Source organism: Astyanax mexicanus, chromosome 14, assembly GCF_023375975.1.
Source record: "Astyanax mexicanus isolate ESR-SI-001 chromosome 14, AstMex3_surface, whole genome shotgun sequence".
NCBI lineage: Eukaryota > Metazoa > Chordata > Actinopteri > Characiformes > Acestrorhamphidae > Astyanax > Astyanax mexicanus.
Genome location: NC_064421.1, coordinates 24,519,659 through 24,590,656, shown reverse-complemented (window position 1 = coordinate 24,590,656; position 70,998 = coordinate 24,519,659). Strand labels below are relative to the sequence as shown.

At 37.4% G+C, this 70,998-nt stretch overlaps 6 protein-coding genes across 7 annotated transcripts in view; 3 read left to right on the top strand and 3 right to left on the bottom strand.

Moving 5' to 3' along the window:
* Positions 1-4,457, bottom strand: part of kif3cb (kinesin family member 3Cb) — a 6,423-nt gene extending 1,966 nt beyond the window's left edge. The window contains exons 1-6 of the mRNA XM_007252187.4: positions 2,555-4,457; positions 2,362-2,463; positions 2,134-2,256; positions 514-632; positions 279-395; positions 77-185 (exon numbers count right to left, since the gene is read on the bottom strand). Of these exons, the coding sequence (XP_007252249.1) occupies positions 77-185; positions 279-395; positions 514-632; positions 2,134-2,256; positions 2,362-2,463; positions 2,555-4,006 (2,022 nt within the window). The 5' untranslated portion in view covers positions 4,007-4,457. The remainder of the gene's footprint in view (positions 1-76; positions 186-278; positions 396-513; positions 633-2,133; positions 2,257-2,361; positions 2,464-2,554) is intronic.
* A 2,297-nt stretch (positions 4,458-6,754) lies between these two features.
* slc30a1b (solute carrier family 30 member 1b) lies at positions 6,755-11,012 on the top strand. Its single transcript, XM_007252188.4, has 2 exons — positions 6,755-7,688; positions 9,574-11,012. Exons 1-2 carry the CDS (start codon positions 7,103-7,105, stop codon positions 10,443-10,445), a joined length of 1,458 nt encoding a protein of 485 aa, XP_007252250.3. The 5' UTR covers positions 6,755-7,102; the 3' UTR covers positions 10,446-11,012.
* A 6,522-nt stretch (positions 11,013-17,534) lies between these two features.
* Positions 17,535-32,244, top strand: hadhab (hydroxyacyl-CoA dehydrogenase trifunctional multienzyme complex subunit alpha b). Its single transcript, XM_007252180.4, has 20 exons — positions 17,535-17,653; positions 20,386-20,427; positions 20,547-20,617; positions 22,632-22,765; positions 23,229-23,367; positions 24,121-24,240; positions 24,365-24,467; positions 24,570-24,692; positions 24,801-24,919; positions 25,929-25,985; positions 26,075-26,184; positions 26,322-26,456; positions 26,548-26,719; positions 28,516-28,602; positions 28,725-28,865; positions 28,991-29,059; positions 29,173-29,368; positions 29,721-29,835; positions 30,704-30,849; positions 31,598-32,244. The coding sequence occupies exons 1-20, from the start codon at positions 17,584-17,586 to the stop codon at positions 31,741-31,743; spliced, it is 2,295 nt and encodes a 764-aa protein (XP_007252242.1). The 5' UTR covers positions 17,535-17,583; the 3' UTR covers positions 31,744-32,244.
* A 2,672-nt stretch (positions 32,245-34,916) lies between these two features.
* Positions 34,917-40,799, bottom strand: LOC103035127 (ras-related protein Rab-10). The gene is made up of 6 exons (XM_007252179.4): positions 40,248-40,799; positions 39,573-39,633; positions 39,287-39,425; positions 38,989-39,078; positions 37,919-38,020; positions 34,917-37,482 (listed from the first exon to the last, which is right to left on the bottom strand). The coding sequence occupies exons 1-6, from the start codon at positions 40,372-40,374 to the stop codon at positions 37,399-37,401; spliced, it is 603 nt and encodes a 200-aa protein (XP_007252241.1). The 5' UTR covers positions 40,375-40,799; the 3' UTR covers positions 34,917-37,398.
* Positions 40,800-42,901: 2,102 nt separating this feature from the next.
* On the top strand, positions 42,902-62,775 carry tmem62 (transmembrane protein 62). The gene is made up of 14 exons (XM_049463887.1): positions 42,902-43,345; positions 46,295-46,406; positions 47,357-47,494; positions 48,782-48,827; positions 49,296-49,437; positions 49,545-49,669; positions 52,328-52,450; positions 52,573-52,728; positions 52,981-53,140; positions 53,955-54,068; positions 54,150-54,255; positions 54,358-54,453; positions 57,421-57,539; positions 57,904-62,775. The coding sequence occupies exons 1-14, from the start codon at positions 43,148-43,150 to the stop codon at positions 58,219-58,221; spliced, it is 1,953 nt and encodes a 650-aa protein (XP_049319844.1). The 5' UTR covers positions 42,902-43,147; the 3' UTR covers positions 58,222-62,775.
* A 1,907-nt stretch (positions 62,776-64,682) lies between these two features.
* On the bottom strand, positions 64,683-70,564 carry ptgr2 (prostaglandin reductase 2). 2 transcript variants are annotated; one of them, XM_022672913.2, is made up of 9 exons: positions 70,395-70,564; positions 70,119-70,237; positions 69,034-69,225; positions 68,755-68,925; positions 67,693-67,902; positions 67,460-67,581; positions 66,487-66,574; positions 65,029-65,068; positions 64,683-64,870 (listed from the first exon to the last, which is right to left on the bottom strand). In XM_022672913.2, exons 1-9 carry the CDS (start codon positions 70,432-70,434, stop codon positions 64,806-64,808), a joined length of 1,047 nt encoding a protein of 348 aa, XP_022528634.2. In that variant the 5' UTR covers positions 70,435-70,564; the 3' UTR covers positions 64,683-64,805. The 2 variants fall into 2 exon arrangements, with proteins under 2 accessions (XP_022528634.2, XP_022528635.2); XM_022672914.2 differs by lacking the exon at positions 65,029-65,068.
* Positions 70,565-70,998: the final 434 nt, after the last annotated feature.

Sequence of the window (70,998 nt, the reverse complement as noted above, 5' to 3'; positions counted from 1 at the left end):
TCCACAGCTCTCCACAACAAACAGTGCCTGTCTACCAGCCTGTCAGGATGATAAAATACAGTGACTGTGTACCCACCCTGTATCTGGAAGGAGCTCCTGTTGCCACAGCAACCTGTGCATGTTGGCTGATGGGCCTCTTGTGTCCCACTACAGAAGTCGGCCTCCGCCTGACGCGAGGAGAGTTGCTGGAGAACAATATGAATGATTTTAATCACGCCTGGCGTGTTTGATGGAAGTGTTAGTTGTGGAAGAGTGTGTTATGCAACTGTCATACTTACTTTTCGGACGGGAGGAGGGGCAAGACTTTCCACTGGTCCTCCTCGCTGTCGTAGTGCAAGCGATTTATGATCTTGTTTTTCTCCTCAGGTGGAATGAAATTGTCAATGATGAGATTCCTACAACAAATGAATTTAAACAAAGTACAGAAAATTACAAATGGAATGGATATTCTATTTTTTTTATTATAGTCTGGGTGTTAGTAAGTGTAAAGTAATGGGTAGTGGAAAAATATACTTGAATTTCATCTCTCTTGTCAGCTCATTCAGTGTCTGCTCCAGTTCCTGTCTTGTTGTCACATGTTCGTCACTGATGTCCACTATCTCAGCTCTCACCAACTGCAGTTTGCTGTACAGCTGTGTAATAAGCAACAAATAATATTTAATAAGTGTATACAAACACAAAATGCAGAAAAATTTAAACATTAAACATTTCACAGTGTATGCTGTATGTTTTGTAAAAAATTACACTGCCTTACATTAAAGTACCTATTCACATCCTATATATTTCTTGCACAAAAGTTAAAAAAGGCAAGGCTAAACCTCTGTTGACTGAATGGATAAATATTTATCAATATGTATGTATATAAATCCAGTGTAAAATTAGTATAAAAAGGTTCTGGCTAACTTAAGCTGGTCAAGCTGGCATTATTATTAAATACACTATAGAGATCATTTAGGTCATCCAGTACCATGGTAATCCAGCATGATTACCATGCACCCAAAATATACTACAACCTACACTATGCTGGTCAGGAGCTGGTTTGTCTGTTAGCTTGCCAGTATGGGGTATGTTTTAGACTGGATGACTAACTTTTCAACCACCTTTATAATTGAAGACGGTATTAATCCATATATATTTTGGAGTAAAAGTAAACAATAAACATTTCTTCTAGTAAATTTAGCAAATAAAAAGTAATTTATCTTAGGGTGTTTTCACACCTACTCTGATTAGTTTAGGTAAATCAGATCCTGGTTTGTTTTCACTCTTGGTCTGATTAATCAATGCAGGTGTGAATAAAGTAATCACACTCAGATGGGGACTAACTGCACCAAGAATTTTGAAAGGAAATTGTTTCAGTCTGATCTCAAATTAACTCTATAATGTTTCTTCTGTGGAAAGAACCTCATATGACCTTGATTTATTATGACTGCCAGATGTATTCCATGAATTTTAATTTGAGCTTAATTTTACTCCCATAGCCACATTTTGAAAAACAGGTATATTGTGCAGAAGATTACTACGGCTATGAACTAATGCCATCACTTATATTGCTCCATTTTACAGTGCATAGAAATATGCACTAGTGCAAACACAGGACCTTTCTGTATTTACATCTTTGCTCCCATCCCTGACAACATTTGGGGAGAGTACTCTCTGGTTTATTGTTATGAAACTTCTTCAGACCAGAGTTCACCAAAAGACTGAGCACACCCTTAGTTTTCACATATGGACTATTTTGGACTGTTGAGTGAAACCTGGGTTGGTTTCCTGGACACAGATTAAGCCTGGTCCTAGACAAGTTTTTTTATTACAATGAAAAATCTCCATTCTAAATGCTGTATAGTCCAAGACTAAGCAGGATATGGAATTTGCTGAATCAGTTTTATCTAGAATATTTAGTTAGCCAATTAAGTAAAAAGGTAGATGTCGAAATATGATACAAGCAAATTGTGAATTTGCCAGAAAATCATAGTGTATCATAGCCAATTCCCTTTTAATCACTGATTGGGAAACTGCCCCTTAAAATTTTAATGCTGCACCAAGCCCTTACAACAGTTTTCTCCCATCAAGAACATTGTCATACAATGCCAACAACATATAATATGTACAGTATAATCTTCCTTAAAGCTTTACCTTCTTGAGCTTTTTGGTCTTAAGGTCAACCTCCTGCTGTAGAGTGGAGAAGGTCTCTTTCAGTTCTATTGTTTCTTCATCCTGCTCAAACATCAGCTGTTGCATGTCCCTCTCCTGTCTATCCTGTGAGTGATCACACACAAGCACAACGGCCTCTGGCTGTTAAGAGGGATTTGTATCAGCAGACAACTGTGGTTAGTGTACACTTCTAGTTTCTAGGTTTATTACCTGCTCTGCAATTTCCTGTCTCTTTAGCTCCAGCATTCTCTGCTGCTCATTGGTGTGGTCGATGATGTTCTTTCCTCCAGTCAGTAGCTTACTTTCCAAGGCCTAAAGGCAAACATGGGGAAAAGGATCCAATTTATTCTGTACTTGAACCAGGATAAACAAAAAAAAAACTCAACTGTGTGTAGGCACTGACCTTATATTTTTCAATCATGATTTCCATAGTCTGCTGCTCTCCCAGTAATTCCTCCATAGTCTTTGCTTTCTCACCCACCATGCCTAATTTCCTCCTCACCTCCGGGCTGTCATTGGCAGCATTCTTGGCCATCTGCCCCACCTGCTGCTTCCACCAGTGCTCCTCAGCACTCTCTTCCTCCACCATCTCAACAACGTCCACCTCACGATTCCTGGGTACCTCCACTTCTCCAGTGCTCACACTCCTCTTCATCCTCATGCTGTTCCTTCGCCTTCTCCTTTCTTTGGCCAGCATCCCCCGTTCCTCTAGTTGAGCCTTCAAACGGGCAATCTCCTCTTGAAACTCTCGGAGCAAGGCATCTTTGGGGTCCTCGTTGATCTTTGGCCTGTTCTTAATGTTCTTTGCCCTGTTTGCAAACCTCAGGGTAGTGAGGGTCTCCTCATAGTGACACGAAGTAGGACCTATTGTAGCCACCATGACTGTCTTAGAGTTCCCTCCCAAAGAGTCCTGCAGTAAGCGAGTGAGTTTGGAGTCCCTGTACGGAATGTGGGAACTCTTCCCATCCACCAAAGCCGAGATGACATTTCCGAGGGCGCAGAGGGACAGGTTAATTTTGGCGGCCTCCTTGAACCTCATGCCCTGGACACCTGTCTTGCTCTGGCGTTCACTGCCTGCCAGGTCCACCATGTTCAGCTTGCCTACACGAATGTGCTCCTCTCCATCGATGCCCATTTCACTGCATTCAATGGTCACAACGAAGATGGCATGGGAGCGTGAACTTCGCTCATTCATTTTGGTGAAGCCGACCGACCTGGACTGGTTCCCTAGATTCATCACATGCTCAATTTCTTTGATGTTCTTGGTGACCACTGATGAAAGGCCTTTGACATAGACGCCAAGCTCTGGGTTCTCCTTGAGCTCCAGCTTTTTGTTGTTGTCTTTGCAGACGAGGTCTCGGATTTCGTCCTGGTAGATCTCCAGGTAGGACACCCTCACCAGGTACTGCTGGTTCTGGGATCTGGATATGTGGGTGAAGATGTGCTGGAAAGAATTTGGGATGACGCCTCGCCTCTCTGGGTCCATGGGCAGACCTTGCATGGTGTATGTCTTTCCGGTGCCAGTTTGACCATAGGCAAAAACCGTTCCGTTAAAGCCTTGAAGGACAGAATCAATCAAAGGTTTGCAGGAATAGTCATACAGGTCTGTTTGTTTTGAGGCCATGTCGTAGACAGCATCAAACGTGAATGCCTTTACTAGAGTGCCAGGTCCTTTGGGGTTGTGGACACGCACCTGTCCCAGCTTGATGTCCACTTCCACGATCTTCTCGTGACTCATCGCTTCTTCTTTCTTGTTTACAGGGCGGCACCGGACCACCACCTTGATCGTTTCGGATTTCTTGCCCACGGACATGGTCCTCGGCCTCAGAAACACTGCGCTGTTCCTCTTAGACATCTCGCACCTTTAGATGACAACAATCGCGCGCTAAAAACAGACGACCTGACGGATCCGCGGCATCACGGAGAGGCTGGGGAACCAGAACGATGCTCCATCAGCAAAGCGAGCAACTTCCCACGTAGTGCAGAAACGCCCTCTGCCCCGAGCAAAAACATCCATCCGCGGTGTGATCATCAGCTTACACTCTCACTCACAGACACACACACATCCTCCCCGACTGAGTCATTAACCCTCCTGAGATGCGCTGTGTGTGGGGGCAGCCTCCGCCCTGCGCTCTACCTTGCTGCTGCTGCTGCTGGTCCACACCCTGCATGGCTGCAGACAATGGGCTCTCCGCGCACGCAGACAGAGCATCATCATCATCCTGCCTCCTGCATCCAGCTCTGCTTACGCAGTCTGACACTCGGTCCATAAAACAGGAGTAATAATAAACAGCATACCGCTGAGCAAAGCTCACCCATCATATCTTATCAATATATAGCACAATTACGCAGCCAATACAGAAAAAAAACATACGTTGATTTAAAGCGTATTTTTCAGCTTGAACTTTTCTTTGGTGTACATATTGTGGCTATATATACGCCAAAACAACGAGTATATATGTAAAGTCTGTAAATGTACTTATACAAACATTATTTATACGTTAATAACCCAATTATTATGTTAATAATTTATTCATCTGTTTATCCATGCTACATTATTTAAGACAATATATTTTCTACTGGCTTAAATTACAGATATACTTTATGTATTCACTATAATTATATTATCTGTACAATTAAACATGCAATTAATTGTGTAAACTTTTATGTCTGTACTGACATGTTTTTCTTTGAAACTTAATGTAAACGTTTTATACGTTTTATATTTATGTGTACATTTACATTAGAACTCTGTAAAAGATAGGTAGATAAAAAATAATACTAATAACAATAGAATATATAAAAGTAAAATATATTATGAAACTACAACAAGTATCTAAGAGTGATGGAGATAGTGTAAACCAGTTTTACCGTGCAAATAGATAAAGGTCCACTTATGTCAACAATAAAAAATAGTGCAAGATATGTTTACAGATATGTATGTAATTAGCTGTGCAAATATACATGCAAATGGTAAAGAACTACCAAAATTAGAGACAAAAATGCAAAATGCAGTCAAATAAATTACAGTTAAAAAATGTATGTAAAGAAAACAAAACAATGTGCGTTAGATGTACCAGATGTGGTATCCCTTCTGCCATAAATCTATGGTGATCAGATATGGTGGTCAGTCTTTCATCAGTGACATGCCAGACAGACCCCCCACTCTGTTGTCAGACAACAGAGCACTAGAATTAGTTCTGATTGGATTTATGTAGTGCAGAGAATGTTAACTCCTTATCAGAGTTTGTTTAACAACTCCTGCAGATATATATCTTAACTGTAACAGCCTAAATAAAAGAAGAGAGCCAGAAGGTAGCACAGACATAAGAGCACTCTACAGCACTGGTATTCATCTCCGTTACCATCCACAAACCTGAGTGATACCTTCACTCATCTGGACTTTCAATCATCTGACTGAGAACTGAAGTAACTCTGTGCTGAATTAACTTTTCCTTGTTATGGAAAAATAGGGTGCATGAAGCTAAGCAGGGCCATGTTATCCTGTATTAAGCAACAGAAACACAAGGTAATCTTCTATGAATAAATACCTTCTGGCAATCATGTTACTCACTCTTTAATGTGTTAACTGGATGCCCAATAGAAGGCCCTGGTCATCAAGATTACACAGGGTCAGGGGACAATCCCATTAGGCCTATGCGGGAATGCAGGACGCCAGGAATGAATAGGGATGATGAAAGGATTAATGGGGTGCTATATTATTTAAGTAAATTTTAAAATATTTTTAAAATATAGTGAACTTGTACTGAGATTTTATGCAGATTTTTTTTAAATGTTAATCCTACTATATATATATATATATACGTATATATATATATATATATATATATATATATATATACGTATATATATATATACATATATATATATATATATACATATATATATATATATATATATATATATACGTATATATATATATATATATATATATATATATATATATATATGTGTGTGTGTGTGTGTGTGTGTGTGTGTGTAAGATTTAGGAATCTTTTGCATCTTGTACAGCTCTGGAAAAAAATAAGAGACCCCTTAAAATGATGATGTTTTTCCTTGATTTTTACCAAATTAAAAACCTCTGGAATATAATCAAGAGGAAGATGGATGATCACAAGCCATCAAACCAAGCTGAACTGCTTGAATTTTTGTACCAGAGGTGGCATAAAGTTATCCAAAAGCACTGTGTAAGACTGTTGAAGGAAAACATGCCAAGATGCATGAAAACTGTGATCAGAAACCAGGGTTATTCCACTAAATATTGATCTGCATTATTTGAGGTATGAAAGCTCTGCATCTCTTTTAAATTTCAGCCATTTCTCATTTTCTGCAAATAAATGCTCTAAATGACAATATTTTCATTTGGAATTTGCGAGAAATGTTGTCTGTAGTTTATAGAATACAACAACAATGTTCATTTTACTCAGACATTTACCTGTAAATCAGACCCAAGACCCAATGTTTAGTATGTTTTACAGTATTTTACAGTGCAGGCTTCCTTCAGTTTCTCCTGTAGGGAGAATCATGTTGGGCAGTGTTTATTTTTATTATGAGGGGTCTGAGGGTGACGTAACGGGCTTGGTCCAATGGGAGCAGACGGGGGCGTGTCTTTCTGCGAGCGTGTGCAAAAGTTAGCCGGCAAAGTGCAAAGTCTTATTAAAGTGTTGTGGAGGAGAATTTCAGCGGGTTATTTCTCCTGCTGGGTTTAGAGAACAGCGGCGATGCTGTTTCTGCTGCAGTGTTGTGTTTAACACGACATTTTTTCGCTGGTTGCCCATAGCGACAGCGCCCCGTGTCGTTATTTACAGCCACTGGGGGTTAAAGACTGCAGGAGGAGGGCCAAGGTCTGGAGTGCTGGAGTCGGGAGACAACATGTAAACTACAGCACTCGTTTTTTAGCCGCTTTTTGTTGTTGCTGTAGTTGTTGAAGATGGCTCTGGGTCAGAAACACGGGCGCCTGCTCTGCATGCTCTGCCTGACTTTCAGCTTCTTCATCGTGGAGCTGGTGGTGAGCAGGGTCACCGCGTCTCTGGCGATGCTCTCCGACTCCTTCCACATGCTGAGCGATGTTATCGCGCTCACCGTGGCCCTGGTGGCCGTGCGCTTCGCCGAGAAGACCCAGGCCACCAGCAAGAACACGTTCGGCTGGATCCGAGCCGAGGTCATGGGCGCGCTGGTCAACGCCGTGTTCCTGACGGCGCTCAGCTTCACCATCCTGCTGGAGGCCGTGGAGCGCTACGCGGACCCCCACGAGATCGAGAACCCGCGGGTGGTGGTGTGGGTCGGCGTGGCCGGACTTGTCATAAACCTGCTGGGGCTTTTCTTGTTCCACGGGCATGCAGGAGCTGGTCACGGGCACTCCCACGGGGGACACTCTCACACCGGGGGACACTCTCACAGGGACTACGAGAAATCTGATAAATTAGCCAGAAAGGAAGCTGAAGAGGAGGCTTACAACCTGATGCTGAAGAGCAGCTGTGGTCAGGCAGGTGACCATGCTGTCCAGATTGAATCAGGTAGCTATCAGCGAGGAAATTGATTTATTGATTAAAGAGGGAGAAATTCCAGGAATTGTCCAAAAATGTTAAAAACATTTTAGGGGAGAAACCGTGAAAAAGCTTACTAAAAAGCAACCTATAAGAACACAAAACTTCACTCATTTATTACTCTACATAAGAGTAATTAATGTAAACCTAGGATAAGAAGAGAGAGTGTAGAGTGATTTACCACAGCATGACTAAACTATGGACAACATTTCTCCCAAATTCCATTTTTTTTTTCATTTAGAGCATTTATGTGCAGAAAATGAGAAATGGCTGAAAGACCCCAAATAATGCAAAGAAACCAGGTTAATTTTCATAAAGTTTTAAGAGTGAAATAACCCTGGTTTTAAATCACAGTTTTCATGCATCTTGGCATATTCTCCTCCATCAGCCTTACACACTGCTTTTGGATAACTTCATGCCACTCCTGGTGTAAAAATTCAAGCAGTTCAGCTTGGGTTGATGGCTTGTGATCATCCATCTTCCTCTTGATTATATTCCAGAGGTTTTTAATTGGGTAAAATCAAGGAAAAACATCATCATTAGGTGGTCTCCTATTTTTTTCTAGAGCTGTATATTAAAGTTGACTTGAAAAGCATAACAGATATACAAGATAGCAATAAATAAATAGATACATCAGAAAAGAGAAAAAGTACGCCAGTGGGCCAACACATAGTATCTCAATAGGTCAACAAAAGTAATAGAGTTTACTTTAAGCTTTTTCGCCCCTTTGAAATCCATTGCAAGACAAAGGGTAGAGTCTAAAACGCTTAACATGAGAAAAAGTTACTAAAAAGCACCCTAAAGAAACACAAAACTTAACTCATTTATTACACTTCATAAGAATAATTAATGTGATTCTATTAAGAAAAGAAGGTGTAGTGATTTACCATAGTATGACTTTGGATGTAAAAACTCCCAATCCTACTGAATGACTATAACAATCAAGAACATGAAAAAATTACCAATGAGTCAATATATATTAAAGTTTACTTAAAAAAAGCATAGCATGACATATATAACAAGAAAGCAATACATAAAGAGATTTCATTAGAAAAGTGTCAAAGTATATCAGGGGCTCAACACAGTATAATTATCTTACTAGGTCAACAAAAGTAATAAAGTTTACCCTAAGCATTTTCCTTTTCTTTGAAATCCGTTAAAAGAAAAATACTTAGATTAAAGTTAGATGTATTATTATTTTTCGGATCACAGGTTCTGTTTTAATACATTAAGCCATGCGATTGAGACTGTCACAAAATAAAGCTTGCAGCCTTTGCTAACTTTTTTGTGCAGGGATTAGTTTCCAATATACATCTGATATTGAATATAGGTTATTTACAACCTGTATCACTGACTGATGTTCATATGATTCATAGACTTCCCCTTTAAGAGCGTTACAGTTTGAGTAAATTAGGCTTCCTGGAGTTACTAAGTAATATAGGGTGGATTCAAGTATTAAGTATTAAGGCCACATAATCTCATAATAACATGCAGGGACCCGTTATTTATTTATTTAGCTCTAGGGACTATAAGATCCTTAATACACTGCAGTTTTTTTTCCCAGGGATGCATTTAAATGAAACATTTTGTGTAAATCTGAACAAAATTAAACAATTAAATGAAGCTGGTTCAATGGTTTCTCCTACTATATACATTAAATATTCTAACTGTATTTTTGCCTTCTTTGTAAAAAAGGATTTTTTTTTCAGCCTTTTGTTTCAAATAACTTAGTGTATGCCAGGATTTTTCTCAGTATATCAAAAGTATTTACAATAGTAAATTCTGTTAATAATAAAATAGCTTGATTTTTCTGTTTTTCCTTTCCTTATAAACTGTACCATCTTCTAATTTCCAGACATTATCCGTAACAAGAGCGTTCAGATGAATGGCGACATCTCTCTGGAGCAGCTGGAGGACAGTTCAGAGACAGCCGCCCAACTGAACATGCGCGGCGTCTTCCTGCACGTGCTGGGCGATGCCCTCGGCTCGGTCATCGTTGTGGTCAACGCTCTGATTTTCACCTATGTGTGGAGGCCGTGCCATGGGGAGGAGCACTGCATTAACCCCTGCTACAACAGCCACTGCGCGGACCACCAGCACACGCACTCAGAAGAGCACGGCTTGTCTAATGCTACCGCCAGTGATGTCTTCACAGCTGGACCCTGCTGGGTGCTTTACCTGGACCCCACGCTGTGTCTGATAATGGTGGTCATCCTGCTCTACACTACCTTTCCTCTTTTGAAGGAGTCAGCCCTCATCCTTTTGCAGACCGTGCCCAAGCAGATCGATATGCATAGGCTGGATGGCAAGCTGAGGAAGCTGGAGGGCGTTCTGGCTGTCCACGAGCTGCACATCTGGCAGCTGGCCGGCAGCCGGATCATTGCCACGGCTCACGTCAAGTGCCACGATCCAGGCTCCTATATGGACATAGCCAAACGCATCAAGAGCTTCTTTCACGATGAAGGCATCCACGCCACCACAGTCCAGCCAGAGTTTTTATCTGATGTGACGGAGTCCAGCGTCTCTGAGTGTGACCTCCCCTGTTACAGTCAGTGCGCCCCAAAGCTCTGCTGTGACACAAATCGTAAATCTGCATCCGATTCAGAAGTGCTGGTGGGAACAGAAGATTCCTCCAGTCAGGACACTCCTCAGCATCACACTGTCAGCTGGAATATCCAACAGGAGCCAGAAGCTGCTCCACAGACGCACATGGAATCTACTGTTTAAGTCAAGAACAAACACTGAATACTGAACGCTCAAATTAGCTCTATTTTAATGATGTTACATGTATTACATATATTGTTAAAGCTACTATGATGAATTCACCAGCTGCACCAGAGCAACTGTTGAGACGAGACACAAGTCTCAGAAATCTGCTTATGGCAGATTGTTGTTTTACCTCAGAACCATGTTAGTTTTATACCGACGGTACTGTATGCACACCTGTTTAACAAATTAACTAAATACAATATCTGATGTTTCTAAAGGACATAAAACATGTCTGTGCAAATAAAATGTGAAGGAGGTCGAGTTTAAAGGAGATGCACTGTTTTAATGGATGTTGACATTTTAATACTTTAGTGCAATAATGAACTGTATTATTCTATAGCTGTTACTTCAAGACATTTGGAGCACTTTATGGTCATAAGGTCCACCTCTTGTTCATTATGAAGAGTACTACTTTAGCAGTATAAATATGTATGAATACAAATGTAAGAGTAATGCATTTACACTGTGTATAACTGGGGCAGTATGAAAAATGCAAAATAAAAAATGCAGTGTTTCTTACATTTACATCGACTTTTATTTATTGCAGACAGTACTGTATGTTTTGTATGGTCATTTTTTAATATACTGTACATCCATTCTTGCATTTCAGGCCTGCAACACATTCCAAAAAAGTGGGACGGTAGCAATTTAGGCATACTAATGGAGTAAAAAAGTGTTATCTTGATTTGCTACCAAAGCAGTACTCACAAAACAGAGCAAAGATGGGAACAGAATCTCTAGTTTGTAACAAATGCGTTAGAAAAGTGTTAAAATCCCTAAAGAAAGATTTGCATGGAAGAGGTTTGCATATTTTTCACGTTACAGTGCATAATATCACAAAACTATACAAGGATCTGGAAGACATTTCAGTATGTTAAGGAAAGGGCACAAGCCTAAGATGAACACCCATGATCTCTAAACCCTCAGGCCGTCCAGCATTAAAACAACAATAGCCAATAGAACCACATGGGCATTGGGTTACTTAAGAAAACTCTTCACTTTGTCAAGCCCTACAGTACAAAGTTACATTCACAAATGTCACTTAACACTTTATAAAACAGAAGCTTTATTTTAACCATGTTCTGATTTTTTTTCTGATTTGTGTTTGTACATATTTGTGGTTATGTATTTAGACACAGTCGGTTGGAATTGTCCAATAAAAATAAATTGATAAATGAAAATTATATATTTAATCATTTTCACTTAAAACTGCTAAAAACTGTAATCTGCTTCTGGTAGAGTTAAGTTTCCTGGAATGGTCAAAGCCACAAACCCAAAGCAACATTATTTTTTTCCCACTCTTAAAAAAAGGATTCTTCAAGGGTTCTTTAGTAGGAAATTAATCAATATATAATAAGATATATTCCAAAAACAATATTCCAATCTGCTTGATTTAATAGTATTATCAATAGTGGAAATGTGCTTTAGCAGGTTCTTTAAAGATATCGTTTTACTATTGTTATTGAGGAACAAAAATCAGTTTTCAATGCTGTATTAAATGAAGATAAGAAAGTACTGTGTTAATACCTATCAAACAAATGCACTACACCTTCCAACTTCTTTACTGATTAATTACATCTTTATAAAGAAGAACTTGAACTGATCAGGAATATTGATTTGATGAACTGAGGATTGGAGAGTGTAACCCTGTAGGTATCCTGTATTGCTGTGAAGATGCAATAGTAAAACATGTACAGCACTTTATTATTACAATGTTCACTTTTTATAATTATCCCTGTTACATATTGTAAGTGCTTTATAATATGTGCTGTATAGTAAATACAGTTTAAATGTGTATTAATAAAACTATCACATTACAATCACTGCATTATTGTAAGTTGAGTACCATATGGATTTTAAAGGAGGTCAGTTTGAATAAGGTTAAAATCTGCATTCGCAGCTTGGGCCTTAAAGATATTTATGTCACTGCTAACTGGTTGTTAAAACCTGGACAGATTTTACTTATTCTACAGCCAAGCTGCCAGCACACATAATCTGATTAACTATTAACAGCCTGAAATGAGCCCTATCAATAAAAAAAAAACATATTTTGAGACATACAAACAATTTTGTTTGGGAACAATTTTAGGTTTATTTATTTTAAGAGAATAATAGATATTTGATGAATAATAGATATAGATGTAAAAATGGAGAAATGGTTAGTATTCATTGGAAGTGCATACTGTTTGTGTGGCATTTAAAGCAGCAGTCCTTATAAGATTTTTTTTTTCTTATCAATTAATATCAATTAATTTTTTCTGACTACCTGAGCAAATGTGTGCTGCTAATTACTCTAATACAAGAGCTACTGCGAACATGGAGATGTCAGGTGCAATTACACATACTCACCAGAAAGATCCAGTAAAGCTACGTACACATTTCCAGGCTGAAGTGACTCAAAATCAGATATTTTGCTCAATGTGGCTCAGATCAGATTTTTTATGGCTGTGTGAACATGCCAAATCCGATTTTTAGAATCAGATTTGAGTCACTTTCATATGTGGCTCTAAATTGGAATCGGAATCGGATTTCATGCGTCTTTTTGTTTTTACGCATGCGCTACATGCCTCTTTCTTAAACCCACACATTTCTTGGCGCAGCTGTGCAGCTATAACTGCAAAAACAGCAAAAGCAAACCGCCTGGCCTTTTGTTTTTACCTCCTCTACCTGAGCATGTACTTCAGACCAGCTGTTTGCTGTTTCTCCACTCAAGCAAAAGATGCCTCACATATGAGCTGCTAACTCATCCATTTTCCTTTAAAAAACTATGAGTCGTTTATACACGTATCAATGAGCGCACGTGAGGCGTTTCAGAGACAGATTTGGTCACATTACACACAGATACAGGTCACTTACATTTGTGAATGTGAACCGTCAAGATAGCCAAATCCAGTCTGAGCAACAAATCGGATTTGAGCAATGTGGCTTATAATGTGAACATAGACTTTCAGACTGTCACTTTAAGTTGTCAGTCACTGTTACAGTCTGTGATCAAGGCCAGACAAAAATGTGATATACGCTCAATAGGGAATGACTCAGTCTCATACTGCATGACATCTTATCCCCCGGCACAGCTGTCCAAACACAGCATGTCTCAGATGGACCTTGACACCATCTACACATTAAACCATGGCATCCATTGTGACCCGGTATACAAACACAATGACTACGAGAAATCATTTAAACGCCTCTCCTACGAATACTCTCATACTCGGCTTCAGCCGTGGAGAAACAAAAGTGCTGGGAGAACACAGTGTGGTTTAACTTAATGAGGGCAGTGTGATGCAATCACTAATGCAGTGTATGGGGCACTGTGTCAAAAAACAATGGAGAATAGGCCTTATTCAGTTCATGCACAGTCCAGAGACCCAGAGTGATGTGTCACATCATGTACCTCTTAAAAAGATCTGTTTGGTAATTACACAGCGATCAGACCTTGTTATATTTTGCTGTGAGGTAGAACATGGACAGCACTGCCCGAGTGGGGAAGCATATGGGGGTTATGGGCTTTATGTATGCCTCCCTTGTTGCAGATTATCATGTGAGAGTAGTCCTGAGTACAGCCAGGAGAATTTTATACATCATGTTACAATGGAGTTACTGTGTTCCACCAAAACACCAAAAGACTCCACTGAGAGCAAGTTTATCATCTGTTACAAATGACGTGTTGTCCATTTTAAGGGCACATCCAGTTCATAAGATTTTGGTGCGCATCCCCTGATTCAGTGTTAGCTGTGTTAACTTTGACCTACTCCTTAGCTGAGCATTGAGTCAATAGTGGATCTCATGGTTTATCTTGATGTAATCACAAGTTGTATCTCCCAGCATGGTGCATGACTAACCTTTAACATTGAAAAAGGTTTGAAATAAAGCCAGTAGTCATTTTAATGTTGAAAAAATGTTGAAAAACGATGTTGGAATGATGCTTAATGTTTAATAGGTGTAAAAGGATAACAAAATAAATTTAAAACAACATTGAAATCTATCTTCAGTTAGAGTCAACCAAATGTCTTTAACCCATAAAAATTATGATTTTAAAAGCATTTATTATATTTCGACCATAAACATGTGATAATAAATTAAAAAACAACAACAAAAAAATCCTACAAAATAAAGTTTGCTTAAGTAAATAAACTATTAAGCATGCACTTCAGCATGCAAATGTTTTTTCGTGGTTCTGTATGAAACCATTGTTTTTACTAAACCCTCAGAGAACCCTACTTTTTAACAGTGTACCATACATAGAACAGAATAAAAACGTAATGGAATATGTAGTTTATTAAATGCTGAAAAGTAAGAAATGAAAACATCACAATATCAATGTTGCACATTTTCAAATTAAAAATATAAATCAACATTGATTCCATCATTAAAAAACACTGGAATTATGAATGGGTAAGGATTGTGCACTTTCTGTGCCATATTTTAAAAGTGAAGCATCATCACTGCAAACAAATAATATATCTAATCAATTTCTTTTATGAAATGAAGTTAAAATCCAGCTACTGTTGGTCTAGAAGGGTTGAAGAGTTATACTATTTCTACTGGATGCAAAACAGTCCCAGAGCATGTAGCTACCAGCAGCAGGCTTAATAAATGTAAGCCTTGAAGTGTTCTTTGATCAATATTTTCCATGATGGCCAAATCAGCTGCAAATCTTAGTTAAGATTAAAGGTGTTAATTGTGGAGTCTGGGTTTCTTTCTAGTACAGTAGGTTTAAAGCAGATTGTATTAAATGCATGATGGATGTTTGTCAGATTAGGTGACAAAGCTGGGAATGTTTTGTTTATAGTGTTTAATTGATTGTGGCTTGATTGACTGACCTAAGCCTATTTGTTTGGCTGAAAGAGTTAATATTGTTTTCCTTTCATTTGGAGCCTATTTTTATTCACATAAATCAGATCTTCAAAAATGATTTAGTAAAGACACTGTTTATAAACTAATTGAAAGTAATGGAATGGTTCTTTGCCTGATTAAATGATTCTTAATGTACAGTTTTGGCAGGAAGTTTACGTACACCTCATAGATGTGACAATTTAGGTGGATTTAGATTTAAAGTTGTGCCTCAAGAGACATATGTCATATAGAGGGCAAATTGAAAAAAAACTTGCCGTGTTGGAATTGCTGTTTTCTATAAAATGAATTTATCTTTTGAGAAAGAAAATCATCATATCATACATCATATTGCAAAGACACTTAGTTATATTAAATCATGACTTTAAATGCAGTTTGTGTTTTACATTACTTGAAAACTTTAAAGGCTTGGGGACTTAAAGGGCACACAATTTAATGCATAATAAACATTATTATACAATGTTATGAAATTTATAATTAGGGTGAATTAAGGGTGATTAGGGCATAAGGTCAACTGCAACAGTGTATTTATACTTTTATAAGGTATATTTTCTTGCATGAAGGAAAAAAACAATATTAAGATTTTCAGTATTACAGAAATGGATCATTTGTTTGGCTGTTGTTGTTTTTTTTTGTATCAAAAACTGTACCCAATCATCTTTAATTAACCCTATTTATAGCCATGTTTATTATATCTCATGAAAGCATTATAATGTATCATGGAATCAGTCACAGGCCCTCAGAACTGTTGTAACTGTTAGCCCTCATACAGCCCCCTGGTGGTACTCTCTTTTTTCATGCAGTTGGGTGAGGTAAATACAGTATCTTAAGATATAAAGGTAGAAGTTAAGTGCATTTTTCACTCTGGCCTGTAGGAAGCACCAACCAAATGGCTTGTTCATATTTTAGATAGGCCTGTACATAGACATATACTGTGAAAATGTTGGCAAAACTATTGTGTGCGATGTAATATGATACAACTTCATATAAAGTGCTGTTTAATAAAGTCAGGGACAGATGCTGCAAATAACGTATATTAAAAATTATAATCAAATCACTAATTTCAGTCTCTGTATGTTAAGTGTGTGCAGAGTGATAAGGGATTCTGGTACAAGAGAAATGACAAATTGTCTTTGGACATAAGAGAGTCAGACTTTAGACTTTTAATAGTGTTTAGTGTATATTTAGTGTGATTGTCAGTGTCACATTTAGCAGTTTAATTTTGTGACCGTATCAAGCTAAATTCGAAAATAGAAAATTAGGTTTAAAACTTCATCAATTTTTTTCAATTCAGTATTGTGAAAAAGAAATGTGTTCTATTAAATTTTTCAATTTTTCAGATTTTTATTTTAGCCGTTTGCGAACAGAATTTCAAGAAAAAAGTTGAATCATCTCTTCTCTTTTTTTAGATTTGTCCATTTTTGTATATCGCAACACAAACCTAATGGTATAATCCAACTTGCAAAATGCAAGTTTCATTTTTTCATTTTTCCTAAAATCCGATTGTGAGTGGCAGAGATAATAAAATAAAATCGGAAGAATGGATTGTCAGTGTAATGTTTAGTAGTTTAATTTTCTGACCGTATCAAGCTAAATTCGAGTATAGAAAATTGGGTGTAAAACCTTTTTTTCCCATTGAGTATAGTGAGGGAGAAATGTATTTTATCCATTTTTTAATCATCTAGTTTTTCATTTTGGCCTTTCACAAACAGAATTTTAAGGAAATTGAAAGTTTAATCTTCTCTCGGTTTTCAGATTTGTCCATTTTATATCTTGTAACACAAACCTGATGGTATAATCACTGGGGGGAAAAATCTGAAAAGAAAGAAAAGATTCATTTTTTAATTTTTCTTCAATTTCCTATTGTGAAGGGCAGAGATGAAAAAAATAAGATTGGAAAACGTATTTCTTTTACACATTAAAAAAGTAATGAGTTTTTATATCCATTTTCTATTGTGGCATTTAGTGCGAAACGGTCAGAAAATTAAAATAATAAACGTTACACTGACCGTTTTTAGTGTTTGGTTGGCATTAACGTCCTTCTGCAGATCAGAAAAGCTCTAATGCTGCATGTGTTCATCACTGAATTCCTCTTTAAGAAGCCCTTCATACTGCTGATCTGACGGACCGCCCCTTTAGACCGATGGGGCGTGGTTTGTTCCTGAGGTGAGCTCTGATTGGTGGGGAAGTCTTACCAGAGTTTTATACTGATTCTTCCTCTTGTCAGCATTGACCTCTCAAGATGGCAGGACTGCGGGCTCTCGGTGTTCTGTCCAGAATCACAGTGCGGCACAGATACACACTGTTTTCAGGTATCTGGTGTTTAAAGACTAAATGGAGTTGAAGTTCAGTGAACGTGTTTACTGACTGACTGACTGACTACCTCGGCTTGAGCACGGGGTGCTAACAGGCTAACTAACCTAACTAACTCTTAGCTAAGCTTAAAGCTAGTGTTGTTGACCCTCAGAGGATTTAACACTAAATATTAGCTAACTGTGTTACTGTAGTTGTGGAGAGTGCTTGGACTTACAGCGCATTTAAAGCTAACTACTGAATAATGTGAATAAGTGCAATAGAGTCTTTAATTAGCTGGCTAACATAATTAGCCAGGCATTTTAGCATGTTCGCTAACATTAGCGAGCTGTTCTGAATAGGAAACAAGCGCTAGCCGGTTAGCTAGCTAGCTAGCTAAGACCTCTGGAAGGGGACAAATGAATGGATGAATATGTGTGAACGTGTTAGCAGCTAATGAATAAATAAATGAATGAATGAATAAGTGAGTGAGCTAGTTGTAGCTTCTGTTCTTTTTGGAGCTGTTGTGTTTATACCATTTGGCTTATGTTTTGTAGAGACACCTATCTAGCTAACATAGCTAACTCTGTGCATTGTATCCGATTATCACTTCATTTTTTCTCGTTTGCTTAAACGGGTGGTTGAAGTTAGCTAGGTCATCTGAATCTTTATGTCCTACACTTATTATTGTGGCTCTTGTTTGTGATTTTTAAGGTTATAGCCAGTTATAAATATGCGTGCAGCAAAGTCACAGATCCTGATGTCTGGTGAACGTGGGGAGAATGTGGGTGAAAGGTTATTCAGTGTCCGCTGACTGTCAGTGTGTCTAACCCCTCCCCTACTCCTTGATATCACTCCGCCAGTGAGTTAATTTTAATGCATGTTCTATGCACTATAATTTTTGATGAATAGACCAGTAGAAATGGTCCATTCTTATGAATGGGAATAAAATCCTTTTTTTTTTTTTTTTACACTGATTTCCATTCAAAGCTGGATGATAGTCCTGTTTTTACCTCGTATTTTTATACCCTATAAATTTTTTATTTGAAAAATCAGACGTTTCTAAAATATAATATTTGTTAAATTAGGCAGGCATGTGTGGCTTGTTTAGCTAGCTGTCCTGGATGAAAAACAAGCGCTAGCCGGTTAGTTAGCTAACGTTACCTGAGACCTTTGGAAGGGGACAAATGAATGAATGAACATTTGAACGTGTTAGTAAAAATGCTCTATTCTTATGACTAAAGGAATAAAATCCTTTTTTTACACTGACTTTCAGCTAAAAGCTAAAAGTGTTTTTTTTTTTTTTTTTTACTTTTACTTTTTTATATATTTTTTTGAGAAAAATCAGATGTTGAAATGAAATATACAATTTGTTAAATATCCTAAATAATAAAGCATACATGTTTAAACAAATTAGACACAGCAGCTTATTCACAGTAATGGGTTCACCTTGCATTGTAAACCTAATGGGTAATTTCTAGGTCAGAAAAACAATGGAGGTCGTGTCCATATAGTCGCTGTCCAATAGGGGTGGGTGATATGGCCCTAAACTAATATCACATTATTTCATGGTATTTTCATGATAACATTACTCTTGGTGATATGACAAAACACTGAATTAAAAAAAAGTTTCAAGAATACACTACTGCAACAAAATGAAAAATATTTTTTATTATTGCATGCAATATAATATGGCACACCCCTAACTGAGATATTAAAACATACAAGAATTTTATCAGATTTGTAGCAGAAGTCAATGATCCTGAATGTTATGATACTAATAATGTACTCCAAATATCTCCATATATTCAGGAATAAAGTAAAATGTATGATACTTGACAGATAAAATCTGTCTCTAGTAGATATATAATGGGAAATGAGAACAGTCTAAATATTTCTTTTGCTAAAAACAGCAAAATGTAGTACCCTGATGTGACAATTAAGTGGGTGATATGGCACTAGGGGTGGGCGATATGGCTCTAAAATAATTTCACGATATTTCAGGGTATTTTTGCGATAACGATTTACTTGGCGATATAGGAAAACTAAAATAGAGGAATATATAATAATATATAATATAATAGGAATATAGTATAATAGTATAACAGTATAATCATAATGTGGCAAAATAAATAATATAGCATAAATAATATAATGCAGCAAATAATATTGCAGAATATTTAGTGCATGCATATAAACTGCAAACTAAAACAATTATACAATAAATACACTTAAAGCTTCTTTAGACTGTTCTTTTAAGACAGAACAGTCCTATTATCACGATATTGATTTTTAGTATCATGACATTTCTGTCACGATATATTGTATACGATATAATATTGCCCACCCCTATATGGCACAATATTTCAGGGTATAATATCGCTCACCATGTTTAAAAATGTTGCCAATATTATTGCATACGATACGATATCACACACCCCTACTGTCTAATGAATTCAGTTTTCATTTAAAATTTTTGTTTACTACATAATTTGAACACAAATTTGTCCCTTACACTGTGTCAAAAATCTATGAATGCACCAATAGAAATTCTACTAAATAATCTGAAATATATATATATTTATTTATTTTTATTGACTTAAGTTAAGAAGCTTTTCTCTTTCTCCTGTTTAGTTGCTGTTTTGGCGATGCATGTTTTTATTGGTCTGATTACTGTCTGATATATGTGTCCGATTATTTGTTATGTAACTATTATTCATTTGTGGATCTACTTATGCTTCTTTATTTAAAGATTCCACCAGAAGAGGCTTCAGTGTCGCTTCTTCCTTAATGGGTATGTGTTAAATATGTGCTTATTTCTATATTTGTTTACATTGCTCACTTCATTGTGTACATTGTCTTTTTGTTTGTGTCAAAAAACATGCAATTAATTTCATTTTTCTATGTCTACAGCTCGCACGCATGTAAACTATGAGGTCAAGGGAGATGTGGCTGTTGTTCGGATCAATGACCCGACTTCAAAGGTAAATATTGACGCTCTATAAGGGCTGGACAGTATTGGAAAAACTGCCATTATAAGATTTGTTATGCAGTATATACAGCATGAAAAAATAAAGGAATTTGTATCTTACTTCTCCAGAAGTCAATGATCCAACATGATTTTTAAAAATGTGTGTATAATACACTGCTCAAAAAAATAAAGGGAACACTCAAATAACACAATATAACTCCAAGTAAATCAAACTTCTGTGAAATTAAACTGTCCACTTAGGAAGCAACACTGATTGACAATCAATTTCACCTGCTGTTGTGCAAATGGAATAGACAACAGGTGGAAATGATTGGCAATTAGCAAGACACACTCAATAAAGGAGTGGTTCTGCAGGTGGGGACCACAGACCACTTCTCAGAACCTATGCTGTCTGGCTGATGTTTTGGTCAGTTTTGAATGTTGGTGGTGCTTTCACACTCGTGGTAGCATGAGACGGACTCTACAACCCACACAAGTGGCTCAGGTAGTGCAGCTCATCCAGGATGGCACACCAATGCGAGCTGTGGCAAGAAGGTTTGCTGTGTCTGTCAGCGTAGTGTCCAGAGGCTGGAGGCGCTACCAGGGGACAGGCCAGTACACCAGGAGACGTGGAGGAGGCCGTAGGAGGGCAACAACCCAGCAGCAGGACCGCTACCTCCGCCTTTGTGCAAGAAGGAACAGGAGGAGCACTGCCAGAGCCCTGCAAAATGACCTCCAGCAGGCCACAAATGTGCATGTGTCTGCACAAACGGTTAGAAACCGACTCCATGAGGATGGTATGAGGGCCCGACGTCCACAGATGGGGGTTGTGCTCACAGCCCAACACCGTGCAGGACGCTTGGCATTTGCCAGAGAACACCAGGATTGGCAAATTCGCCACTGGCGCCTTGTGCTCTTCACAGATGAAAGCAGGTTCACACTGAGCACATGACAGACGTGACAGAGTCTGGAGACGCCGTGGAGAGCGGTCTGCTGCCTGCAACATCCTTCAGCATGACCGGTTTGGCAGTGGGTCAGTAATGGTGTGGGGTGGCATTTCTTTGGAGGGCCGCACAGCCCTCCATGTGCTCACCAGAAGTAGCCTGACTGCCATTAGGTACCGAGATGAGATCCTCAGACCCCTTGTGAGACCATATGCTGGTGCGGTTGGCCCTGGGTTCCTCCTAATGCAGGACAATGCTAGACCTCATGTGGCTGGAGTGTGTCAGCAGTTCCTGCAAGATGAAGGCATTGAAGCTATGGACTGGCCCGCCCGTTCCCCAGACCTGAATCCGATTGAGCACATCTGGGACATCATGTCTCGCTCCATCCACCAACGTCACGTTGCACCACAGACTGTCCAGGAGTTGGCGGATGCTTTAGTCCAGGTCTGGGAGGAGATCCCTCAGGAGACCATCCGCCACCTCATCAGGAGCATGCCCAGGCGTTGTAGGGAGGTCATACAGGCACGTGGAGGCCACACACAATACTGAGCCTCATTTTGACTTGTTTTAAGGACATTACATTAAAGTTGGATCAGCCTGTAGTGTGTTTTTTCACTTTAATTTTGTGTGTGGCTCCAAATCCAAATTTGATTTCCATTGATGATTTTTGTGTGATATTGTTGTCAGCACATTCAACTTTGTACAGAACAAAGTATTCAATGAGAATATTTCATTCATTCAGATCTAGGATGTGTTATTTGAGTGTTCCCTTTATTTTTTTGAGCAGTGTATTAATTCCTATTATGTACTGAAGACAGGTGTAAAATAAATTACACTGAGAAGATATAATCTGCCTCTGTTAGATTTGTTATTTAAAAAATAAGAACTGTGTGAATTTTAGCGTGACGTGTATGATTTACAGTACCTTACATGACATTGCATGTTCTGTGATTTGAGAATTGCTTGTGCCAATATTGCAGCGACAATGCTAAAGTGATATATTGTGCAGCAGTAATCTAGTCGTAGATTATGTAACCTTAGTTAAATTGGATTTCAATTATATATTTTTTCTATGTTTAACAGGTGAACACACTGTCGGTTCATATGCAAAAGGAGATGGCAGAGGTTTTGGGTGAGGTCTGGTCCAACGATGCAGTCAAAAGTGCTGTACTGATCTCCTCCAAGCCTGGCTGCTTCATTGCAGGAGCTGACATAAAGTTAGTACCTCAACACACAGTTATCTTATTACAAAGTTTATCATTTAACAAAAAGACAGTCATACATTTTTCTAAGAGGAATATAGTAACATAATGGTTTTGTTACAGAATAATATTTGGACAATGGCACAATCTTTATAATCTGGGCTCTGCATGCCACCACACTGGAATAAGATTCAGTTGTAGTTTAGAAGTGGAATGTTCTGCAGTCGCCAAAAATTAGCCAGCCCAGTTCTGGAACAGCATTCTTTGGACAGGTGAAACTAAGATGAAGTCTACACTTTATTTGCATCTCATTTAGTTAAGTTAAATTCATATTCAGTGTGGTGGCATGCAGATCCCCAATGATAAAAAGGTGTCACTGTCCAAATATCTCTGGGTCTAACTATATACTGTGATTCTGAGTATCACTGCATCTTGGCCTCATTTTTGGTTTCTTTTTTGTGCTCTGTCTTTGATGCAGCATGATCCAGGCCTGTAAAAGTGCAGAGGAAGTAACATATATCTCTCAGGAGGGGCAGAAGATGTTTGAAAAAATTGAGAAATCCCCTAAACCTATTGTTGCTGCAATCAATGGATCATGTCTTGGTGGTGGATTGGAGGTGAGTTAAATTAGGGAGTGTTTGTAATAATTAATTTATGTTTGTCACAAGAGATTTATCTTATGACACTGACATAAAAATAGCAGGTAATACAATGATATAATAATGCAATTATACCCTTTTAAATGCAGTAAACTTTTAATAATAATAATTATTATTATTATTATCATTATTATTATTATTATTACATTGGAATTAGGGGTGTGGCATATCGTATCATGCACAATTCATTTAGCTATTTTTTGCATTTTGCTACTGTATTTACATTTAACTGCTGGTTTGCAAATTGTAAGCATGCAGTAAATATGCTGCACTTAGACCTGTTGGATGTTTGTTAAATTTATTTTTTTATTTACTGTTTACAAAACATTTAGAGCTTTTTTTTTGTTTCAGCTAAATGTATGAAACTTGTATCAATACTGAAACAAAGCTTTAATATGTATTTTGTTATGTTTGGTCATAATGCCAAGATTATTATTATCATCGCAAATATGTATTTCATAAATGAAATGAAAAGAGTTAACTGGCTCGTTTACATTTAATGGACATAAAAAACAAAAGGATGAGCAATATTGAGGTCAGCAAAAATGATTTCTTTTGATTGAGGTTATGTCCATATATTGTACAGTAAATCGTAATTAATGTGACAGGCCTATGAGCAGGAATGCATGATAATATGTAGTGTATGTATTGTATTATCATCATGCAAACAGTCTTATTCCAAGATCTCACTCTGCACATTCTGCTCTGTAGTTTGCCATCGCCTGCCAATACCGAGTGGCCACAAAGAGCAAGAAGACTGTTCTCGGAACTCCTGAAGTCCTGCTGGGTCTACTGCCTGCTGCCGGAGGAACACAAAGACTACCAAAAATGGTCATTATATATTATAGTCGCAAAGTCTACATTAAACCTGTGTGCTTTCCTTAATTCATTTTCTGATATATTTAACTTATACAGATGATAATGTCTTTTAATGTTAATGTGTCTGTCTGTTTAGGTTGGTCTTCCCAGTGCCTTTGATATGACTCTGACAGGAAGGAACATCCGTGCAGATAAGGCCAAAAAAATGGGTCTAGTGCATCAGTTGGTCGACACTCTGGGTAAGTACTTTTTTAAAAGTCCCTTTTAAAAATGTTTTCTGAATGTGATTGAGTGAGTGGTTATCAACTTCTCAAATTAACAGTTTGTAAAATGTTACCCAGGTCCCGGACTGAAGGGCCCGGAGGAGCGAACTATGGAATACTTGGAGGAAGTAGCTATAGAATGCGCTCGTGGAATTGTTAACAAGAAAATTCCACTTACTAAAGAAAAAGGCATGATGCAAAGTATGTTTCTTTTTTTCTGTTTTTTTTGTTTATGCTCAGTGTTGTACTTTAATATTCACCATAGTCTTGAAAATGACAAGTTTTTATGCAAATATTTTGTCTTTGCAGAAGTACAAGACTACGTTATGAGCTTTCCATTTGTGCGAAATCAAATCTACAATACTGTGCAGAAGAAAGTGATGAAACAGACCAAAGGCTTGTACCCTGCACCACTGAATATCATTGATGTATGTATAAAGTCTATATTACATGCTTTAAAAAAAAAGTGGAAAAGTGAAAGTTTGGTACTTTAACCCAGTGTAAAAGTGTTTTTCTGCTGTATGTGCAGAAGCTATCCATTCATGTGGGGCTAGGGTATTGGTTCATTTTGTCACATTGCTGCTAAAATGCATATCTTGTGCTGGGTTGCATTGCTAAAAAAAACATCTCCTACAAGAACAGCTTTAAGTTTTTAAATATATTCTATTTTTTTTTTATATTCTATAGTTTTCTAATTATGTATATTTATTAGGAAAATTATGAAGAAAACCAAAGATGAACCTAGGTCTAACCATTTCGCAAAATTGTCTGAGGAAAAGACAATCAGTTTTGCGAATCAAGTTCCTTTTGTGAAGGCAAACCAGTGATTGAGCCCCTCTCCTAATTGATCAGAGAATTGATCCTGTGTGAAGGCATGTATATTTGGGACAAAACACCCTATAATTAGTTTAACACTCTTTCATGTAAAAGAAATAGGAATAAATGGATTACCCATATTTTTCACACTATAAGGTGCATTTAAAATCCCCAAAAAACATCAGTGGGTCTTTGAATCCCATGCGCGTTTTGTATAAATTTTAAGTCAGGTTGTAAGGAGCAGTAAAGCCACTTCGCTGAAGTGCAGCGTTATACAGGAGTGTCAGTTTAGTTCTCCAACACTGGGGCTGGAGCAGTATTAGCATTAGCTGCTAAACGCTATTTTCCCATTCAGAGGTGAGTATTATCGGCCTGTAGTCTGCTGCTAACCCCTAGCACTGCTGGAGCGTGCTAATGGTTAGCCACTAATGCTAATGTTTCAGCCCTAATGCTGGAGAAAATAGTACGCCTTATAATACGGTACACTTTTTATAGTTAAATAGAAAAATATGGTATGTATTTAAGCTTTGATGGGACATTTTTTTTTCGTTGTTTTGAAATGTTTTTCTGGGCATATTTTAAGTCTTTTAACATCTAATTTCCTCTAAATTTGTCTTGTAGTGTGTGAAGTCTGGTGTTGAGCAGGGATCAGATGCAGGATACCTAGCAGAGTCACAGGTAAAGTAAATTCCCTGATACAGTGTGTAGATTTAACATTTTAAATACCTTTTACGTGTTTAATTAATACTTTTGATTCCACATTGCAGAACTTTGGCAAATTGGCAATGACCACTGAATCTAAAGCCCTTATTGGACTGTACCATGGCCAAGTCGCCTGCAAAAAGAACCGATTTGGAGTTCCAGAAAAGGAGGTTAAGTAAGTGCTTTCCTTTTCTCTCAGGATTGAGGTCAGTTATGTTAGAATGGATTACTTTGGAAATTGTTCTACTGAATAACCTTTTTAATCACACGCTTTTGGATTGGTAAACCATATTTAATGCATTTTGATTGTAGAACCTTGGCCATCTTGGGAGCAGGGCTGATGGGGGCAGGCATTGCTCAGGTGACCGTGGATAAAGGAATTCACACTATTATGAAGGACACCACACTGGAGGGCCTCAACCGGGGGCATCAACAGGTTTACAAAGGGTGTGTATGAATGAACTGTATCATTTAAGAAGAAATGAAGAACAACTCTGTGCCTCTTGAGGTAACATTTAATTCTGTTTGTCACTCTCAGACTGAACGACAAGACCAAGAAGAAGAGCATTACATCATTTGAAAGGGACACCACGCTCTCCAACCTTACAGGACAGCTGGACTACAGTGGATTCCAAAACGCTGACATGGTTATCGAGGCTGTATTTGAGGATATTGCTATCAAACACAAAGTTATAAAAGAGGTTGAAGCTGTAAGTAGATCTTAGTATATAGTTAAGTATTCAGTTCAGGTTTTAATAATGTGTCAGATTCATAGTCTTGGATGTGCAAATATATATATGTGTGTGTATATATGTATATATATGTGTGTGTGTGTGTGTGTGTGTGTGTGTATATATATATATATATATTGGATGCTGGATGAAAATAGGCTGAAATGAAACATTAATACTACTTGGACACTAAACCGCAATCTAGTCATCTGGGTCAGAAATATCATAAAATGTTTAGAGCACTTATGTACTTTCTAAGAAATACTCTTAAGATTGATAGGGTCTGTGTAGGCCTGGAAATAATTTATCCCTATATATTAATGGTGTTAGTCGATTAAAAAAAAAATGTAATCAGGTTAATTATGGCAATATTCTGTGATTAACTGCGATTAATTGCATGTGTTTTTCTTAAGACGCAATTTTTTATTCATTTTTAAAATGTAGTTATATTTATATTAGTGGTGTCAATTAAAATACTAGTATATACTAGTGTATAGAATATAGGGGATAAAAACCACTGTGCGGTGCTGGAATTTAAAAAAATGCTTGACAAATTGGAAAGAGGAAACTTTGGTTTGGTTTCACACAGCCATTAACCTAAATGCATCAAAATTCGCACATATAAATCACGCAAGCACATTGTCTCCAATGACTGGTCAGAGCTGTCTTGTGTGAAAGCAAGAAAGTAAATATAGCGAAAAGATTCTGCATTCCAGCGCTCATATCTGTGAAGCTGCTTTAACACAGAACGCTGAAAATTTGCTGCTGTGCTTTTCAAACAATGTTTTTAATGGGCTGCAAGCAGGAAACTCTACACATTACTGCATGTGTAAACAGCGTGGAGCAGCAGAGACAGCGTTTATTCATAGCAGTGTGTTATCTAGCTACTATATCAGATTAAACTGCCTTTTCAGCAGATCAGCAGTTTGCGCTAAAAATTAATGTGACTGATTCCAAATTAATTGAATGCATTAACACTCTTTAACGTTGACAGCCCTACTGTATTTACATATATGGACTAGGCCATTTTAATAATGATTATTTAATAATGATTATAATAATAATTAACTGCCATCAGTTCAGGATGAGCAGAAAGTGACTTTTTTAAAGCCTGGCTTCATCAGTGTGTGATGTACACGACAGATGGTGGCTTTCGGGTTTTTCATATCAATATCAGTTATTTTAGCAACCAACATTATGAATTGTGGCCATACCATCCAGCCTTAGCTCTGTCTTGTTTGCTAGGTGACGGCTAGTACATCTGAATTTATAATTATTTGCACATCATTTAAGTATTAGAAATGTAAGGAAAGTAAATAGAAATAATTATTTATGTAATAATTTCTTTAGAAAACACTACAGTTTTTAAAATGGTTATTTATTTATATATGTGTTTTATTGTGTATATCGGTATGTATCTCCAGTATGAATGTAAAGTTTAAATAAGTTCCTATTTAAAAAAAAAATGAAATTAATACATTTATTAGTAGTCAATTTTTCAAAACAGTTTAAGTCATGTTAACACTTTTTATGAGAATGCTAACTAAATAAGCTTCACTTTTGTCCACACATTGTTTCATCATTACTATGCACCAAAGTGTATATCCAAATCTGCAACATTGTACAGGATTGTAGACAGCATTTCTAATGGCCCATTTATTGTGAAACTGATATACAAAATACAAAAACGCAGAAGGCAGGGTATTAAGTAACAATGGCAAAAATATAAGATCTGTTGGTAACTTTTTCTTTCTTAAATAATTCTATTTTAACAGGTCATTCCTCCACACTGTATATTTGCCTCCAACACATCAGCCCTCCCAATCAAAGACATTGCGGCTGCCAGTAAACGACCAGAAAAGGTAAATGGCTTTTTAAGGCTTTTTGAAGATCTTTTGAGGATTTTTTTTAGCAATGTGTCAAATATGTACTATCTACATGTGGTTATATTTATTTATTTATTTTTATATTTTTATTTTTTTAGGTGATTGGAATGCACTACTTTTCTCCAGTGGACAAAATGCAGCTTCTGGAGATCATTACTACAGACAAAACTTCTAAGGACACCACAGCCTCTGCAGTTGCAGTCGGCCTGAAACAGGGCAAAATCATCATTGTAGTTGGGGTAATTTTGTCATTTTCCTTTTTGGTTTGATGGATGTTTTGTATTTTTCAATTTTAAGTGTATTTTATTTATTTATTTATTTTTATTTATTTATTGAAAGTTTGAAAACATAATTGCATTTGCAGGACGGACCTGGGTTCTATACCACTAGATGCTTGGCTCCCATGTTAGCTGAAGCTGTCAGGGTTCTGCAGGTATGTGATCTCCCAGGCATTTGTGTGCACACAGTCTCTCTAAATGTATTGTTTTATTAGTTAAATAATTTGCTCTAAAACTTAATTGACAAAGTGCATTTCTGTGAACACAGGAAGGAGTGGACCCCAAGAAGCTGGATTCACTGACTACAGGCTTTGGGTTTCCAGTGGGTGCTGCTACTCTGGCAGATGAAGTGGGCATTGATGTGGCTGCTCACGTGGCTGAGGACCTGGGCAAAGCGTTCGGCCCTAGACTTGGTGGAGGAAATCCCGAACTTCTCAAGACAATGGTGGAGAAGGGGTTCAAAGGTACATTTTGTGTCATACAGCCTAAAACTAAACTTACAGACTCCTTTATTGCCTTACATATGTTACATTCGGACACTGACATATATATTCTAAATATTTGCAGCAGAAATATCAAAATATTTAGAGCATTTGGGTGTTTTCTAAAGTTTAATAAGCTCTATCTAGGGCTGGAAAATAATTCCAGTGTATATATATATATATATATATATATATATATATATATATATATATATATCTTGACAGATGATGTTTCAATAACAATAATGATTTTTTTTTTTTAAATCCCAATATTTCAATAGGAAAAAAAACTGTTTGCTTTGTGTAACTCTGATTTTTGTAAATAATTTTGCAGGTCGCAAGACCGGTAAGGGTTGCTATGTCTACCAGCCTGGGCTCAAGAGCAAAGAGGTCAACATGGAGCTTAATGATATTCTGGAGTCTTTTAAGCTGACACCAAACCCTGCAGTGTGAGTGTTCAATTTATTTCTAATCTGTGTTCACATGTAAAGGTGCCTGGAGAAGGGAAAAGTGTATTTACCTTGGTATAATTGAAGAATAGCTGTATACAGAAACCTGGGATTTAAGTAAGCAAGTAAAATGTATGCTAGCTTGGTTAGCATTTACGGTGATAGCTAGCTTGTATGCTAAAAAGCTCATGTAGTATACAGACCTGCTACCATGTAAGCATTTTGCGTAACAGGCACACGTTTTAGCTAGCTAAGTATCAAGCTATCCACTACTTTCATCCACACTTCATTTTCCTCCAAACTGTCAGTCTCTCTCTCTCTTTCTTTTTCTCTCTGTCGTTGTTTCTTGTAGATGGGACAGTGGGCGGGGGTTTGTGTGGGGCTGATTTTGTACTGTAAAATTATTCCAAGGTTGGCAGGTCTGAGTATATTTTTTAATTAGTGTATTTAAGGTATTAAAAACTATTTGCACAAATGATTTAATGAATTAACCTTTTTACATTTCGCAAAGTAACGAATACGAGTGTAAAGACAATCTCTGCTGTGGATGCTATATTTTCCCTGTGGTGCATTATATAGGATATATCACTTCTGTAAATGCAAGCTGCATTTTTGAGATGTTCACAAAGGGCCCTCCAGTTTTGAACAGCTTTTTATGTAATGCAGCATACCTCAGCTGTATCCTGTTCTCAGGAATGCCGCTAGTGTGGCTAGTGGATATTTTACATTTTTGTGGGCTCTAGTCAAGCATATGGTATAAAATAAATAATAATAACAGTCATCTTTACAGCTAACCATTTCAGAATGTCTTCTGCTTGACATTTTTTTGTTCTACATGATGCTAACAATGTTCTTTCTCACTGTGCAGGTCGTCGGACTCAGATGTGCAGTATAGGCTGGTGTCTCGCTTTGTAAATGAGGCTGTGATGTGCCTACAAGAGGGCATCCTGGCCAACCCAGTGGAGGGCGACATTGGAGCTGTGTTCGGTCTTGGTTTCCCACCATGCCTTGGAGGTGAGAATCATTATGAAATGACTTAACAATAATACTATGTGGATAATGATTTAGACCTTTATTATGTATTTAAATTCTAAACATACACAGTAAAAGAGATTTACCAAGAAATTTAAGATACAATCTGTGTAAGCCAAAGAGCGCATCAAAGCACTGGTAATTGTTGGGTTAATTTTATACAGCTCTGGTAAAAAATGAGACCACTTAAAATTTAACTTTGATTTAGCCAAATTAAAACCTCTGGAATATAATCAAGAGGAATATTGATGATCACAAGCCATCAAACCAAACTGAACTGCTTGAATTTTTGCACCATGAGTGGCATAAAGTTATCCAAAAGCAGTGTGCAAGACTGATGGAGGAGAACATGCCAAAATGCATAAAAACTTTGATTAAAAACCAGGGTTATTCTACCAAATATTGATTTCTGAACCCTTACAACTTTATGAATATGAACTTGTTTTCTTTGCATTATTTGAGGTCTGAAAGCTCTGCATCTTTTTTATTATTTCAATCATTTCTCATTTTCTGCAAATAAAATAAATGCTCTAAATGACAACACTTTTATATGGAATTTGGGAAAAATGTCTGTAGTTTATAGAATAAAACAATGTTCATTTTACTTACACATATACACATATAAGTATCAAAATCAGCTGATCAAACTGATTCAGAAACTGAGGTGGTCTCTTAATTATTTCCAGAGCTCTATGTTTTAATCATTTTCCCCCCTATTTTCCTTCCTCAGGTCCTTTCCGATTTGTGGACACCTTTGGTGCAGACAAACTAGTGGAGAAGATGAGGAGGTTTGAGGACGTGTACGGAAACCAGTTCACTCCATGCCCACTTTTGCTTGATCATGCCAAGGATCCGAGCAAAAAATTTCATAAGTGACCTCATCATGTGCCATTAGAACTAGCTGCAGTATGAATTCTCATTTTCATTTTTTAAGGATACAATGGCTGACCTGGTGTACTTCAAGCGAGAGGTTTGAATGTATTTTAATGTGAAAAGAATGTTATCATGCGAACATAAAGAGAATTACTATGTGCCCAAGTAATATTAAGGTAGCCTTTATACAGAATTCTAATCATGTTTGGGTTGTTTTTGTAAGTTTAACATATTTGATAGTTTTGTATTTCTAATGTAAATGATGGTTAGACCCAAGTTGTTTGTGTTCATTCTTGTGTATCATGATTATCAGGACAGATTCTAACAAGGAGCACCGTAACCTCTCTGCTGTACATTTCTGCTCATTCATTTATCCGTGAAGCAACTGGTTGTATGGCTGGTGTGAACATTGTCGCTTGCTGAGATTTCTGTGGTTGGACCAGCTGTGCAGAGCAGAACAATCAACTGAAAAAAATAAATAAACATGAACTGTTTTAAACTGAATTCTTCTTTAGTTTTCTTAAAATATGAATATTAAAATGCTAAATACACAGACATAGGCAGTGGTGGCTCAGCAGTTAGAGCACTGGACCATCTATGACAAGGTTGTAGGTTTGATAGCAGCAATGGCCGCCCATCGTACGTGTTCTCACAAAATCACTGTTTGTGTGTGTGTTCATTGCACGGATGGGTTAAAGGCAAAGGCCAAATTCCTTCGGTGCTATACCCATTACTATAGCTTCCCTAACACAACAAAAGAATGCCGTACTGACCTCTGGCATATATAAGGGGCCAATTTCTGCATGAATGAGATACGAATTCACCCAAGGAAATCCTCTGTTTACACAGACAATTCTAGAAAGACAATGCTGACAATAATGATCATCGTTACCCACAGCACTGTCCACTGTGGGTGGTGATGTCTTCTATGAGGTTTCCCCTGTACACGTGACGCTATGATCTTGAATGATAAATATATAGAAAATGTTGGAAGAAAGAGTGTCCCATCCATCTGGTACCCACTATCGGGCTTTGCTCAAAACTTAATAATTCATGTTTCCTTGCCGTGTGCACTGTGGAAAAAGATCACACATTACATTATATTACAGATTGGGCATTCCCAAACTACAATCTAAAGTAATAGATCATGATCAACTTACACATTATCAATTATCTAATGACTCATGTCAGTGTGTGTCTTATTAATTCAATAGAAAGTAATATATTCACACTTGGCACTTTTTTGTAAGGAAGTCCAATTTATCCATGAGTTGATTATAATTTTCTGGACAGTTATTTTTTGATCTTTGAATATTTAATTCATCTCTAACGAGGAAAACTAGTTGTGAGCTTGAGAAAACAATGAGTGTGTTTACATGCACTGAATAATCTAATAACTGCAGAAAACTAGAGTGATCTGACCATGTTTACCTTCGCTTTTTGTGAACATGGACTCACTTTCTCTATACTGCTGCAAAGACAGACAAGCTGTTTTTCAGATAAGCGTCTGTCCTGTCCAATTAGGTTTGCATGCATGCGCATACTGTGGAGGACAAAAGAAAAAAAAAAAGAGAAAATTGATTTATAATCTAAAAATCAGGTGGGAGGTAAATGTGCTAAACACTAAACCACTGTGCCTTCTGATAAGAAATAAGAGTATAATACTTACATTCAGGGTTCATACACTTTTTAACCACTGAATTTCCATTATTTTTTTCCATGATGCCTTCAAGGCAAATATTCATGACCATACGATTTTTAAAGCACCAGTGCAGACATGGACAGTAACACCAAAAATCAACTAAAACTATCGAGATTGATTATAGTACGCTTAAAATGAATCTGACAAACAATCTTTAATAATAAAATGTGTGTCAGATCCTGAGAGCTGCATGGTTCAGGGCTAAATTACTGAATTAACTCTGTGCTGATGTATTTGTTAGCTCAAAATTTTCTCCATCGATAAACAGAAACACAAAGATTTGTAGACCAAGTTTCCATGACTTTTTCCCCAAAACTTATCCAGGCCTAGAAATTGCTATTTTCAAATTCCATGATTTTTCCAGGTTTTTCATGACCGTATGAACCCTGTTCATTACATGAATAACTTGAGATTTACACTCTAATTACCAAAGCTTCACTTGACGTCAGTTCTGGTGTCAATATCAGTCAGGTTTTTGAGGTGTTATCTTGTGAGTGAGGTTGAACACTGGCCAACATGCTCATTGCAACGTGACATGAATTATCTGATTTCCAGTGAGACCCGAAAGTGAGGGCAGATGGATGTGACCATCAATCTTCCAAATATGTGCAGGTTTTAATATTCCGCAAGCCACAGTGTCATGTGTGTACCAGCCAGAGACTGTAAAAAAAAGATGGAAGCCGTGTCACCGTTCCCATTCATTCAATGAAAATTAAGCCAAAATCTTCCGCCATGTTGGCAATCCTGAAACCCGAGTCTGCGCAGTAGAGACCAGAGGAGGGAGAAAGACTGTGGAGAGACAGCCTACTCATTTAAATAAACCCGCCCCCTGAGGGCTGCTTCCACAGAGCTATACACAGTCTATGGTCCCACTCATACAGTCATTGGTCCCACCCTGGCTAGGTGTAACCCAGCCCTTTTACAATAACCACACCTTTTTAAATAAAGCTGAATAACGGTTTAAAAAACTAATTCTGTGGAGATATAAAAAATTTAAAATATAAGCAGAGGTTGCACTAGCTGTTGCATTTAAATAATAGGGGTAGAATTACAGTATATTGGGAAAAAAAACGTGATTGAAAGATGTCTGTTTTGCCACTGAAACCTATGGGGTTGAGTGGGGTTACACAGCTTTCTGCAACCGAACAGCAGGGGGCGCCCGACCTGTGGTGGCTTCACTGCTCTGTCCAGCTATACACAGTCTATGGTACCAGCAATGAGCCATAGAATTCTTTACCATCCACACTGTATATACATCGTATAAATTCTCTTTGTGAACAGACATGTGACCCAGTTGAAAATTATACAGACATTCAACACAGGAGTCCACACATACAGATCCTGCAGGTCAATGCAGCATTTTTTTTTTTTAGCTTCTATAGGACATGGCAAAAGTCATAGGACACAATACTAGTTCCTGTCCCATGACCCTTGGCATGTCTGTGTAAAACATTATTAAGCACAACAGTTCTGCTGTTTGTGAAAAGTGAGTTTTATTGCACTACAAAACTAACATCAAAAAACCCATCCCTCTTTTTAATTTGTAATTATACAGATTCCAAAGGCAGAATTTCATTACTTATTATGCTAATACATCACCACCAGGCTAGTTCATCAAGAAACATCCTATTCATGAGTTTTTTTTTTCTTCAGGTTTTTAGTTACTAAAATGTAAACCAGGGTCAGTTCTTAAGCTGAGCTAAGGTGGACACAGACCATCCAGGATTTATCCCTTTAAACAGAAAAAAAAAAACATATATTCTACCTAACGAGTCAAGTGTTCATACTCAAGTGGTTGATTGCGGATGGTCAGCGTCCACTTCTGCAAATAAGCCTGGAACTGATCCTGACAAGAACCAGGATAATTAATCAGTAAAATAAAAAATAATAAATGTGCAAAATGCATCAGTAAGAAGTTACACAATAAAGCTGTTATTTAAGATTCAAATTGAAAGCCATCATAAACAATGTGGCTCAATTAATCCACTCAACACTTCAGATATACTAGTATAAGTTCCGTTTAAGATAGTATTAAAGAGAAATTGTAGAAAATGCACCCAAACCAGTAAAGGTCACAAAAAAAAGTAATCACTTATAACCAAACAGTTTCCCATGCTGAAATACCTCAATGGTTAGTATTAAATGCGGCTTTGTGAAATATCGATTTATCCTTAGCCTATCCTTACCATCACCCACAGAACTGCAAAAAATGTAGTTACCAACGATGGAGAAAAAAAGTGCTGATAGGGAACAACAAACATGGAAAGACGAAAGCTGAAACAAACACCTTTAAAGAAGATAATAGTGAATACAATGTGGAGCAGCTATTAAACTGCATGTGTTTGTAGCCTGGCATGGTTTGCTTTGCTGTTCCTTTTATTGGGCCTTTTAGAAGACCTTTGCATCTAGGACTTCAGACAAGTCCCTAAAAAAGTGCATGGTCTCAGACAGATACCATAATAATACACAGTCAGTGGGCTAGAGCAGCATTTGTTCACTTAACATTCATAACCGGGGTTATCCGCATGAGGGGAATTCAAAGTGCATATAATCACTTTTATAATAATATTCCCAGAGAGGGAATAGTTTGGTTATTATTTTCAGACGTAAACCAAAATATGAAATCTTACAAGTATTTCTGTGAATGTCACAGTTTACATCAGCTGTGTGTGTGTGTGTGAATAATGCTAACTGAATTAAAACATGATAAATGAGACCAAAACAATAAAGGTCAGTCGGTGCCCCATAAATGTATAGTGTATGTGCGCTCATTATCCCTCTTTGACCCTGTTTACACTTGGTTGCTTTATGTCATTAATTGCTGTGTGGAACAGAACATGGATATTTACTTATTGCGCAGCGATTATTACTGGTGTTGTGATTGTACGGCGAGGAGTTTTGGATGTCGAATACTTGTTGGAGCAACAAATCTGTTTATAGTGTAGTGTGTTGCTGAAGCATAATCTTTGCTTCTAAACTTTGGGTAGAGAAATCCAACTTGTAGAGGTTTCACAGTGGATTTTCCTACTTAGAACTCTGGAATTCCGAGTTTAACTTAAATGCAGTGATCTGTGTGAATAGATTGGTATTCGTTTTAAATGCATCTCGGGTACCTTTATGCTTGAATATTGATGTGGCTTAGTCTAATCCAAACATACAGGTAATACTGATACTGAAGATGCATGAAGCGGCCAGGTGTAAACAGAGGCTTTGTGTGAAAATGCTCTACCATGGATCGAAAGAGAACTTTGCTGCAGATGGTAAGGCACCGTTTTGTGGAATCGTTTCTGAAATCGATAAGGTTTTTTGTCGTCATATAAAAATCACTCAACAGTTAAAATGCTATCCAAGAACCGTACTGTGACCTAAGCTCCCCAATCTCCAAGTGGCATTTAAGGCACGGTTAGCGCTTACCATAACAAATACTAAGTGTTACGTGTCCCTTTCGACTAGTTTCACTTTTTTTTTTATTACTGTGATTATTTGACTTTCTCTCTTATGCATTACTGTTGTCAGATTAACACTAAATGTACCAATCGCCCATATTTGTTCAGTTAAATAACAGCAAATAGGGTTATACTCTTTCTTATGTGTGTAGAACAGTTTGTCAAGTACAGTGAGAGGTAAAAGTCTTGTCCAGCATAATGGGCATTCTGTCAAAAAAATGGTTCGGAGAAAATCGAATTGACAAAATTACAAAAGGTTCCTGTTTACTTGAAATGTAGCCAATCAGCCAAAGTATGTCCTGTGCCTAAAGCAAAACTGGAAAAACTACACCAGCAAACGTCATACACCAAACATGTTTTGGCTGACCAACTACATGTAGAGAAAACAGAACAGTTTGTAAATCTGACTTGTCTCTGAACCATTTTTTTTTAACATATTTGTTGTAGGAGACAAATCAGATGTGGTGTAAATCATGGGAAAGGATTTGGAAGATAGGCAAAAAACGCTGTTCAACTGCAACACCTGACACCGCCTGCAGAGCCACTTTTGCTGTTCACGTCAACATTTTCATTGGTGGTCTCTTTTCCAGGTGTCTAAAAAAGGATAAGAAAGGCAGAGAAAAGATAAGACAAAATTAAAAATTGTGTTTATCCATTACAGTTATTGAAGAAACTTTAGATGGTGTAGATTACTTTGATAAGTAGCGGCGCTGAAACAAGAAGAATGGAGATATTTAACCCTTTAGTGTCTTTCATGGCTGTTACTGGGGAGGACGAGCAGTGGCCACCTAATTCCAGGCACACACTATAGGATTTTCTAAATCTTAACTGATGTTGAAAATGTGAGATTTGTTAGTCATCAACCCCACCACACTAAACAATCTGCCCTAAATAAAACACCACACATTGTAAGATTATTCTGCCCAGCCGACACATCTCATTACGTAGAAGTGATAAACAACACAAATGCAACGTAAACTACAATGCCACAATTGGTATTAGAATTACATTTGTGATTCAGATGACTGACCTTTCGCAGTATGTCCTCAGCAAGCATAAGGAACGCCTTTTCAATGTTAATGTTTGCTTTCGCACTCGTTTCAAAGAACCGAATGTTATGTTCACTAGCAATCTGAGAGGGAGAAAATTAAGAGAAGAATGTTAAAGCATTATAGACAGAACCCAAATTATGGATATTTTAAAGTTAAATACTATACAGTAGTAGGACATTTACATGCACCTATTAACATTAATTGACATGTTATGAGGGACTCTGGGAAGGTCATTCCAAAAACGTATTGTTGGTCTGCTTTATCTATTCCACAGCTACGAATCATGTGTCACTGTCCTGTTGGAATACCCGGTTGTGTCCAAAATTCACCAAAAGCTGGGGCTGACTCTCTCTCTTCTCCTATCATTCCTCTGGTCACTGTGGCCAATTAAAGTCTGGGCAAGTGTAAAACTTGCTTGATTTTAGACAGTGATATTGTTGCTCAAGCAGCTTCTAGTTAATAGAAGGTCTGGGCTTTTAAGGTTCTTGGGCTGTTCCTGACCATCTGAACCAGTTTTCTTTAAGCTAATGGTGACATTCATTTGTTTAAACTGATGATCTTAGAATCTGCAATTGTTTTGACTTGTGTAAATCAGTAATCATCCCTCTTCTGTGTGATTCCAATGAGTGATGTCAAACAAACCATGTCTTTTGGGCTTAGAGAAGCTATCGGCTATAGTCAATCATGATTACTAATAAAAAATTAGGCCTCTGCAAGACATTTTAAAACTTTCAGCACCACTGAATTATAACCCAACTGGATAAGTCCATATTTTGATACTTTGTGCATGATTTGTCCATGTGGTGATTTCAGAAAGCAAACCTGTTCTTGTGCACCAGTTTGTTTTCTACGAAAACAAACCGTTTTGTTTTCTATGAAACATTATGCCCCAGACAAAGCACAGTTAAAATGAAAAATGTTTAATTACCATTATATTCACATTCATAAAGAGTTTATATAAACTTCCAACCACAAGTGTACATCTCCTTTAGTCACTCTAGATATGTGTCATATAGTTTTGCATGAAGTGAGCAAACACTGAATTTACCTGTTCTCCCTTTGCTTTGGGTACGACACGCATGTCCTCCATATCACACTTGTTACCAAGCAACATTCTCTCCACATCCTCATTCGCATGCTAGGGGAAGAATCAAGATCCATGATATTAATAACAGCAGTACCTGTAGTGATTAACTTTTCTTGATCTCAAATGAGGAAAGTATTTAAAACAGTACCCCCCCCCCCCATGCATTTGACCCCCACTCCATTAAATAAAGACAAACCCATTAAAATCAGATTTAACAATTCCACATAGAGCTGGAAAAAAATACAATCTAATATCTCACCTCCTCAATATTTCTCAGCCATTTGGTGATGTTCTCAAAGCTTTTGGCGTTGGTGATATCATACACCAACATGATTCCCATGGCCCCCCTGTAGTAGGAAGTGGTGATGGTGTGAAATCGCTCCTGTCCAGCAGTGTCCCTGATGAGAAACCATTTCAAATGGGAAAATTAGTACAATTAAGCAGACATTTCCAAATGTTAAAAAAAAAAGTTTTCCCAAACACTACAGATTCTTTTTGTAAGTAATTCTGCTTTTATTTAAGAAACTTAACTGAGGATCACACACCATATTTGAAGTTTAATCCTCTTGCCTTGCAGCTCAACTGTCTTGATTTTGAAGTCTATTCCTGAAAAACCGGAACATAAATATAAACACAACTGACACACAACACCACTTCACACTTCACAGCAGTTATGTAAAATCGTTCCTTTAAGGAATTAAAAACGATGATTCAGTTAAACAATCAGAACTAGATAATTCAGGTTTTGGACTTGGCTCACGCAAATAATGACGTGAACAATGTCAACAGCCATTGGGAGAACTACAGGAAGAATATTGCACATTTTGCAGGGGGGAAGCTCACAGGCAGAGTTGATTACAAAATGTATACTATTAAAAAATTTCAAGAACTAACAGTGTGGCCGAAAAATAAACTTGATGGGGACAAAAGTTGTGAGTCTCTGATGAATCACAGTATTGATATACACATTATTTGCAATTTAAAATGTAATATGTATTGTTTGTAAACTCCACCATGTGACTAGAGTTTGAGTAAAAAGTCTGTGACTTGTCTTTAGATGTGAGAGGGTGTTAGACTCTAGTCTTTTCTTTTAAGTCTTTTCAAAGTCGTGTAGTGTATTGGCAGCATAAACTACAGCAATACTGGGGATACATGAGTACAGACACCATCGTTAAAAGCTAGTGAAGGGTTAAATAAACACACAGATGGGCATTTCTTACCGATAGTTGAGATAAACGTCGTATTAAAGGCGTCGTCAGAAAAGCGGAACAGGACACAGGTTTTCCCAACTCCCGAGTCTCCAATCAGCAGCAGCTTGAACAACAGATCGTATGTCTTCTTAGCCATTGGGCATGAAGAGTCAGAGCGGACACCGCTTCAGTTACCGAGTCCGGGCGGAGGGAGAGTCTTCAGAGCTTCAGTTAAGAGAAGCTATCGACCGTTTCTCATACTAGCCGAGCGCGATAATAACGGCCAGCTCGATTTCACTGCTGTCAAAGTTTGTTAGCTAACTAGCGCGCTAGCCCGCTTTAGCCGTTAGCCTCAGCGGGGCCACTTATCGAAAAAACAGGAGAAACAGCGAGGACAGCCCGGCTTAATAAACCCGCCTGTATAACGAGGACAGCAGCGAAATCCTCAAACACAACAAAAACAGACTCAGAGCGGCTCTGCGAAAAAAAACAGCGAAATAAACTCCTTTAACATCAAAACCAGCTTCGCCCTGGACTCGTCATCCACCACGGAACAAGCGGACACTGCGCATGCGCACACTGTGATCTGTGAGGCTAGGATATCCGGTCAGCTTTAATCAATTAGTCATGACAGCAGCATTTCACATACTGCTGTAGTTTATATAATATTATTTAATATTACCTATTGATCAGTGTTTTGCTTAATCTAGCCAAGTTGATTTTTATCCATAACAATAATGCAATTCAACTGTATATCAAGTCCCTAAAATTTATTAAATCCAAAAATTAAAGAAAATGTTACAAAAATATGGTCAGTTTGGTATTGTCTGTTTTCAATAATTGCTTTCTATAGCAGTTAATTTATCAATTATTCTGTTAAGTTAATTTAATGTTTTGTTGCTTATGTATGTAAATGTGTCTTACAACATAGTACATTGCTTGTTTTATAATTTTACATTCTATTCTATTCTGTTGTAGTGTCATATTATTATTCTGTTGTTTCCTATTCTATTCTCTTCTAATCTACCCTGCTCTATTTTATTTGATTCTATTTTATTGTCATATTCAATTATATTCTGTTTTATTTTATTTTATTCCACACTATTGCCATATTATATTCGCTATTATTTTAATATATAGTAATATTCAATCTTTCTATTATATTATATAATATATATTTATATTTCATGGTCAATTTTTCAATTTGTCTATATTCTACTCATATTATTTTTTATTTGTCTTCTATTATCTTTCTATTCTATTCTATAAACATTGTGTTGTACGTTATATATTATTATTACATACTATTTTAGACCAAAAAACAAAGACCAAAAATTTGGACACACCCTCACATTCAATGTTTTTCTTTATTTCCTTATCTATTTTTTTATACGCTGATAGAACTATTCCAGGTGACTCCAAAGAAGCCTCCAGTTTCCTATAAGAATCCAGCTGGACAAGCTAATTGGACTACATGCTAATAATACAATTTAGCTGTAAAAATAATACATGTTTTAATTGTATTCTTTTATGGAGACCAAAAACTACATTTGTACTAATGAGAAACATTGAAAGCAGAACATTTTTTTTCTTGTGGAAATTGATTTTGATTATGTTCAAATTAAATCGAAATCAGTTCTGACTACTCATACACTGTTGATTATTCTGTACTTCTAGTAAAATCTAACAGATTATAGTTATTATGTTTAGTACAGTAATACTGATTTATCGGTGCTTTTTATATAAAATGTGAATCTGAATAAATTGGTCTATGTTTTCAATGTTTTTGTGTGTTGAGATGGTATTTGAAGAAGTATTTGTTTAGGATTGTTGTGGCGCCCTATTTTTGTGTACTTACTTGCTTTTGAGATTTTGTGTTTTTTTTATGGTGTTTTTTATTATAGCTTTAACAATAAAAAAGCTGCTGAGTCTGAATAGGAAGACTAACGAGACAGCTTTTGTCTCAACTCCGTAATCTGGGGCTCATTGCCCAATTGTGCTGGGTGCCAGCTCATAAGGGCCTCAAGGGTAACGAAATTGCAGATAGAGCTGCCAGGGATGCATTAGGCCACCAATATGTACACATCCATGTTCCATTAGGTAAAGGGGAAGCTAAATCTTATATTAAGACAGAAGTTCTGAAGATGTGGCAGGATGAATGGGAGTCAGACACGAAGGGCAGGGAATACTTTAATGTGCAACAGCAGGTGGGGGGAAAGAGAATAACATCAGTGGGGCTTGGAAGAAGGGAGGAAGTTGCATATACAAGATTGAGACTTGGGCACGCTGGCATAAATGCCTCGTTACATATGTTGGGCAAAACTGATGGGCTTTGCACTGAATGCCAAGTCAAAGAAGATATAGAGCACATTCTTTTTCACTGCAGGAAATACACTGATCACAGAGCATACTGGAGAGAACAGGGAGGAGATGATAATTTTCGAAACATCTTGAAGGAAGAGGGAATGCAGAGCAATAGAATTAAATGCCTTATGAAGTACTTAAATGACACAGACCTGATGAGCAGAATATAGACTGTTTTTTTTTGTTTTTTTTTTGTCATGCCATGATTTACCATGATCATATCACACACTACTGTGCAGTAGGTGGCGATATACATGCTATATTGTGAACCGCCATTACTTAAAAGAAGAAGAAGAAGATAGGAAGACTGTGGAATGAAGACTCTGAGGAGACTCTCTGGCCTCGTTTTCAAAAACAGCGAGGCGGAAGTAGGAGCTGCCGCGCGCCGGTTCTCTCTCTCCTTCCTCCAATCAGAGCTCGAGCTGCAGCTCGGATTTCCCCTGACGCGGTTGTGACGCGGGAGTGTGAAGGCCCGGCGAGCGGAGCCGCGAGCGCTGAGTGAGAGGGGGTTTAACACCCTGGCGCTTCCTGTCCGCAGGTCCGGCCGTGTCTCCGCTGCTGTCGGGATGCTGCGGCTGTTCAGCGTGCTGGTCGTGGCCGGCCTGGTGCTGGCGTGCCTCACCTCCCTGCTTCTGGACAGCTACGACACCAGCCGGCACCTCAGACGGAGCTTAGAGTCGCGGGGAGACGAGCGGAGGAACCGCAGGAGCAGCGAGCCGCCGTTCCCCGGAGCAGAGCCGGAGAACGTGTTCTGGTTTATTCAGGTGAGTGGAGATACCTGTCAGTCCGGTCAGTCCTCCACCTGTCTGTCTGTAGGCAAGCTGAACCTGTCAAACAAGACATTTCAGCTGTATCTTTATGGTACAGGTAACTTTAGCCAATACTGGGACTTCCTCTGAAATAATAACAGTATCAATTCTAAAGAACTTAACCAGCTGATCACCAGCAAAACACTGTGTTTAAACGCTGCTATCTTGTCCAAATCTAAATAAATTTAATGTAATGATCAGTAAAAAAAAACAGCATTTGCTCTCGTGTGGACATTGCAGGTCGACCAGCACTAAACCAGCATTTGTTATGGTCTGACCACTGGTCTGCAGGTCAAGAAGCATCAAACTAGCATTTGTTGTGCACTGAAAACAGGTTTGTAGGTCGACCAGCATCAAACCTGCACAAAAGCAGCATTTGTTAAGCTCTGAACACTGGTCTGCAGGTCTGCAGGTCGACCAGCATCAACCCAGCACTCAACCAGTATTTTCTGTGTTCAGAACAATGATCACCCACTACCAAAGCAGCACTAAACCAGCATGTTTTGTGCTCTGAACACTGGTCAGCAGATTGACCAGCATCAAACTACGAGGCTGAAGTTGGCGTCTTATTCGCCAGTGTCTTATTCGGATTTTCCGGTCCACCTTAAAAAGTCGAAGTACCAATTATTCGCCAGTAGAGAGCAGGGTTGAGCCGAGCAAAACGAGTTTGGCATTTAGGGCATATTACACTGAGAATACATTGCCTGTTCTGGGTATTTCCAGTTGCCCGAACTCCAGATTATCAAATAGTCTGTTGAATTTGACACCACATTATGAAAATATAACTAGTATACTGTGAATAGCCTAAAGAACTTAACATTTAATGTACAGTTTTTTTTTTATTATGAGCCTCTGAACTTGGCATTTGAGAAGATTAAAGGAGAATAAATGGCCTGTTCTGCATATTTCTAGATGCCCTAAATCCACATATTCAAATAGTCTGTTAAATTTGACACAAATTATGAAAATTTACATATTAAACTGTGAAAATCTTTAATAACTACAAAGATTACTGTACAGTTTATTATTATGACCCTCTGAACTTGGCATTTCAGAATATGTCAGTAGAATAAATTGCCTGTTCTGCATATTTCCAGTTACCCTAATTCCAGATTGTCAAATAGTCTGTTGAAATCAACACCACATTATGAAAATATACCTATTAAACTGTGAATAGCCTAAATAACAAAACATATTACTGTACAGTTTTTTTATTATGACCCTCTGAACTTGGCATTTGAGAAGATTAAAGAAGAATAAATTGCCTGTTCTGCATATTTCCAGATGCCCTAAATCCAGATTCTCAAATAGTCTGTTAAATTTGACACAAAATTATGAAACTATACCTATTAAACTGTGAACTGCCTTTATAACAAAAAAAAAATACTGTACAGTTTTTTTATAATGAGCCTCTGAACTTGGCATTTGAGAAGATGTCAGGAGAATAAATTGCCTGTTCTGCATATTTCCAGTTACCCTAATTCCAGATTGTCAAATAGTCTGTTAAATTTGACACAAAATCATGAAAACATACCTATTACACTGTGATGAGCCCAAAGAGCTAAAAATATTACTGTACAGTTTTTTTATTATGACCCTGTGAACTTGGCATTTGAGAAGATTAAAGAAGAATAAATTGCCTGTTCTGCATATTTCCAGATGCCCTAAATCCAGATTCTCAAATAGTCTGTTAAATTTGACACAAAATTATGAAACTATACCTATTAAACTGTGAACAGCCTTTATAACAAAAAAAAAAAATTCTGTACAGTTTTTTTATAATGAATTTAACAGACTATTTGAGAATCTGGATTTAGGGCATCTAGAAATATGCAGAACAGGCCATTTATTCTCCTTTAATCTTCTCAAATGCCAAGTTCAGAGGCTCATAATAAAAAAAAACTGTACATTAAATGTTAAGTTCTTTAGGCTATTCACAGTATACTAGTTATATTTTCATAATGTGGTGTCAAATTCAACAGACTATTTGATAATCTGGAGTTCGGGCAACTGGAAATACCCAGAACAGGCAATGTATTCTCAGTGTAATATGCCCTAAATGCCAAACTCGTTTTGCTCGGCTCAACCCTGCTCTCTACTGGCGAATAATTGGTACTTCGACTTTTTAAGGTGGACCGGAAAATCCGAATAAGACACTGGCGAATAAGACGCCAACTTCAGCCTCGTCATCAAACTGGCACTAAACCAGCATTTGTTTTGCTCTGAACACAGGTCTGCAGGTTGACCAGCATCAAACCAGCACTAAACCAGTATTGTCTGTGTTCAGAACAATGATATGATTGTCACCCAGTACCAAAACAGCACTAAACCAGCATGTTTTGTGCTTTGAATACTGGTATGCTGGTCAACCAGCACCAAACCAGAATGGTATATCACAAAGCAGGATTTGTCAGTCTTTTCTAATAAGAAAACTCTGAAAATCTGACCACCACCAAAATGCTGTGTTTGAACACTGCTATCTTGCTCAAACCTTAACTAACTTGATGTAAAGAATAAAAAACAGGAACTGCCAGATTATAATCTTTGGAGAATTCCTTTTAGTAAATACCCAACTTTGAACCTAAGATACATGGCTAACTGGAAAACCCTGGTTTTAGTAATAAAATGCTGAGCAACTGACCTGCATTTGCTGTTTTTCATTACCAGCCTGTTGCATCATGTCTGTTAATGTAGGCTACTGATCAGCAAAAAACTATATCTGTTTTATTTTGAACCAGCACCAAGCTAACACCAAAACAGCAATAACCTCCATTTGTCAAAATGTTTAAATGAACATACATTAATAAGCAGATATGTTTATGTGCATGCCTTTAACCCTTTATATTAATACATGCATATGCTTTGCTGTGTGTGTGTGTGTGTGTGTGTGTGTGTTCTGTGCAGGTATCAGACATTCATATCAGTCGCTTCCATGATCCAAAACGTATTCCAGACTTTGAAAAGTTCTGCACTGACACTATTGACGTGATTAAACCTGCCCTTGTGCTGGCAACAGGTGAGTAGAACATTTAAGTATGAATGTAGAATAAACCATATTCTATTTTTTTTTTTTTTTTACCTAAGTTGCACATTTGACATTGGCTACTGAATTATTTGTAGTAGTAACATTTTATAATAATTAATCTTACCTTTAGTTACTTGTTGTTGACAAATAACAGAAAATATATAATAGTCATGTGTTATGGTTTATAGTATATATTTAATATATTATATATGTTTATTTTTATTTTATTTTATTATTTATTTTGTCTTTCATAAGTTTTTTTTGTATGGATTTTATAGTGAATATTATAGTAATGGTTAATTAGAGTAAAAATAGTACGCAAAAGTTATGGTTCTGTTAGAACCAAGGTTTGGAACTCAGATAACTCAGATCTATGGGAAGCAGAACATGTTAAAAAACCTGATCCTGACAGGTCTGGTATAGCCCTGCACCCAGTTAACCAGGTAACTGTTTTCATCGCTAGGCCAGAGCAAGCAGATTTCAGTAGAACAGGGCTGAGCAGTTTGGATCTCGGAGAGGGACAAACAAGACTACAGTTCACACAATACCATGCAATTCTAATTGGCTTACAGCTTAAAGGCAGCCAGATACTGAACACACTGAAATAAAATGTCTAAATACAGTGTCTTGCTTACAAGAACTTAACATTTTAGTTAATAAATAATCTAGTCACCAATAAATGTTGTCAGGTTTATTTTTTAATACAAATAAATCAGTCGTTACGGTTCTCTCACATCCGCTTTGTTGCTGGCCACATTAAGGTGTTGTGATTGCACAAGCTTGTTGCATTACTGTATTTATTTCAATAGTGAGTTTTTAATAGATCAGTCCTGCATCATTTAACTTGTTCAGCCCATAGTTTTCAAATATGTTTATACAGGGTTGTGATAGACACTCCTAATTAGGCCTTCTAATATTGTCTTTTCATGATCACTGTCCAGGGGACTTAACTGACGCTAAGACTGAAAATAAAATGGGCTCACTTCAACATGAGGTGGAGTGGCAGGCCTATCACAACATCCTAAAGAGATCACGTGTGCTGGAACGCACTAAATGGATTGACATCCGTGGAAACCATGGTGAGTATAATTCATTTTATTACATACTTTATCATGAATGGCTTTTATCATGAGTAGTGTATGTGGCCTCCACATGCCTGTATGACCTCCCTACAATGCCTGGGCATGCTTCTGATGAGGCGGCGAATGTTCTCCTGAGGGAGTTCTCCCAGACCTGGAATAAAGCATCAATCAACTCCTGGATGAATGAAGCAGAACATGATGTCCCACATGTGCTCGATTGGATTTACGACAGGAACTGCTGACACGCTCCATCCACATGTTGATGTCATTCATCAGAAGGAACCCAGTGCCCACTGCACCAGCATATGTTTCACAATGGGTGTGTGAATATCATCCCAGTACCTAATGGAAATCAAAGAAAAGCTTCCTCACTCAATTACTCATCTACTGCTCATGCTGGAGGATGGTGCATGCAGCAGAACGTTCTGCACAGCGTCCCCAGTCTCTGCCGCGTCTGTCACATGTGCTCAGTGTGATGCATGAAGAGCACAGGGCGCCAATGGCGAATTTGCCAATTTTAGTGTTCTCTGGCCAATGCCAGTCAGTTGTAAATTGCTGTATGTAACTTTGGAGAAGAGGGCAGAAGCTGTGTAACACTGTTTAACATTTAAGTAAAATTGGGTCACTCCATCACATCATTCCACATACTTTTTTTTTTCCAATTGTTCTGGATCTCTCAGCTTGTCCAGAAAATCATGTCCCTTAGAGGTGGCTCATAGTGTGAAGTACACTTCCTGACTGTAGGTGGAGCTCAACAGCAAGAAATGCCATTTTCCACAGTACGATTAAAGAACTCCTCAGAAATGCATCACCTTCGTTTGCAGTCTTGGTTAAATAAATGTATGTGTAGTGTAGTGACTCATGTTTATCTACCATCTTTTGGCATCTAAATGATATAAAATTCTTCACTTATCAAAGCTGCATATGTTTCATTTGTCAGCCAAAAAGCTACAAATCCAGTCTCCAGTTCAAAATTTGCTTTGAGTTTACAGTAGTAAGTCTGAATCAGATTACCGGTCATTAGTATTTTGTGTATTCTATAAATGGTTTCTAGAGAGGCAACAATTATAATACACAACAATTAGTATAAGCAGCTATCAGGAGGCAGACTTAACACTGAATTGTGGGTATCTGTATCTGTCCTGTATCTCTACATGCTTTTAACTGGTGTTGAATTACAAAAGCTTTCAGACAAAAGATCTCTTCAGTCATACACTCCACTGACTTTCTCAGTTTCATGAAAAATGCAGTCTACACCCATGTTCTCTTTTGTTGCCTCCTCAGATGCCTTCAATATCATATCTCTGGACAGTGTGAACAACTACTACAGGTGTGTGGAAAAATATCTCAGCTATAGATAAACAGAAAATAAGTTACTGACTAAGACTTTATCTTTAGTAATAAAGATTTCATAGTTCTTTACATAAATGGACACATCCATGTACGTATGAGTTGAGTTATTGTCATAATCAATTCATTAGTTACAGTAACATTCAGAACTGATTCAGCTGATTTCCATTTCTGTATGTTCTATATGATACCAAATCCACGTTTGTAATGATCATTTTCCTTAGTTTTACATGTTTTAGTGATTTATTAATGCTTGTTAATTGATTTTTTGTGCTGATAGTTGTATTTATTAGCCCAGTGTTTTAAATTCTGGTTTTGCTGTTTACTAGTTTTATTGTAGGTATATTTTAATTAGTATACACATGGTCTTCCGAGTTTAAATGAAGGTTTGATTGTTGGGCAGTGTAAAATACTAACATTTGACCAACATACATTTTTGTAAAATTAGGAAGTATTCTGCCACCCAGAAAGTTGGCTCCTTCCACTATGTACACAGCACTCCATTTGGGAACTATTCCTTTATCTGTGCTGATGCAACCCTCATCCCTGGGCCTAAGCGTCCCTATAACTTCTTCGGAATACTTGATCAGGTAGTTTTTTTTTTTTTTACAATGGAACGCACTGTGAATATAACTTTTTTTTTTTCCAGGCATGTTGATATTTATGTAAGTCTGCTTTCTGATATTTTGTCCTGCAGAATCAGATGGACTTGTTGGCAACCTACAGGGAGGAGAGCTACAGGAGCAATCAGACCGTCTGGTTTGGCCACTACACCACTTCCACAGTCATCTCCCCTTTCCCTGGAGTCCGGGCCTTGATGAGGTTAGAGACACAACTGATGATTTTGGCGGTTAAAGTACATGCAGTGGTTCTGATGTGTTTTGTAAAAATGAAAAAAAAAAAAAAAGGTTTTCTGCCAAGTTGTTAGCAAAGTGCTTGAATGTGACCAAGCATAATGTACATCAGGTCTTTTTATTGCTAGTTCTTGCAGATAAACCAAACATGGGAAGGAAGTGCACATAATTTTAGACATTCTATAGGATATTCTAAGCCATCCCTATTATATCTATGTAACAGATATTTTAAGTTGTTCCCATTGACCAGTTTGTTTAGTCCCTGGGGCAGAAAAACGTGAAACTACACCCACAGAAGAAGACGTGTAGTAAAGTCATTACCTGCACTTTCTTTTCAAATAGTCTCCTTTTTGTTATAGTTTTGGTAAAATAAAATATTAATGTAATAATAATATCAATTAAATAAATAAATAAAAAGAGCGCTCTTCTTTTTCCCCTTTCCCCTTTTTGCTGAGGTGGAAAATCAGTGAAGCATCAGTAATAGAGAAGGAGCTTCTTCCAAAACCATAATTATTCTTACCATTAGTTGTAGTTAGTGCTGGGCGATAAAACGATATCGATAGTTATCGAGGAAACTATATATCGCGATAAGTCGGGGCGAGAAATTCGATAAACTAAATTTTCTATTTCCCGTTTAAGTAGCGTTGTGAAAAGGCGCAGCACGAGATCAGGCAGCACGCTGAACTGCTGCTCAGCCCAGTACAACCCCTCCCCTCCCCTCTCCACCATCCCCCTCCGCCCCACCCCCCGAGCCCCTCCACTCTGAACTCCTCACATAGCGGCTCCTTCTCTCCCATTTACTGGATAAACTTCATTTATACTATTCAGCGGCGCTACACTGGAAAACTCACCTTTTAAATATGAGGCATGCGTCTCCAAGATATTTAGAGAGGTGAGCTTGTTCAGATTTCTGAAGGCAGGTAAACGCTGCTCTGTTTGCTGCTAGTTAGATTAGCTTGTCTCCAGTTTAAAGTTAGCGATGTTTAGGTGTAAAAGGGATCTGTGCAATCTGTCATCATTAGCTAAGATGCTTTCACTGCTTTTTACATTCTAATAAACTAATGGGTAACGCACGTTAGCCGTGTTAATCCACGTTTCGTGTAAATTAAGGTTAACTTCAGCACGAGTGAGGGGTTAGTATATAAACACACAGAAAGGAAGCACTTTCCATCTTTTTTCCTAACTCTCACTGTTTCTGTTAGAAAACCCTGAGGGCAGCATTCTCCTCTGTCTTTGTGTTTTATAGTTTTTAACAGATAGAGAGTCTGTTATGCTGGATATTTTACTAAATACAGAAGATTATATAATCTGTCTAGCTGTATTTGAACTGAGCTAAACATTGCTGTTACTGAACTGGAGTTTTAAATACACTTAAGTAATGTAAGTCTAGTCTACTGAAAGCCAGTAATGTTAGTATAAATCTGTACTGCAGTAGAAGTGGATCATTTCAGAAACTTGACTTTATTCCTCCCACCTCCATTATAGGCCACTTTTTTTTTTAAATATTTAAATGTTAGCTTAATTTAAATGAAAAAAAAACTAAAGGCTCTTATTTAAAAAAAAAACATAAGCAGTAAATTATCTAAAATTACAACAAATAGAAAATAGAAAAACAGTAAAACATATGTAATACATACTTTTTATATGACCAAAATTAAACTAGACTGAAATCTGACTAAAACTAATAATATCCGATAGACTAAAATGTAACTAAAACTATTATACATTTTAGTGAAAAGACTAAGACTGTATCAAAATCACCTGTCAAAATGAACACTGTGATATACTCTTGTATTTTGCTTTATGTAGTTGCCTGCATTCAGGGAGGGGAATGATCTTTTGATTAAATATAATTTTATAAAAATAAATAAAGTGTTATTGCAATTTAAATTAAACAGACATATAATGTAAAGGGTCTTACATATTTTTTAGTTTATATATTTGTCCCCTTTTTAAAATTAATTTAAAAGCTGTACCCACCTGGCAAGATGTTAACATCCTAGTGTCTGTCCACAAGGCTCTGAGCCTGCTAGTGATTTTGTCCATAACTCCCTTATTCTGTCACTTCTGAGTAAAAATAGAAACCTTTAAGTGTAACAGAAAGTGATTTGATTTATATCGTGATACATATCGATATCGGCTGATATGAAAAACTATATCGTAATAAGATTTTTTTCCATATCGCCCAGCCCTAGTTGTAGTGCATTCATTGAATGTGTAGAATGTTCAATAGTATTAGTATTAGGGCTGTGTATTGTCAAAAAATTGGCGTAAGGGTATGCATCACAATTCAGAAGTGTGTAAATAAAGCGTGACTGTGAGCAAGGTGATATATTGTATTGCATTGTTTGCAATCTTACTTTTTATGCAGTCAGATACCAATACAAAATCACTATTTTCTTACACCCCTAGATAGTATACAGAATTTTAAGAGTATAAAACATCTTTCCTAAAGATAACTGACATGGCGCATGATGTTAATGTTTCTTCTTCACTGCATTTTCTGTTAAGTTTTAAATTGAGCTCTTAAAATAGAGAAATTTAACAAACAGTTCATACGGTACATCAGTCCAACTACTGTACTAACGGAACAATAAAGTCTTGTCATGTTTGTTGATTTTTACAGCACAGCAGTGGCCTACCTCTGTGGACATCTGCACTTGCTAGGTGGGCTTACACCTGTCCTCCACAGCAGACACCCTGGGGGAACCCTGGAGCTGGAGCTAGGAGACTGGATGGACAACCGCAGGTAAGAGCAGCAGTCTGGAAATCAGTCTAATGCAGCAATATTTTAAGAAAGTAAGATCTGGTCTTGTCACTAAATAGAAAATCTGTGTGTGAAGTTAGATCTGTATGTTCTCCTGTGATCAGATACCGGGTGCTGGCTTTTGACCACGACATCTTGAGCTTCTCAGACCTAAAGTTTGATGACTGGCCAGCAGTGGTCATCACCAACCCCAAAGATGCGCAGTACTTGCATCCAGGAGTGGAACCGCTGGGCCGCATCCGAAGCTCGACACACATCAGGTGTCTCCTCTGTGTGTGTCTTCTTGTGCCTTTAAGCCATTCACTCCTGTCAACTATAATCATTCCCTGTGTTGTTATTTTCATCTTTCAAAGCCACAGTCTTAATCTTCCTATTTCCTCTATTATTTATGTTTTATGGTCCAATGGCAAGGAATTGCTTACAATTAAATACACAATACAATTTTCTGTACTGATTTGTTGTTGATTTTTTTTTTAAATGTGTGTATGTGTGTGTCACTTTGTGTCTTGCAGAATGCTGGTCTTCTCAGCAGCACCGATCACAGCAGTGTATGTCAGTGTGGATGGAGATGCTCTAGGGAAAGCAGTGTCTGTAGGAGGACCTCTGTTTGTGGTGCCGTGGGATCCTTCCTTGTACTCTACTGGACTGCACACAATAAAAGTCAAAGTGGAGGTAAATAAAGGACCAGCAGCATCAGTTATTAAAGAAAGATAATTTAAAAAGATTTAATTAAATTGTGTACAAAAACAAAAACACTTTTAGTGCATTCACACTGGTCTGATTCAGCAACGGACATGGTGACCACATGTGGACGTTATGAATGTATTCCCTGTGCCATCCAATTGAATTCACATCAAGCTCAGTATATTTTTAATCCTTAAAATAATTGACTTTTGCACTATCGACACTAAGCATGCAAACAAACACAAGCTACCATCTAAATGGACAGATGCATTACATTGGGCATATTTATTTGCATTAAGTTTGCCTGAAATTGATGCACCGGATTTATTGTGCAGCTGCATCTGACATCTAGCTTAGATCAGGCCCAAAAAATCCAGCGCAGCCTGAGCCTGTGAACGTTCTGCCTAAACCCGACCCGATCCGACCCATAAACTGTCATTATGAGCTTGAGTCCAATTTAAAATGTTTTAAGTAAGTAGAGCATTAAAACATGAGCTTTTTAAAAACATTTTTGGACTTTGCTGTATTGTGATTATCACACCATGGCTTTATATTTAAAAAAAAAAAAAAAAAACACCTATGTCACAGACCATTTTCTTGACCCCGGTCCGAGATTTCCTGGGTTGGGCTCAGGCTCGGGCAGAGAATCCAAGCTTTAATCTGACAGAACTGACCTTTTCCATTAAAAATAAATGTGATACATTGTGCTTAATTGACGTACAAGAGCGGTGTAAATGCAGCCGTAGTGTTATCATCTTGTCATTTGCCCATTATAAATAGTGTGTGTGTGTGTGTGTGCAAGGACTCAGCAGGTCGTTCCAAGGTGCAAGAGCAGCATTTCACCCTGCAGGAAGATCTCGCACTCAGCTTCGGCTTCCTGCAGTCTTTCATCCTTCTCACTGATCACTACATCCTGGTGAGGAGATGTACTTGAATTAATAAATAAATAATCCAGATTTTATTTTAGTAACAAATCTAATCTTCTGTGTGTACTCAGGCACGGATTGCTTTTGTTGCTGCTATTCTGCTGAACGTGGGCATCCTTGTACTCTTCAGATTCAAACAAGCGCCCTCTGCCCGAGGTGCAGCTCAGAGGAAACATGGTAAGAATGGCTGAGTGCCAAATGACCATCATAAACTCAACTAAGTGCAATCTACAGTAAATCAAACCAAATGCTTATTAAACACATATATTACCCATTTAGGGCTCTTCTCTCAAGCATGCATGTCCCTCCATCTCGTCAGCAAGATCAACACATTCTACTACACCCTGCTGCTGTTTAATCTGTGCACAGCATTAGGTAAGTCACCCATGCCATTGAACATGCATGTGTCCATCTGTGATATGGTGTACAACAGGGGTCACCAACCTTATTGAACCTGAGAGCTACTTCTTGGGTACCAATTAATGCGAAGGGCTACCAGTTTGATACACACTCATGAAATTGCAAATGTTCTCAATTTACCTTTAATTATATGTTATTATTAATAATTAATGACAATATTACATATTATATTACATTATATTGTATAATAATATATAAACTATAGGCTATCTCTAAGCTAATATTAATCTAATATAATCTAAAATTACACCAATGCAACTGTGATTTTAAAAAAAAAAAGAATAGCAACAAAAATGCTATTTTTAGACCAGGCCTGCGGGCTACTCATAAGGTCCTTGCGGGCTACCTGGTGCCCGCGGGCACCACGTTGGTGACCCCTGGTGTACAAAATAGTTAAAATGTAGTGAGATGACACTTTATAAAATGCAGATTTTTTTATATATACTATATACTTACAAAATCAAGGATTTTCAAATAGTTTATCCTGCTTTTGTTGGAGTAACTGTCTCTACTGTCCATAGAAGGCTTTCTACTAGATCTGTGAGAATTTAATTGCATTCAGTGACAAGAATGTACGGAGCCCGGGAGGGGCCGTGGATAAAAAAAACAATTAAATCGAGTGAACGATGTAGCAGTTCGTGCTCACGTTTTCTTTAATTCGAGTGAACGATTTGCAATTCGTGCTCACGATTTCTTTAATTCGTGCTCACGATTTCTGTAATTCGTGCGCACGATTTCTGTAATTCGAGTGAACGATTTCTGTAATTCCTGCTCACGTTTTTATGCAATAAGACAATAAGCTGGGAGGGAAAGGAGCATTTTCTCTCTTGATCTGTTACAGGGGTGCAGTGATGATAATCAGTTATCTACCTTTATAACCTGCTGATATTAATGCACTAGTGTTACAGTTAGATGTACAGTACAGTGAGCAGATTTTGCCTGGTGGTGGAATCTCTACAGCGCGTGGGGGAGAGCCGTCCGCGGCACGGGTTCCCTGGCCGCGAGCGCAGGTCTTCACGGAGCTTATTTACCAACAATATAGACAAATATAGTCAATTCCAGTCATGATTAAAGGAAACAAACATTACTAATGCAGGATAACTGTGTGTTATTAAAACCAGATCAAAACAAAGTTATAATGCAATGTGGAACTGTTTATAATTTCTTATTTTCAACAATAGTATAACGTAAAGAAGTATAATTATATAAATATACAGCTATAAGACTTAGGTCCAAATGTACACTGTAAAAGTTAATAAAGATAATACAAAATTAATGCAAGGTGTGACAGTTGTCTATGAATGGCTCATATAAGAGCTGCTTTAAATATGTAACACTATATAAAATCAAAATAGCTGGTCTAAAATACTATTAATACAATGTATTAAGATATTTAGTAAATAGGCATTTAATATAATAATTTGGATCAATTTGATAATTTATTCCAATATGTTTCCTAAAATAATTAAGTTTCTATATCTGATGAAATGTCCTGAATATCTGCTTATTCTCAAATCACAGTGTCCTGCCCAGAAACATGCCACAAGCTTCAAATAAAAAAAAATATAATAATTATAAACTTCTTAAATGTATATTTTCTGAATTATGTGTTTATTTATTATACAAATTATTAAAATATAGATTAAATCTATCATAAAAGTAATAATGATGTAACCAGATTTAAGAAGGTGTGCATTTCCTTGGAGGCTGGCTGAATGTTATTTAGAAATTAATAAACACATTTGCACATTGCATTATAACTTTGTTTTGATCTGGTTTTAATAACACACAGTTGTCCTGCATCAGTAAAATGTTTGTTTCCTTTATTCATGACTGGAATTGACTGTATTTGTCTACATTGTTGGTAAATAAGCTCCGTGAAGACCTGCGCGCGCGGCAGGTGTCTGGCGGCGGGGGAACCGATGCCGCGGACGGCTCTCCCCCACGCGCTGTAGAGATTCCACCACCAGGCAAAATCTGCTCACTGTACTGTACATCTAACTGTAACACTAGTGCATTAATAACAGCAGGTTATAAAGGTAGATAACTGATTATCATCACTGCACCCCTGTAACAGATCAAGAGAGAAAATGCTCCTTTCCCTCCGAGCTTCTTGTCTTATTGCGCATAAAAACGTGAGCACGAATTACAGAAATCGTTCACTCGAATTACAGAAATCGTGCGCACGAATTACAGAAATCGTGAGCACGAATTAAAGAAATCGTGAGCACGAATTGCAAATCGTTCACTCGAATTAAAGAAAACGTGAGCACGAACTGCTACATCGTTCACTCGATTTAATTATTTTTTTTATCCACGGCCCCTCCCGGGCTCCGTAAGAATGTTAGGATGTTGGATGATCATCACCCCATGGAGCACTATTACTCTAGAACACAATTCCCCCACAATAGTCCACAGTGTTAAGTCAGTATGTATTGGTCTTTTCAGGATTAAACAAGGTGGCTGTTCATAACACAGTGTTTTACCACTCCCATTTACTCCCCAAGAATGTAGTTTCATTTATAATCTGTGTTTGTCACAGTGCTGTAAACCAACAAATAACAGCAGAGCTTGTCTGTTTCCCCCCCTAGGGCAAATCAGCATGTTTGATTGTGAGACAAAATAAAAAGGTTATAAAAATTAAGTATTTTTTACCCCAACCAACTCACGCTCACTTACTATTTTTACATAAAAAACACTAAAAATACTAACAAATGCATTCTTTGGCACCTCATAACTAAGAATGCAATTTACTCATGGCTAAATATGTCATGATAAATAGAGCAAATAAAATGTAAAAATTGATTGCTTTGCACTAATATTAAAGTAATATTAAGGTTTGTTTTTGGAAACAAATGCTTTGACAGAAAGATCTGGTTGTTACTGGTGTGTTGAGTAAGATTGATTTTTGTTTTTTTGTAGGTCCGTGGTTCATCGGGGAGGTGATTGATGGGCACAATGGCGTCTGCTTTGTGTTTGGCGTGTTTGTGGATGGGCATTTTCTGGAAGGTAGTCTGACCTATGTATTGGGCATTATGCAGGTAAGAGCAATGAAATGGAATGTGTGTTGATTAAAATAAACATTTTGAATAAATGTTTATGAAGCTAATCTTGTATTTCCTGTATTTATAATATTTAATTTTGGACTAAAAATGTATTTTTATAAAAAGTAGTTTATTATTTTAGTTCCAGTTCCTAGTTAATGTTCCTAGAAGCATTTCATAAATTTCAATCACTGGGAGCCCTCTTTACATCTCTTACAATGAATAATGATGTACCTAATGTGGTAATTGGAGGTTTATTATATATTTTATTGATTTATTTTGACAGTTTATATGTAGTTTTTATTTATTCATTTGAAATTATTCCTGTAAGCAGATGTTCTCTTTTTTTGGTTTTTAACAGCTGGTGTTCTTTAACATGCCTCTGACTTGCTACCTCTGCTGGAGTCTTCACCAGCGCTGCTGTGGCTTCTCATTACGCTCCCACTTCTGTCGGCCGGGATGCCGCTGGCGGACTCTGCCCGTTCACCTGGTCATGCTGGGTCTCCTCGTGTGGCAGGCCTACTCCTGCTACTTTCTGCTGGAGACCTACGGATCAGTGGCTTTCTTTCTGTCGCCGGTGCGTACCTGGGCTCTAATCATGGGTCTGCTACTGGTCTACAAGGCCTGGAGAGGACCAGCTCCACACTTCCCTGACAATAAGAGCGGCACGCAGTTATGACAGTTAAGACACAGTGAAGTGGACATACAAAGGGTCTTTTTAACATTCTTTTTAAACATTTTACCTACAGTATACCTTGTGTTGTGCCAAGCTTCCCCTTCATTCTGTATAGTCAATATACGGAGCTGTTTGTTTGCGTCTTGAAGGTGCCTCTATGGTCAGTGATGTTAACTGCATTACTGGTTATGGTAGAGTGCGTAGGTCATTTTATTTAAAATCGGCCGTCACTCAAAAGGTTTTCTAGGATTTTGAGGGCATTTTCACACCTTAATTTATTGTTGATTAAAAAAATTAATCGACCAGAAGAAGTTGCTGGAATCAAGTGAATTCCTTAACTTTATATGTGTGAATGTAATGAAGATCTGTCTAAGTAATTATGATATTAGAATGAAAGGATACGTTTATTGTAATAAACTACAATCTAGTACCCTGTTGGGCCACCTCTAGCCTGGATACAAGATGTGATACGGTTGGGCATGGGGGGGCCTTAAGGTTATATATGGCCTCATGTGGCACATTTGCCCATAGTTATTGCAGCTGGGCCTGAAGATCCTGCATGCTTAAAGGTTGCTGAGACTTACATCCCAGCTGGTCCAATAAATCTTTGATTGAGGTTACATTGGCAAACACGGCAACCAAGGAAGTGGTGCAATCTGACTAAGACTTTGAGAAGAAACACTTGCTTTGTGTGGCTAAAAAATGTCAGTTGGAAGTCCTAACATGAGAGATGCTACATCAACATATGTAACCGTAGGATGTCCAGTACATATTGCTGTTAAGTGTCTGACCACTGCAAATAACGACAATGGTAGCTGGTTGACTGATGGCCTAAGAGGTGTGCAATTTGTCAAAACAACCATCCAACCTGGTCTTAGTGTAATGATATGCCCCTTCCTCCCTGAACTCAATCAAAGCTCTCACCAAGAGGTACACTACCTAAAAGTAGACTTTTTTTTTAATTATACAGGGCAGTATGGAAACCCTTTACACCCTCTTGACCTCCAGACCACAACTGTAAGCATTTACATATCTTCCTGAGACATAATTATACTGTAGAAATTATCTGAAATTATACCATGCAAAAACATACCATCCCAATGTGATTACTGCCTGTGATCACACCAGCCCAAATGAATCGCCTAAGTGTGAAAGTGCAGTTGTGAAAACGCTCTAAGACTGAGACTTGTGAATGGTTTATCTAGCAATGCTACATGCTATGCTGCCACACTTTTTTATGTAGTCAAACACTGATCAATTCATAAAATGCATGTGAATTTTTCTGACCAACACTGAGGGCCAGTGGAAAAAAAAGATGGTTCCAGAGAACTGGAAGAAATGTATCTGTGGGTCTGAACCTTTGGAAAGCTAGCATTTCCACATGGAAAAACTGCTTCAGTCTGCTGGCGCTGTAGTAGTTACTCAACCACACACTAAATAAGCACCGTCATTACACACTTCCCTTAAACAAAAACTTCCTGAATTTCACAAGCTTTTAGTTTCATTCTGCTCCGTGAACAATGTGTGTCAATGGGTGTCGAACACGTACTTATTTGTTAAATTCACCTTCTGTCAATGTTTGTCACCAGAGGAGCAGGAAAACCTTCTTCAGCAAAGAATAGGTTACACATCTGAGCTTTCTCTCCCATGCTTTTTAGTTCTGCTAAAACGTTTTATTATTAAAAACAAAGACCATCCCAAATAGTTTTAAGCACTCTTTAAATATTTCCTGTTTAATTTCCAAGGCTTTGTTTAAAGCATAGCATAATTCATCTGAACCAGCTCGTAAGAATGCAGTGACTGGCTACGATATAAATAAATAATAAAGGACTCAATCAGTAAATCAATGAAAAAGGAAGTGGCTAATAGCACAGTAAATTTATGGAGGAAATTAAAGTTCCCTTTATACTGTGAGAATTAGGCCTGCCATGCTATGTCTTAATGTCTAAATATTCTTAACAATCCAGAAAGTAATTTTTTTAGGGATGCACTGAATATTTGGCAACAGAAATTACCATTGACCAAAACAGTGCAAAACAAATTGCAACCAGTTGCAATGTTGAAGTTGTTCAGTATTCAGGAAATAACAGTAGTTTTGTAGCTAAAGCCAAAAACCCCACTAGGTATGATTTTCTTGATTATTGATCTTTTTAAAGAAGTGAAATTACAGCTTGAAACTCACTGCAGCGTTCCATTGAGGTGTAATAGGAGGAATAGCAGTGCTCTCGTGTCTGTGCCGGGCTCCTTTGAGCTCCAACCAGACACTGTTTTACGAGGCAGCCGCGGCCAGCGCTCGCGAGAACTGCGACCTGCTTTCCGACCTTCAGTTCTAACAGTTCTACAAGGACTACTGGTTCATTCTTTACAAACTAACATACAGACAGACACTCTGGCAGAAGCTGGAAAGAGACCGAATATGTCTGTGAAAGCCAGAAAACGAGAAAGAGAAACTAATCGGCCTGAAACATTTATTACACTCTGCAACTGTAGGGGGAGCACAAAATCTCAATCCTACCTAGTGGGGCTTTAATCTAGCAAAGGTGGGGGAAAAAAATTATAATAATAATTAAAAAAAAAAAACTGTGTTTGGCTTTCAGCTACATTATTATAAAATGGTCTTAAAATGATAATAGTTTATCACAATTATTTTGGGGGACAGTATGTAGTGATCATGACATCTATTGTAAGACATGGTTTAAGCTGCTTGCTGAAAACAGTCAGATACTGGGTTTTGAGGATAAACCTGTTAAAATAATTGCACTGTATTCCAGAATACCACTGTAATTATGTGTGAATCTAGGGGTCAGTTTTTTTAAGTAGTGCTGGATTTAGGGGACTGTTTAGTAGCATGGAATATGTGATTATATATGATTGCTATGTTTTCATTTTGGCTGCTTTTTCCTTTTTCCTTCGACTTTGGGTATGTACGCATCTCGAGCCTCATTAATGCATTTAGTTTTTTGCTCAGATAAGATTTTGCTATCTTGACGGTTCACATTCATAAATATAAGACCTATATCTTTCATCTGTAATTCTGTAATGTGCAAGAATCTCTCTGTGACATAGCACCCACCCCTGTGCACATTTATGTTTATGCACGTTATTCTTTAACCATCCACTGACTTGCATTACAAAGCCCTCACCTTCATTCTCCTTCAGCACTAAGCACATGCATACAAGCTATAGGATGCAGCAAAACTGATGTTCTCGTTCAGATACACTAACATTGCATGAATGTGCATTTAAAATGCTTTGTTTAAACTACAGGCAAATCAGAGTTGTTTCTTAAATCAGATCTGCCGCAATGGCTGACCACACTGTTAATTGTAAGTGCTTAAATTGGATTTGCATGTTCGGGCATCAATAACCTATCTGCACGGGTGGTAATGACATCAGATCCTACAGTAACTGCCGTGCTGCTGGATTCTTGCTGTTTCATCACTCTAGGTTTGAAGTGATCATTGTTTGTCACGTTGCAAGTGATACAAATGACAAAATCTGATTTGAGTGGCCAGAGCATCCAGACTGACAGAGATACATCTCTTCAAATGCATTTTTAATCACATTTCAAACCACCTCCTAATATGTTTGGATTCATTTGCAAAAATCAGATTTTATGTTTTTTTTTTGTTAGTTTCTTTTCCAAAAATAAATCTGTTTATAATTTAGATATGCTAACAAAAATTACATTTGGGTTGGCAGTCTGAACATAGCCAAAGTGTCTCAAATCTGATTTGAAAAGATCAGAATTTGCTTGTCTACACAGCCCTAAAAAAATCCAAACTGTGCAAAAAACAAAGTAAAAGAAAACAACATATTTGATGCACTTTTGTCGGGTTTTAACGATGAATGGAACAACTTAAATACTTAAAAATGAGAAGTACATGATGTACTTATATATGTATGTGCATGTATATTCACTACAGTTGAGCACATTTTATGTTTTTCATAGGCAAGATCAACTGTTTTTTGAGGGTGGCGGAGAGGGTTATTCTTTGTTATCTGGCTGTGGACACATGCTGATGTGAATTAAAATTAGGGAATCAGAGTCAACAATCATACATATTCACAATCATGAGTTAGCAAAAAGGGTTTCTGATAGTTTTGACACAATTACCAACAAACGACAGAGTCAACTGGAAGACTGAGAATACATGAGATTGCTGTTTTACTACGTCCTGCCCTACATTTGCTGTTTTTTTTTTTTTCCTTTTGTGTTTTCTACTGACCCTCTTCAACAACACATTTGCTGTGACAGATTCTGGTGTATTAGTGGACTTTTGTTGCCTTTCTGTGTTGGGTCACTCAAGGTCTCTGTTGTCTCAGGAATGTAAAGACTTGAACAATGGGCTGCACTGGATTGTCTGTTAACATTGTGAACGGTATGGGATGTTACGCATTTATTTGTTGTTTATTTGTGACACATGTGGTCTGATATTTACCTGAATACATGTTAATCAAGACTTGTGGTGAAGTGATCTGAATGTTACTTGAAAAGATTTTAGATTTTAAATGATATGCTTTTTTAAAATGATTATAATTATTTACCCTTCTTGATATTATGCCTTCTGTATTCCTGTTTGTGGTCATTCCCTTTGTTGTATTAATCATGCTGGTCTGTGGTTTCATTTATGCACAATCGACCGAAACTTACAAGAAATCTGCATTCGGTAAAGGACACACAAACACAGCTTCTGAGAGCTATCTTGCTTTTAATGATGAAAGCATGTGAAATGAATAGTCATCATTATTAATATTTCACAGGCAAAGTCACATAAGTCTTTTAATAAGAGCTTGAAAATGAGTATTTTCTATGGCACAAAGTTAGCTTAATGTTCTATTATTTTATATTCACAGTGCCTTGCAAAAATATTCATACGCCTTGAATTCTTCCACATTTGTTACGTTATACCCTCATATATATTTTATTGGGATTTTATGTGATTGACCAACACAAAGTAGAGCTTAGATTCTCTGCCCGAACCCGACCTGAACACGGGTCGGGCCGAGATTCCCCACCTCAATCCTTGGGCCTGGGTCGGGTCAGGCTCCAGAAAATAGTCTGAAATTACTGATAGAAAACCTTTGTTTTCGTGTTTGTTACTTTATTAATAAGTGCTGTTTCTACTCCAGCAGTTTTACTGCGCACGGTGTTGTGCTGCACGTGCACACGGAGCCGGATTCTGCCGCGAAATAAGGACAGAAAACCCTGAGCAAGCTGCAGAATGGGATTAGAATATGAGCGTGAGGGAGATAAAAGTATGTGTTCTGTAGTGAAACAGGAGAGACAGTGGAATAAACACCACACAGCTTTTAAATACCTGTGAGTAGCTCATACACCTGAACACCCCACGCGGAAGGATAAACTGATAAATCTCTTTTTCTCTCTCTCTCTCTCTTACTCACTCATAGTTAATAATTTTGGTGAAAATCAGTGAAACCTGTAAAGTTTATTGAATTTGTTTAAGTGTTTCTCAGATTGAGCTCTCTAATGTGAATAAAAACTAGCAAACCCACTCTGAAAACGAATTAAAGCTAACCGAATTGGAGGAAAAAAGTGAAAACAAAATAAAATTAAACTATAATGAAAATTTCAAAAGTATTATAACCTTGTGAGTTACAAATTAAACTGTTTAAAGAAAGGTGCAGCAGTTAGAATTTTATAATCATGCAGCTCTGGCGGTGTGTGAGCTCCTCCATTTGTCCGCGTTTGACTTGCAGCGCTGTGTTTAGCTATTCTTAAAAAAACATTTTTATTAAATAATAGGTCTGTACAGCCTGGATGGAAAGCATCTGTAAACAGCCATGTAAGACTTGCCACCAATTCTTAATAGGCCATTCTAACACATTAATATTGCTTGTTCTAAACCATTCCAATGTGGCTGTGTGTTTAGGATCATTGTCCTGCTGGAAGGTGAAACTCTACACCAGTCTTAAATTGTTGTAGCCTCGAACAGCTTTTCCTCCAGAATTGTCTTGTATTTATCTCCATCCATCTCCCTATCAACTCTTAACAGATTCCCCCTCCCTGCTAAAAAAGAAAAATCACTGCCACAGTGAAACATGGTGGTGGAAAAATCATGCTGTGGGAATGAGTTTCTGATGGTGGTTTAGTTTAATTGTTTTCCTCCTTAGCATTCTGCATAATTATTTGCATCCTTTTCTTTTTATGTCACAATAACTTACTATTTTGAGTTAGTCTATCTCATAAAATCCCAATTAAATATATTTAAATTTGTAGGGGTGCCACAAATAAACAGTGGAACAGTTCAAGAGGTATGATTACTTTTTCAAAACACTGCAGGTTAACTGACATTTTGATCAGGAACACCCACAATTTACCATTTCTTAATAGAAAATACATGTAACTTTGATTATTCTATTCCATTTACATTATGTCAAACATTACATTATCTCATTTTTTTTTTTTTAATAAATATTACATTTACTGTTTTGTTAGGCACAAATGAGTGAGTGCATTACAGTTGTTATGTACCAAACAAAGTTTCTATGGTGTGTATAGTAAAATAAAGTCCCAGGTCAGTTGTAGGCAGAAAATAGAGTACCCTCTGTTGGAGAAGTGTGGCTCAGTCTGCAATTTTGACAATTTGCTTTCCAATGTTGCCTCCGGTCATCATGGAGCAAAAGGCCACTATAATATAAAAGCAACCATTAAAAAAAAATAAGATTGTAACAAATACTGTATAAAAAAAAAAAAAAATATATATATATATATATATATATATATATATATATATATATATATATATATATATATATATATATATATGATAATGGTTTCATTCTTACCACCCATATTTTCTATTCCATTCACTACAGTTTCCAAAACCTGAAAAAAAAAAAAAAAAAAAAAAAACAATAGAATTTTTCCCTGCATTATAATACATTTATGTATGCACACTATTGGTGTATTCATTCCAAAACTTTATGGTAGATGAGTCATGGTTTGGTGCGCACAGACAACAAAGGGTATGTGTTGTTTTTAGACATGTGTGAAGATTAGTGAATGTAATGTACAACCAAAGTTCACAAGCTTGTCTTCCACTTGAAAACTGATGAGTCGTGCTTCTGACTCATAATTAGGGTTATGCTGTGCTTTATTTACCTCACAAGTTAAAAGTTGTAGCTGCGAATAACATCACACCTGAGCTGACAGTATTCTTATAAAACATTCAGATAGCTGTATGCTATTTCAAAACAGTCAGCTACTTACCACCCAATTACCATCAGGTATTTTATTTTATTTTTACATTATACATAAATACTGAAGTCATCCAGACTATGAAGGAACACACAACAATCATGTAACTTAAAAGTGTTAAACAATCCAAAATGTTCTGTGAAGCATTTAGGTGCTCTTATCTGGGGAGCTGTTAACTTGCAGTTTCTGAGGCTGGTAACTCTAATGAACTTATCCTGTGCAACAGAGGTAAATCATGGTCTTCCTTTCTTGGGGTGGTCCTGATGAGAGCCAGTTTCATCATAGCGTTTTTGACAGTCTTTGTGACTGCACTTGAGGATACTTTTCAAAGTTCTTGAAAATTTTCAGAATGACTGACCTTCATACCTTAAAGCCTTTTTTTCTTTACTTAGTTGAGTATTTTTGCCATAATATTGATTAGAACATTATTCAAACAGGGCTATTTACTGTATACCAACTCTACCTCTTCACAACTTTACAACTGATGCTCTCAAATACATTAGGAAGGCAAGAAATTCAAGGCACAGCTGTTAACTGAAAGCCATTCCAGGTGACTCTACCTCATAAAGCTGAGTGAGAAAATACCAAGCAGTGCAAAGCTGTCATTTATAAAAAAAAAGGGGGTGCCTACTTTGAAAAGTCTAAAATATGAATCATATTCTGGTTTAGTATGTTTAGTTAAGTATGTTTTTCTTCATACATGATTTAGTATTAATCTACAACGCCTGGTTCTTTTGACACTGGTACTGAATTAGTTTAATATTTATAAAAAGCAGTACACCTGAGTAAAAGTAGATACAGGGAGTCTTGTCCTGAATATGTTTGCAAAATCCTGCTTGTATCTGTAAGCTTTTAGCAACATGCCATGTTAAGGTTAGCTCAAGCTGATTAATGTTTAAAAGGAGACTAAAACTTCCCCCACAGTTTTAACACAGTACCAAACCATGAGCTCTGAACTGTGGTGTGAAACCAAGCGTGATTTCTGTGCACTGTTACATTCCAGCACATGTTTATGCTAACTTCCTCTACTACAGTTTCCTTCTTACCTTAATTTGACCGGTCGTCACCCATTGACTCAGCTGCAGGAGGCCTTCTTCATGTTTGTCCATGTAGTTCAGCACCATAAACCTTTCCCTAAACAAACAGGAAATGCATCACACTGGCTCTTCATTTCTGTGCAAACAGCAGAGAGTGCGAGCTACCGTATTTTTCACACTATAAGGTGCACTTAAATCCTTTAATTTTCCCAAAAATCATAAGTGCTTGTTATAATCTGGCGCGCCTGATTTATGAATTTTACCAGTCAGGTTATAAGGAGCATTAAAGTCACTTCGCTAAAGTTCAGCTTTATACAGGAGTTTTAGTTTAGTTCTCCAGCACAGAGACCCAAGACTGGAGCAGTATTAGCATTAGATGCTAACTGTGGTAGCTCTTTCGCCATTCAGAGGTGAGTATTATTGACCTGTAGCCCGCTGCTAACCCCGGCCTAGCACTGCAGGAGCAGCATTAGCATTACCCTGGCTTACTGGAACTATCATGGTTCCTCAGTGTAGCGCTGTCGGGCAGCTTTAGCCATTAACAGGAATCTAAGTTTGCTCTAAATAAATAGAAGTGCTTTACTCACCCAAATAAACAGTTGTCAGGAAAGAAATCTGTGTAAATTTACATTCAGTGCTCATTTGACTTAAAAAGAAAATCTTTTTTTTTTTCTTTACTTTACTTAGCTTTAAAAGTTCTCACCAACTGGTGGCAAGACCTGCTAAATTAGAAGGAAAACATGCCAAAACCACTGTTCCTTGCTAGTGTCGCATAAATGGTACTTATAATCCAGTGCACCTTGTGTATTAAAATGGACCAGAAAATAGATGTTTATTGATAGTGAGATTTACAATCCGGTGCACATAATACTGCAAAAATATGGTAATTTTAAAAATGTGTTCAATAATTTGAAATAATTTGAATGGTTTAAAAGCACAAACCGTCATTAACCGCAAGACAAAATATTGCGTGGATTGGTACCTTGTGATGTTTTTGCTTCGCAGAGTTTCTTGAGTCTGTTCACTCAACGGAGGCGGATAGGGTATGTCTTTATTGTACTGAGAGATCTGACCACACAGGATTACATGACCCTCGTTGTTCATCTGCATTGTTGAGAGAAATTGTACTCAACACCTAGTTTATGAGCTACTCATGCTTAAACAAATTTGGAACAGAATATGTCATAGAAAAGTATGAGGGAGGATCAGTTCTACCTGTGAGATGACCGTGTCGCTGATGGGCCCTCCCACATTGTCAAAGTAGATGTCCACTCCATTTGGACAACTGTCTCTCAAAGCCTTCGAGATGTCTCCCTTTTTATAATTCACAGCTGCTGTGAAGCCCAGATCTGACACCAGGGCCTGGCACTTCTCCTCTGAACCACAGATCCCAAACACTCTTTCACAGCCATCCAGCCTGCCAATCTTACAGCAAAACAGACGAGAAGACCACAGTGAGATAACATGTCTGACAACAGACTTGACCCGTAAATCTGTCATGGTGGTTAAGGTAAAAGTATTAGAGTGTAGAATAATAGTGACTATATAAATAAATAACAAGAATAAAGTGACTCAGAAAGCCCAGTTTTGATAACAGTTTTACATACATTTATATGATATTGTGGTTTATCATGCTGGAAGTAGCTCTTAGAAAATGGGTAAATTTAGCGGTGGGCAAAGTACACAAACCATGTTCCTTATTTGGGTGTGCTTGCTTTATGCTTCCTTTATTATGACATAAGGTAATGTTTTTATGCACACATAAGCCAAATAAATAACAAATTTTGCATAATGTAGTGAAGTAAAATATTTGATGTTGGAAAAAAGTCACCCAAAATTACAATTAATCATTAAATGTAAAGTACAGTGTCTAATTACACATCCCCAGTCTTATTATAGTCAATGCCAACTCTCAGCTTTTTTTTTCTTTACTGACATAAGAAGTGGACCCCAACTTGATCTTCTGCAGTTTTTCTACTCATGGCAGCAGGTATAGAACAAATATCTGAATTACTGTAAGTCTTTCTGTCAGCTTAAACCAGTCTAGCCATTCTCTGTTGACCTCGCTCTTCCCTGATAAGACAGACTACTTGGAAATTGAAATTTAGCATTGAACAAAACAGGTGTCTGATCCTTGTTAATACTGAATTTGGCTGGTACCACACAAGCAAAAAACTAAATACTAACTGTTGGACCTCCAACTGCAGCAGTAACAAAATCTAAGAATTTACCTAACTGTAACACAACCTTGAGTATTTCTGAACACCTAAAAGTTACCTGTCCAGCAAGTGAGCCACAAGCTCCAGCTGCTCCACTGATCACCATGGTCTGATTGGCTCCTTTCGTTACGTGACCTTTCTTTCTTACACCTAGAAGTGCAGTGAGTCCAGGCATGCCTACTGTTCCCAGAAAATATGACAGGTGACCATCAACCATTCTAGGGTCAACCTGCAAGAAAGAGCATGTCTTTAATATGATCCAACAGGCACGCGTAGTTTAGGCATTTCCATAATAATAATAATAATAATAATAATAATAAATAATAATAATAGATACCTTCTGTAAAATGTTACCATTAAACACATCATGAGTTTGCCAGCGCCAGTTGAATGAAGTGACTATGTCACCAGTGGCTAGTAAGTCATTCTTGCTAGCCTCCACAACACCCACCCCACCTCCATCAACACACTCTTCCAGGTTCCATGGTGCCAGGTAATCTGCACCTGTATCATCATTCATGCGACAGCGCTACACAGAGCAAAAATAACCAGTATTATTTCAACATTCTGCAACATCAAAAACAGAAATTTATGCTTTATCCATTCACATGGCGCACACACTTGGCCAAAGGGTTTGATAATTAGCTGATGAATTGAATTAAATGTTGGCTAATAAATTCATTTGTGCCCACATAAATACATAATGATATCACATGAAAAAAATAGGATACCACATGAAAACATTTGTTCTTCATTTTAACAATGGTGAGAGATGTGTGTGATACAACTCAACACATAAAACCAAAGAAATGGCTTTAAAATAAATTGTACAAAATAATGAATAGAAATACAATATTCTTTCAATTAAAAGTTAGGGCATATCCTCTGATTTTTTACTTAAAATGCTTAAAACTTGAATCTGGTGCATTACATCGGCTGCTAAATTAATTTAACATTGTTAAAGAGAATTTTGAAGGAAACAAATATATTATTTAAACCACAGACATTTACACTGGTCTGCTCTTGATTATTGAAGTGAGATGCTTTTCAAAGAAGAGATACAAAAGATAACTATATAAAAAATATTTTTTTACATATATTATTATATACATATATTACATTTTTCAACATTGTACATAAAACTGTATCAATATAAACAGGCAAAGAAAGTAAGTGTACAAGACTGAGACATTGGTACGTGTCTAATTAAAACTGAATTTTAAGCTTGAATTGTAACTCATGAGGTCATCAGGTTCATATCAAACACTGATGAGGTCATCAGAGGCACATAACTACATATGTAAACTTTATTTTCTAAAAAATTCAAATACCTGACCAATACCTTTTCATACCTATGCATACATTAGGACTAGTATCAAACTGACAGTTACTGTTACCCAGATAAAGACGTGTTATGCTCACCATGTAGGGGTCAACAGAGAGATACAGGGTCCTGACCAGCACCTCGCCCTCGTTCAGCTCCGTGGATAAGCTGCTCTCCTCCACACGGAAATTGCTGGGAACTGGTTGACCATTTTTTCCTTGGGGTAAACAGAAACAGTGTCTGTATTAAATCTCTGCGGATGATTATTAACAGTACAGCTAGGTTAACTGATACAGCAGCGGTGCAGCAGCTCTCTGTACACTAACAGCAGATAAATAAACACTGTGTTACACTGTCTGAGTGTGTTAGGTCACCTGGGCGAGAGGACAGCACGACTCTTTTCACCGCCAACATCTTCACCCACACTCACAACCACGGCGAGGACTAAGCGCTCGAGAACATATATAAATCATATAAAGCGCTGCTGCTTTGCAGCTAAACTTGCTAACTTTCCAGCTGTAGTGTTAAAAGTCACGTGACTGCCAACTCGTGCCTTGATTGGCTTCTGCAAACCCATAATAAGAGCCGGTGTTCTGTCGAGTTGTGCTACCTGTCGATATGTGCTTTTTATCATCAGTGCGCATGCGCGGACCCACTTTTTTATGTTTTCATGTGTTTTTAATGGTATTTCTGATTTACTCTGATGCATTAAACAACCGGAACACCCAATTATTATCTGTCTGAGTGAAACAATTGTATAAAAGGCATCGAATAATGAAATAAATAATAAAAAACATAAAAAAATACAAAAACGGGCTCTTATCAGCCCTATTCCTTTAACTGTAGTCTGCTATACTGATTCAGGCTTTCTAAATATCCTACCGAGACTTTTTCCAGGAGAAATCTTAAATATGGTATTTTTATCTTTAAAAATACACTAGAGAAGCACGGTTTGACAGGGTGGCACAAATCGTCAGT

Bases quoted from the DNA above. Each gene is read 5' to 3' on its own strand.
- slc30a1b (XM_007252188.4), top strand. From the start codon at position 7,103: ATGGCTCTGGGTCAGAAACACGGGCGCCTGCTCTGCATGCTCTGCCTG. The intron at 7,689-9,573 runs GTAGCTATCAGC...TCTAATTTCCAG, and splicing joins TGCTGTCCAGATTGAATCAG to ACATTATCCGTAACAAGAGC.
- hadhab (XM_007252180.4), top strand. From the start codon at position 17,584: ATGGCAGGACTGCGGGCTCTCGGTGTTCTGTCCAGAATCACAGTGCGG. The intron at 23,368-24,120 runs GTGAGTTAAATT...TCTGCTCTGTAG, and splicing joins GTCTTGGTGGTGGATTGGAG to TTTGCCATCGCCTGCCAATA. The intron at 25,986-26,074 runs GTAAAGTAAATT...TCCACATTGCAG, and splicing joins GATACCTAGCAGAGTCACAG to AACTTTGGCAAATTGGCAAT.
- LOC103035127 (XM_007252179.4), bottom strand. From the start codon at position 40,374: ATGGCTAAGAAGACATACGATCTGTTGTTCAAGCTGCTGCTGATTGGA. The intron at 39,634-40,247 runs GTAAGAAATGCC...CCGGTTTTTCAG, and splicing joins GACGTTTATCTCAACTATCG to GAATAGACTTCAAAATCAAG. The intron at 39,426-39,572 runs GTGTGTGATCCT...GTTTCTCATCAG, and splicing joins AGGATTAAACTTCAAATATG to GGACACTGCTGGACAGGAGC.
- tmem62 (XM_049463887.1), top strand. From the start codon at position 43,148: ATGCTGCGGCTGTTCAGCGTGCTGGTCGTGGCCGGCCTGGTGCTGGCG. The intron at 54,069-54,149 runs GTGAGGAGATGT...GTGTGTACTCAG, and splicing joins TCACTGATCACTACATCCTG to GCACGGATTGCTTTTGTTGC. The intron at 54,256-54,357 runs GTAAGAATGGCT...TTACCCATTTAG, and splicing joins TGCAGCTCAGAGGAAACATG to GGCTCTTCTCTCAAGCATGC.
- ptgr2 (XM_022672913.2), bottom strand. From the start codon at position 70,434: ATGTTGGCGGTGAAAAGAGTCGTGCTGTCCTCTCGCCCAG. The intron at 68,926-69,033 runs GTATCTATTATT...TCTTTCTTGCAG, and splicing joins ATGGTAACATTTTACAGAAG to GTTGACCCTAGAATGGTTGA. The intron at 67,582-67,692 runs GTAGAACTGATC...TCAACAATGCAG, and splicing joins GCGACACGGTCATCTCACAG to ATGAACAACGAGGGTCATGT.